The sequence below is a fragment of the Etheostoma spectabile genome, chromosome 8 (assembly GCF_008692095.1).
Source record: "Etheostoma spectabile isolate EspeVRDwgs_2016 chromosome 8, UIUC_Espe_1.0, whole genome shotgun sequence".
Lineage (NCBI taxonomy): Eukaryota > Metazoa > Chordata > Actinopteri > Perciformes > Percidae > Etheostoma > Etheostoma spectabile.
In genome coordinates this window covers 11,388,285-11,458,905 of record NC_045740.1, presented here as the reverse complement: position 1 = coordinate 11,458,905, position 70,621 = coordinate 11,388,285, and the positions used below count along the sequence as shown (strand labels likewise).

The window sequence follows — 70,621 nt, the reverse complement described above, 5'->3', positions numbered from 1 at the left end:
CTGATATCAAAAGCTTAGTGTGAACATTGTGCATTTTGATATACATGCAACAGACATCATCAGAAATCCTCAGACTTCTGCAACACTAAACTTGTTGGTGTAGTTTTATATTCTATTTAATTTGACATTGGTTTTAAATATTTTAAGACTGTTGATGTACTAAATGAATTTGTGTTGTGAAGGAGAGTCGAAGATTGGAAGCTGAGTAGGACAAGTTACCTCAGACTCCAGGGTGGTGGGGCGGAGAAGTCACAGCTCTCTATCACAGATGGAGGAATTTTCTTGACGTCCTGCGAAGACAGGAAACCGAACAGTGTTATAAAAGCCACACTGTGATCCACCAACACAGGAAACCACTGCAGTTATAACACATTTTGAACATTAAGTAATTGTTGTTTGTTACCTAACGGACCATGAATTTGAAGAAAAGGTGAGAAAGCAAAGATGATGTCACAAATAATGGTGAAACAGAGCAAAATAATCCTTTTAAATACAAATCAAACTGAACAATACATTTGTAGTATTCAAATTTGTTCCAATGATTTGAGTTCATAAAATAAACTTGAAATAATTTGAAAATACATCAAATATTAAAAAAATATAGTTAAATGCAAGGGAAACAAATTAGATGAAAAATGCAAAACTATTCAGACTCATCATAAATAAACTTATATATACACATACACATACTGAAGGCTATAAAGCAGCACTAAACCTAAACATACAACACAAAAACAAAATTAAATTTTAATGTTGAAACGTGTTAAAACATGACTGATTGTCTTTAATACGTTTGATATACCTCATTCTCTAACACACACACACACACACACACACACACACACATGCGCGCACACACACACACACACCACACAATTTGGTATTTTAAAAAGCTATATCAATACACATGAAACGTATATCTGAAATAAATTTCACGTTGCAACATTATGTTATGATGATGTTTCATGATATGTAATATTGTAACCACCCCATCCTCTATTTTAAGTGCATCATTTCAAATAATTTAACAAAAATATAGATTAAATTTCTTAGTTCAAAAATGACTGAAAAAAGCAGGGTGGTCAGTTGGTTTATGAGGACCATTTATACACATTTACAATTATTTGGGTGCATGCATGTCTGAGATCAGAGTATTCACACATCAGTGTAAGAATAATACACACATGTGAGCATCACTGTCTATGAACACATGCCAGAGACAACCGTGGATAAAGAAAACCTGCTTTAAATACCTGAAAAACCTTTTGCTGGGCTTCAATAGAGCAAAATGAGACAAAGGAGCAACAAAGTATATTAATGCCCCCAATCCATCTTTAAGCAACAATGACAGCCATTCATTTCCCTGTAATCCAAATTCACTCCAGGGCCAAATGGACTCTGACCCATTTAGCTACATTTGAGCTCCCAGTAACAGACCTACAGCAGAGACAAGTCTGCCGTCAGACTCTCAGATGTACCTACACTAGATTTTACAGTTTCAGCCCCATAGAAATCAATCTGCACATAATTACACGCACCTATAGGTGAAGACAAACAAAGAGCTGTATATACACACTGGGCCAGACACAGAGGAACACACACACACACACACACACACACCACACACACACACACACCACACACACACACACACACACACACACACACTGGGCTCAATACAGTGGAAGTAAGGTCCATGTGCAGAGGGGCTACTACATGGCAGCAGTGTGTGGGGTCAAGGCCTTTCCCAGGTACAAATAAAAAGGGAGAGAAGAGACTTTGAAGAGCTGAACAACACGGTGGGTCACCTTGCCTGGCAAAGAGATCAATGTTTGTTTGACTGGTTGAGAGACAGAGAGAAACAGAGAGAGAGAGGCTGACTGCAGTAGAAGGGTAAATCACCTCGCTCGCTTCATTGAGATGCAGGTAAAACACACAGGGGTCGGGCTGGGCTCCAGCTCCACCCTGCATAACACAAACTTGTGCACGCGCAGACTTAAACACACACACATAAACAAAAAATGCACGCACACACAGTTGCATAATACACTCAGTTACCCGCTGCCGCTGTCCAAAACACACCACTCCACTGACTCATTGCCCTGCAACTCAACTCGCTGTTGAAAACATCAACACAGCCTCAGCTATGTTTATCTGTCAGAAGATTGTGATCACATATAATTAAATCATAATTAGCTTTCATCTATTGCCCTTTAGTGATGCATTCTGAGGAGGGCTTCCCATACAAGCAAATGCAAATAGTGTTTGAATTCTACTGCAAGGAAAATCACAAAACACATTGCATGTGCCCATTTGCACATTCTTTTACAGCTGAACATTTACAGTAATCTCAATTCAACACCAGACTATGGGATTGGATTCAGACAATCACATTACGTCCTCTCTGTTCATGCTTCTATTTGCTGGAATAAATCACCATGTAAAGCCAATAAGATACACACAGAGGCAGCAGCACAAACCATCTTTACAGCTGCTGCATTCCTACCACATGCACAGGCACGACAGGAGGGGACAAGTTAAATTATTAGGGTTTCAAATAAATGACACATAACTCAGGACACTGCAAGACAGAGAGAGAGAGAGAGAGAGAGAGAGAAGCTCTGGCATTGCAGGTCTAGATGATGGACGGACCACAGAGGAACATAAATGCAGCTGATTTAAATCACTTTAAATGTAAATGTTTATCGCGTGGAGTGATGCAGATGTGGATTGAGTGGAAGAGATTGAAATTGTTTCCTCTTTTGAATGCAAACATGTTTTTCACCTTGGGGGGGGGGGGGAGGAAATGAACGTACACAAACAATAACGTGCAACAAGATGACTGCATTTTTCACTAAACAAAACAAATTGTTTTTTATTCTGCACTAGTTGTTACCCTTTCCTGACATGTTAACATAGTGGATTTAGTATATTAATATATATTATTATTACCGACACCTTAATTGTACTTGTTTAGGTAATGTTTTAAGACACAAACTGTTTACTTACTCCTCTCAACTGATTATAAAAAACACTTCCTATTAGAGCAGTAATAAATCAAAACTATTTAAGCAACTTGAAGCTATTCTTAAATCGAGTAGTGTATTACCGTCCAGAAAATAGGAACGCAACCTGAATTTTTGGCACCTTAGGTCTTTTAAGTTTTTTGTGAGACATTATTTGTTTTACTTAATCAGATTTCCTTTGGGTTGACATAAAAAGCTACACACCTCACAATGTCATGATCAAATGACTCATTCCTATAGATCTAATGCATTCAGTTAGAGCATCTACACCCTTCCTCTACAAGGTGAAATAAAAGACAATGCAGGCTGGTTATTGAGCACTCACACAAATAGACACTAAAAAGGGCCCACATCCTTTGTCCTATTAATTCTGAGGCATTAAAACAAAGTACATGATGATGATTCAAATGTCAATACTGATAAATTTCAAAGTGATTTCCCATAGTTGACCTGAAAGAGAGAGTCCAATATTGTGACAGCAGACAACTACATTATCTTTAATAACCTAATCATTGGACAGACTGAGCAAATGATCACAGGGCAGAAGTCAATATAGTGGGCTGGAGAATAGAATTGCAATTCATACTGATAAGATTACGAATGTGGTGTGTCTGTGTTCTATATGTACACACTTTTCACACTGTAAAAATGAAAGAGAGAAAGAAAAAGGCAGAGAAAGAAGCACTGAATTTGCTGAGAAATGAGGAGGAAGCGCTGAATATTGTTTCCTGTGCCTTCTGTCCTCCTTCAACGCAGGAAGTGAATCAGTGCTACTGAATCCTCCTGCCCCTTGGTGTGTCTCAAAGTCAAAACACACGCACAAGCAGAAATTGTCCCACACAGTTTCCACCCCTACACAATGATCAGCATTTTTTTCCACTTTTTCATTCTTACGTATTAAATAAGGGAGCAGAAACACTGGAAAAAGATGAACTATGACACAAAGTCTACCACAGGTAAGACTGTCCTGAGCTAAACTCTGAGACTCCACAGAAAACGCAAACTAACCCTGTCTGGCTCGCAGAAGAAAGGGGTGCCGTGAAAGCATAGCATCTCCAGTTCTAGGTTATAACACAAATGTAATTAAACAGCACACTATATTGACCTAATCAGATAGGATGGCCATAAATTAGTGGACACATGCTCACTAAAAGGCCCTCTCCTCTCAGCTAGGACGCATCTCTGATCGTTTATCATCTGAAAGGAGCAGGAAGGCAGCCAGCATCTCCCTCTCTCTCTTTCTCTCTGTATTGCTCTCTCTATCCCTCCTGCTCTATCTCTGTCTCTCACTCACTTTTAATCACAGAGAAAATCATTCCTCCAGGCATGAGAGGATCATGCTCTCCCATCTTGTCCCTCACTCTGGGCTTTCATGGGAGCTAATGCGATCCAGGTGACTGTGTGTGTGTGTGGTGTGTGTGTGTGTACAGGTGAGACACAAATCAAAATACAGAGTGTTTACAACATTTGTCTTAAACTCTGCGTTCAGACACACACGCCATTGCTGTGTGCCTTTTAAAGTTTTCAGGAGCTGCCAAATAAAACAACTTCTCCTTACGCTCATACACATGCAAGCACTCCGACTGACAAAGGCTCTGCAGTGGGAAAATAACTAATCCCCCTTGAAACACACACACAGGACACAGACACAAACACGCACACACACCACAACACACCACACACACACACACACACACACACACACACACACACACACACACACAACACACACACACACACACACACGTATGGTGGCAGTGACCTAGACCCTGTGGCTTTTATCTCAGCCATACTTGTGTTAGGATGCACTGAGTTCATCAGGCGCTGCAGACCAGAGCAGAGGCAGGTTTTACTGTAAGCTATGGAGCTGTCAGTCGCCTACAAAACCAAATTACTCTGAGTGCCTCCTGTGGCTTTTCTCTTTTAGTCTTATAGGCATTTAAAAAAAAAAAAATCAAAGTCAAAAAAGAATGTGGGCTACAGTTTATTTTCAGATGGAATTATTTGCAGGAAGTCAAAAATTTTATTTTCCAAGTTAAACATATGTATGTAGCCTATTATCCTATATTTGATTGTTTTTTTGTCATATAGACCTTTGTCTCCGGTCGTTTTTTAAATGAAACTTTCCACAGACATTATTCAACAAGTGGACAGCTACTGAGTAAAAAGTGCAAGTTTACTCTAAAATCAATCATTAACTCAGCTTTTCTAGGACAGCTGCAGTAATATTAGTAGGCCCTGGGGCAAAAAATGAAATTATATTAGAAACATTTGGCAGTGTAGTCTGATTTTTTTCACGTTAAAAAAAAAAAAAATGATAGGTCTTTTCTGTCTTTAATTACGCAACAGGTGAAAAACGTCTATTTTATTTCTTGAGAAGCAAAAGAAGAGAAAACACTTATAGTTTATATATTTCGCCGTGTAATTTTTTAGGGGACAAAAAAGAATGAAGAACGCATATTAAGTCAAGTTATATTAATGACTGCAGTACTACATACATTAGAGCTGGACTTGATCTTGGAGCTGTTATGAATCAAGAACACGCGCCTTGTGCGCAACATCTGTATCGCGCTTCATTCAAAACCAGATGTGAACCAGACTGACATTTTGTTCTTCTGTTTAGGCCTATATTTCAATTTAGATCGAGAGAAGATTATAGGGCTCAGAGTGTGTGGTGTCGCCTTAGAGACGCAGTGACAAACAACATGCAAAACTATAAAGAACAAAAAGAACAAAACATTTTCAGAATATATTTGTTCCATTCATGAAGGTTTATTGATGAATGGTATATTTATTAAATTCCATTTTTAAGAGTGAACACGATGTCTGCCAGTTAACTGTACTGTCCACACAATACATTTTACTGTTTAGAAATCATCCCAAAAGACTTATGGCTGCATGCTGCTTTGCTTAATTATTCTACAGCACCGGGACAACATATCATTTCCATTTTCCAAACAGTTCACAGTTTATTTACCGAATAACACCCATAGGGTTCTTGGGTAAACTTAATTAAGTTCCTTAAATGAAAGGAAAACACATTAACAACGAAATGCAGAAAGAACAGGTCATTTGTTGCAACAAGTTTGCGTGACAAAGTGGCCTATCTCTCATTAATTTCAGGACATGCATCATAATCTGCTTCTGTTTAAGCATTTTATCTTCATCCCCACTTGTTGATCGCTACAATCTATTTAGTCTTTGCATTTGTCAAGAAAAATAGAATCGTTTCAACTAAATAGTCTGATGCTGCTCACCTTGGTGGTATGTTGTCTGTGAGTACAAATCAAGAGAACAAAGTTGCTTTATTCCACAATGTCATTTTCCTCCCAGAGCTACAAGGGCAGCCTATAAATGTTGAAGGGTCCATGTTTGCGGGGAACTTTCATGAAAGCAAAGTGACGGATGAATGCACCTGTTCACACGTTTTTTTCTTTTTGTTGTTCTTTTTTTTTTTTTTTTTTTTTTACAAATAAATCCAAAAAATGTGATGAGGCTGAACAATCATGATATAATTCAATCATCATACACAAGTTCTCAAAAACAAGGAAAAAGAAAATAAGTCCAAACACAATCCGCGCATGACCAGCATGCATGGCTTCACATAACTGTTACACTGACATCCATTTTCCAAACTTCTGAGTTTGGATATTATTTTCACAAGACAAATAGGATGGATGATATGAAAATGATCCAAATTAAATTGACTTTAAACAACAAAAACTAGTATAAATTCAAATCAAAATAAAGCTGCTGTGCCCGAGGACAGTTGGATTTCATTAAACTAATTTGGGTAAAGGGAGCAAACGGACGAGGCTGTAAGGACGGACTCATAGGCTACTCAGCAAAGGGTTAAGTCATTTCATGCAACATTGCGAATTAGACAGAAATCCTTTAAAAATATTTGTGGAAGCCGAATTCTTATTCGGTCATTTATACAGCCCTATTTGTAGGCTTTATCACTTAAAAGTGACAATACATAAATCAATCAAGATCCTCACCCTGAAACTGAAATAGGCTACTTTTGAAATACAGAAAAGTGTAAAACTCTTTTGTCTAACACTGCTTTAACCAAACAGCTTCAACACAAGCACAACCGATTTTAGCTGCGTACAGATTAAAAGTTTTTTTTTTTCTGTTTCTTTGTGAGGGTCGGTTATTAAAACTTTTTCAGCGCCGAGACTCACATGAAAAACTCCGGGGATGAGGGGTTGTTGTCGCTGCTGGATCCTCCGTTTTCTCTGAAGCCGGTGCTGATCAGCTTCTCGTATTTCTCCTTGTAGGCGTCCCTCTCCCTGGCCAGCCGGGAGATCTCCTGCTTGAGGTGGTCCACCTGCTGAATGAGTTGTGTCTTCTCTCCCTCCAAGACGTGCCGCTGCTGGACCCGTTTGTACCGGCAGGACTGGGCATAGCCTCTGTTCTTTAGTGTCCTCCTCTTCTGTTTCAGACGGATCACCTCTTCCTTGCTGACCCCCCGGAGCTGCCGGTTCAATTCCCGCACCGACATGGTCACCAGCTGCTCGTCCGAGAACCGGTCTTCCAAGCGCAGGTGCTGGTGGTTTCCCCCCATGCCGCCGCCGGATTGAGACCCGGAGGAGGGGTGGTGTGCTCCTGTGTGGTGGTGGTGATGGTGATGGTGGTGGTGGGGATTCCCGTTCTGAGCTGCGGCTGCAGCGATAACCGCGGATACCACGGCGGCCGCTGATCCCATCTCCTCCCCGGCCATGGCGCCTCCTGGCCCGGCTGCGCCGCCGAACTGCTGCCCCCTGGCATAGCCATCGAAGCTCTGGAGCTGGTGACTGCTGCTGATCAGCGCCTCTACGGCGTCCTCCGGGCTAAAGCCCAGAGCCTCGGGGTTCAACTGCTGTTGGTACCCGGTCATCCAGTAGAAATCCTCCAAGTGTGCCTTCTGTTCGCTCCCTGATCCCGGACTGGGCGCCGAGAAGCTTGGCGAGGGGGGAACCGAGCTGCAAGGCGTGCTCATCGGGGTGGAAGATAGGGATCCCCCGGCGACCAGGCGGCTGCACTGGCTGATGCTGCGATCGGGCTCCACCGGCTCCTTTTTCACTTCAAACTTCATCAGATCGAAGTCATTAACATATTCCATGGCCAGGGGACTGGTGGGCAGGTCGGAGTTGCTCATTGCCAGCTCTGATGCCATCCTCTTGCTGTTGACAGTCCTCCAAAGGGGGTGAGGAGCACCTGTCAAAGTGGGCTGCTGAGACACGCACTGAGCCAGCTTGATTTCTTTATTTATTTTCTTCAAAACCGAAGAAAAAGTGGATTTTCACGCACTAATTGCGCAGCGCAGGTTTTGGTTTTGTGAGTCGATAAGTTTTTTTTTCTTCAGTCTGTGTTGCACAGACGCATTGGAGCAGCGCTGTTTCCTCCCTCTCTCCCAGCGTGCGGGTGTCTGAGCGCCGCTGTCTCTGTTTCTACCATTTAACACTTCATGGCTCCTTTTAGGATTAGTGCGCCAAATTGAAGAGGTTCACGCACGTGTCCCGGGCAAATAGTTGCTTTGTGGAAGAAAAAAAAAACTCCACCCTAGGATTGATAGATTTTTTCTAAGGCATCAGTCAGCCGACGAGTTAAAAAGCATTGCTTAGTTTTATAGGCGCCCTGACGTCAGGACTGAAATATGAAATTGACTGAGACTCAGCCAATGAGGAGACCAGCCTGCGGATGTAATTAGCATAATAGTATAGAAACCAAAGTTTTCTGAACTGTCCAAGCCCATCAGCAGATTGACACATGAGACTTAATAGTCATTCTTCCCCTTCACATGAAATATAACTAAAGCGGTAAAATAATACAGATTCCGAGGAGCGACAGAATCAGGTGAATGCATGTTTAGCCTCATCTTTTAGCAAGTCATTACTGTTTCAACACATGATACATTTTTTCCATAATCGTAATAATTGCATAACTCAAATCATTTACATTTCCTTTTAGAGTCATATTTGTCAACTTTTTTTTTTTTTTCTTTTCAGAACAGTCTGTTAGTCAGCCATCCTAATCCAGCTCTCATTAGTTAGTTTTGACATAGCGAAACTTTGCACAGTGCATATCATTAACTATATAGGGAGATTTATAATTAAGGCGTCCAAGTGATCTTAAAACTCGTCTCAGACAAGACAACCGTTTTAGACCCTCTTACCCAAACATCTTGGAATGGAATGCATTGAAATGCATCTGAACGATTCTCTCTGATCGATGAAAAATAGTCTATATTTTACATATAGGCTACTCATTTACTACATATTACTACAGACATAGCGAATCGTTGTGTGTGGAGGGTGGAAGCGTTTGACAAGAGCATGGGTCTGGTTGAAGGACATTGTTTGGAAACCCAACGTCGCCACCTTTCGGTATAGAATAATATTTCATGTGGCTTTTGTAGGGTCTCTAAGTAGCTTATGTGTCCGCAACAATTGCTTTGGGCAAATGTTTTTCTGCTTTTAATGTGAAAACATTATATACACAATATATATACAGTATATGCATCAGTTTGCTCTTGTAGAGCATCGTCGGCTCTCTTTTAGTGGTTCTGCTAGATATGAAAATTATTTGACAGGACAAACATTTACTTCCTTGACTACTTATGACAAAAAAAACATTTGGGATTTCAAAACAAACGAAAAGAAAAGAAAAACAGTCATTACTATACAGAAGTAATTTTTCTTCAAGGAGAAATGTAAACACATTTTCTTTCACCTGTGTCCCGCATGGTCATTCACATGTAATACAAGTCCTTGTCAACATAAAATCTTTCTTCTGAATACCCTCCACCTGTGTCCTTCCGGAGTCTACAGTCTCAATCCCAAGATGTTCACAGCATCAGTGTAACCCCCCCCCCCCTCTCTCTCTCTGTCTCTCTCTCTCTCTCTCTCTCTCTCTCTCTCTCTCTCTCTCCTGGAGCACATTCCTCAGGAGTGGTGGCACACAAGAACAAACAATAAGGAGGGCTATACACATAGGACTGGAGAGTAAATAAGAGAACTCTCCCTGGAACATGTCACACAGGGAAGCTTCAGAAAACTACAAAGCCGCCAGCACATAATCCAACTCCCTGGTGTCCCAATGCAAGTAAATATTCTCTTGGTCCCTGTGACTGTTCATGGGGACTTAACGTTAAACAGGAAGGATAAATATCGTGTTTTATGCATTAGAACACACAACAGAGGCCCCTCTGATGCTTTTGAATAAATATTAAACAGATGAGGTGTCCCATCTGAAGCTACTATGTGTTGTAGCGGGTGTAGATTAAATTCAGACTTGCAGTAAGATACACAGCAGGAAAAGAACTTCAGAGTTACAGCAAGACATCTTTTTCATAAGGTGGTATTGCTTTTTATTTAGTCATTTGTATGTCTTTTAAACATTACCATGGCATTATGTTGTGACAGGAAATTATATCATAACTGAAGGGAAACACAGGTAAGTGAATAAAAGTTATCCTGAAAAACGTATTTTCTTTAGTCCTATAAAACTGACAAAATAACACCTAAAGCAATCAAAAAGATAATTCCCCTCACAGTATTTGTAAAATGGGTTGACACACACGTCACCAACAGACACAGAGAGCAGTTATGTTTTGCCACATTTGAAGCGCCAGGATTTTTTTGGTCAGAGAGTCTCAAGGGTTAACAAGCAGAGTCCAGAACCAATGCATCAGCTGTGTCCTGAGGGCTAATATTCCTGTATGCACCCTATTCTGTCTCCCTTTGGAGTTTCATGTTGGCTGCTCACTGCCACCAAGTTTATTACTGTCTATCTTTTATCTGGGATGATTTTTTCTCCCCTCTACCATACACGGGTTGCACTCAGGTATACATTATGAAATAAGCCTTTACAGCAGGAGGAGGACCACTCATACAGCATTAGTACAAACAAAAGTTAAGAGTACTTGTAAACCTGTTATATGATACAACATATCTAAATATCTTTAAAATAAATGCCAGACCAACAATCAGCTCTTATTATTTCTCCAACAAATTACATTTACATGGAAAACACGTTCTTGGGGATTGATTAGCTTCCTTGACCTCAAAATGAGGCTGTGTGTCATAACAGTGAGAATGACACGCTTTTAAACAATTGCCGTAAATCCTTGCAAAAGTTATTTGTGTTCGTTTTTGACCCAAGCCGTTGCAGCCAAGTGATTTGTGAATGAACACTCAACCCTTTGAGACCAGGTGACTCTTTTGTAATGCTGCCAATGCCCCGGCCTAACGTGTACAAGCCAGCTTTGTGTGAATAGTCCGGCCTCTGCATGTGGAGCCCAGCTACAGTATGTGTTAATGAGACACTGTCTGACCTTTCAGAGTTCACCCCAGGAGATCACTGATGCATCTTGGGTAAAGGATAACCAGTGCTCCCGGAGTTCCCTGTGATTTACGGGTACAGTGACTTTACTAATTGTTACATATATTAAAAAGATCCTCATTACAGTGTGACTTATGTGCCATGTTGCAATAGACTTCACTTTTATTTTCAGCATGCTAACCTTTTGTCTGCCTCTGGGGTTCCCTGAAGTTGTGCACTTACAAAGGATGTGCACAACTTGTTGTTTGCTTTGTTGCCCAGCTTTGTAGTAGACATGTTTGCATACAGATGAAGAAGCGGGAGGTACTTGGGAGGTCTGCAAAATAAATAACATGCAGAAATGTACGAATTTATTTCACACTAATATGGCAGCTTACACGCCACGATATTATCTTATTGCTGTATAAAATAATCGGAGGAGATGGCGTTCACAAAAAAACTAATTAAAGCTTACTTCATGCATCTGCAAGATAGGCGTTTTATAACCCCACTCACACTATTGAAAATCTTGTGCCAAAAATAGCTAGACATTACCATATTTAACAGACATAAACTTAAATAAAACGTCAGAAACTAAAGTAAAGGATTTCTGCATGACCAAGATTATGCCTTATAATCACTCATTACATTCCCAATGGGAGGAAGGCTTCATATTCATTCTCAATCCCTGTTTAATGCCATATATTAAACTCTGGTGGCACCCCAAATGGGGGACAACCAGACGAGTGGGCTCACTGGGCTCATCTGAGACACATTTAATTAGCAGGACAGAAAATGAAATGTTTCGTGGGGTCTTAACTAACTGTTGTATCTTTTGTAATAGAATGAGTAGCTGTGAGAAGCTATTACAAGGACGAACATGAAGTACGGTACCACATTTTCCTCTGCCAGTGTTTTATAGGGGGAATAAAAGAATGCATATTAAGATAATAAGCTTCCACATCACGGAAACAAAGTGCTATATTTGCAAAGTACTATGTTTGAGAGAACTGGCTTAGAACTGGCTTCTCTCCCTTTATCTCTTTCTCTCTCTCTCTCTCTCCCCTCTCTCTCTCTCTCTCTCGCTCTCCCCCTCTCCCTCCCTCTCTCTCTCTCCCCCTCTCCCTCCTTCTCTCTCTCTCTCTTTCTCTCGCTCTCACAATTTTCAATTCAAATTGCTGTATATATATGTATATGTATATGTATATATATATATATATATATATACAGCAATTTGAATATATCTATATATATATATATACAGCAATTTGAATATATATATGTATATATACAACAATTTATAACAATATATATGATAACAATATTGCAAAAGAAACAAGGATGATAATGTGAGAAGAAATACCTACATACAATTCATTGAGTAAACTAAAACATATGCATTTAAGATAAAAAACAACAACAAGAAAACAGTACAGTATATCAGTATATCAATATATCAATATACAGTAAAATCTCTAGCGTCAAATGTAAGAAAGAAAACAAAGACAGAAGCAAACAAACAAAAAAAACGTGAAAAAACAGTAGGCAGAGTAAACTGTGAGGAGATGAACTACAGATATTACGGGATGTTGTGCTGGTTGTCTCTCAGGCTATGACATGCACTCGCTGTTTCTGCTGCTTCTACAGCGCTCACACTATTTTCTCCAAGTAGATGTTGCATTTTTGTCTGGTCACAGTGCATCTAAATCTGGGAAAGTACATTTAATTTTAGTAAAGAACTGACTTCTGATGTCAGTATGTGTGCTACATCAAAGCAGGAAGTGTTGCTCTGTTCTCTACCTGTCTGTGTGGACAGAGCTGACACAGCCTGTCTTCTCAAAGGCAGCCAGGTCTGTCTGTGGCGCCCGGTTTCCACAGCAAGACTGTGTCCACTCAGTCTTTACCTGCTCAGTCTTTCGAAGTCTCTCTCTCTCTCTCTTTCTTTCTCCCTCTCTCCATTATCTCGCTGTTCTGTTCTCCAATCCTGCATTAATCAGACTTTTACAACCTCTTCGATTCATTTACTTGCTCTGGATGCAGGTAGCGGCCCTCAGTCTCTGTTTATGTGTGGACTTGAAAAACGTCTGCATGGTTAATGGAGGAGAAACAGGCCCTCAACAAGTGATTAACTTGCAGGGCACCTGTGCACGCATGCACGCACTGACTCAGGCACACACACACACACACACACACACACACGCACACACACGCACACACACGCACACACACACACACACACACACACACACACACACCACAACACACACACACACATACACACATACTCACAGACACACACACACCACACACCGCACACATTCATGCACGCACACACACACACACACACACACACAGATAGCGGAACAGTATTCTCACAGAAAGACAGGACATGGGTTTACATGTTTAGTTAAAGGAATGTGGTTCCTCTGTTGATTTTTCTCCGTTCTAGCTCTGCTTCTATACTCCCCAGAAGCAGTAAAGTCCAAGTCCAGTCAATCACAACCTCAAAGCCTCAAAATGGTAATATTATGTCGTGTAAGACACCAGAGCAATGTAAGATTCTGATTTAAATTATTGGAGGCTCTTGATTAGAAAACCAGGCTGTGACTCTCTCTCTCTCTCTCTTTCTCTGGCTCTGTGCCTGCCAGAAGGAAGCTTCAACCCGGTAATTGGCCACAATGAGCAGACTTGCATGTGTCAAACTCTCCTCTTCACATCTGGTTATTGTCTCTCACAGCAGGTGGACATCACAGGCATCGTCTGAGCAGTCTCATCTGCTCTCTGTCTCTGTGTAACATGGGATGCACTGCTATTATACTTTAAAAACCAGCACATTTCCACATGTAGTTTGACATCTCTAGCGTGTACGGGTAATATGATGAAGACATGTGGGTCATTCACATGTCAGTGCAGTCTGCAAGTTAACAATTTTCCAGGGCTTTATGAATACCCAAATATTTGAAAATTGACAGTACTGCAAGAGGAAGTATTGCACTGTGGATTCAACCGTCCAGGTTTATGAATATCATCATGTTCACACACAAGCACACTAAAATTAAGTGTGAATCGTATGGAACCTGAGCTCATCTTCTCTCATTAGCCACACTGCTACATTATTGGCTTCATTAGCTATCCCCACCGTGCCTCACGCAGCATGTGGAGGAGCAGGTAGAAAAAGTCAACACTTGCAAAATTACAAACAAATGTAGCTATTTGCTTTTCCCAAAAGCAAATAGTTTCTGGATAATTTCAGCTTTTCATGGCTAATAATAAAAAATGAATAAATAATTATTTTATATTTTTAGGTGTATGCAGGAGGACAGTGTTTGCATGTGACGTCTGTGTGCATGATATGTTGATTCATGTTGCAGTCAGAGGTTGTGAGTTATTATTGATGTGGCGGGTATATGTTTATGTGTGCTATATGCTCTCTGCAACTGTACACTGTTATTAATGTCCACAGTGTCCACTCTGGGCTGTTATTAATGCAAACTTAATTCTCTAATTCATCATAAAATGTTACCTTAATGCAACAGCAACCTAATTGAGGAGTATGGTTACATTTAGTCCACACAAGTTGGGTCAAAGATAATTAATTTAGCAATTGATTTGTCGTTTGAAAGAAAATTAATCCTCAACCATTTTTATTGGTTAATCATTAACGTTATATATCAAGTGAAATTGCCAAATATTTACTGGTCCCAGCTTTCCAAATGTCAGTATTTTTTCGGTTTTGTACAGTTTTTTATCTTTTAAAATTGAATATCTGTGGGTTATTTTATGTTTGTGCTTGGGCTCTGGGAACGTTTTTCATTATTTTCCCACCATTTTACAGAATAATTGACAACTTGATTTTTGTTGAATTGAAAAAGTTCAGGGTAATCGATAATATAAAGGTGTTTGAAATTTTGAAAATGTGAAATTAGAATTTGAAATGTGAAGTTGTAGTTTAACAACATAACAGGCACAACTAAAATTGACACACACACACACAAACACACACACACACACACACACACACACACACAATGTGTCTTTGTTTGGTTTTCCAGAGGGTTGTGGGGGCCAACGGCTCTGTAGAGATCAGCCCCACCAGACAATAGTGAGGTGGTGCCATATTACAGATTCAATAGTCCACATCACCCACGTTGCTTCTCCCAGACCTCCTCTGAAGTCTTCCCACAAATGCTTTCTTCCCTTTGGGGACACTAAAAGATTCAACCAAAATAAAAAATAGAAAGTAAACACCTCATGCAGTGTGATTTAAGATTATTGCAGATGAATGTGAATATTAATTTTAACCTCCCTGTGATGATCCCCTCATCTGTTCTTCAGAAATGGAAGAATCATTTGCCTATAGCTCACAGTAAGCAGAGAAGTGTGTGAGGGAGCAAGCAAACTAAAGTCACATCTCTCTGCGTTATTCTGCACTCTGTCAGAGAGGGAGATGCAGAGACAATGCAGCCCACAGGACACCATGGCCTCATACAATAATCCTTTATATCGCCACTAGATTAATGCCAGGAGACAAATGCACTTACACCGGGATATTCACTTCTCTGGGGGAGAATGAGGGAGGAGAATGGAGGGAAAAGGTTGATCGTTGCTGGCCCGAGGATGTGTGAAACGGGAGGATGAACAGGCTTCATGAAATAGGTGGACTTTTGATTATGGCAATATTGAGTGTGGAAATGAAATGTTTATCAGATGTGGTTTTAAGGGCGAGATGGGAGGAGCAAGGGAGTAGGGTGAAGGCTGGGATAAGCGTTAATCTGGCTGCTAAATTGAGGTTTGACATGTTGTGTCTGTCTGGAGAACCCAGTAGGACACGTCTCCTCTTCCTCTCCTCTCTGCACACTTTGACTAAGCTCACAAATGGTCACAATTACTGTAATACCTCATGAGTGGAAAATGTTGGTGCATTTGGAGATTGAAACATACATTTCTGATGCTAACTAAAGAGTCCTGAGAACAACACATCGTTTTTTGGGGAAAAGGAGGCTATGACAGCAAGAGGGAGTGAGATAAAGAAGAGAGGAAAGTATCTTTAAGCTTTTCCTAAAAACGCACAAACAGACTTAGTAAGAGTTAGTCATGGTTCTTTGCGCACTCACAGTAGATTTGGATGCTTACACAGGAGCAGAGACACCCTTCCTGTTGCTTATCCGCTTCCTGAGCCTCAATTTGTATTGAAATCCCTCACAGGCAATTATCCATATGCGAATGGTGTACTTACTCTGAGCTTATATAAGTTTCTTTCGCGGTAAGCCGAACCATTTTCATTTTAAAAGTCTGATTACAATTTTAGAGTTTATTGCTATGAGAAAATGGCAAAAATGGGTGCTCATAGTTAACACAGAGCAGAAAATCCTGCAGGACCTCTTGGTCTTTTCCTCCTGGCTGTATAATTTGAAAGATTGAATACTCTTTCCCTGGCTTGATGTTGAAAATCCCTTTGCAGGAAGAGAGATGTGGGCAGCAGTTGGCATCTTTGTGGTCAGGAAGACATTTTGTTGAGTAAAGTGTTGGCAGGCAGGAGGAATCCCCCGCCACCACTCAACCCCGCCTCCTTACCCACGTCTCAGGCTGTCAGGAGTGTCATATATCTGGGGGATATCTGAGGGCGAGGGAGATCGCAGCCCAATTACAGGCTGATAACTAATCAATAGGCCACTTATTTCTACAGCAGGAAGTAAAGGAATGGGCCCCTGGGACACGTAGTTCAGATTACTTTACCCTAAACATGGGACAGCCACTAATGATGAGACAGAAAAAGAAGTAGAGAGGCAGAAAGAGTGGAGGAAATCAAAGAAAAAAAACTGGGCAGGAAGAAGCTACAGTATGAAAGATGAAAGACAAACACAGAATGAGGCGAGAAAGAGACAGAGAAAATGGAGCACTCAAAAACAAAGCCTATTATAAAGGGTATTGTTTCAAAAACTAATAATTACGTCAGATATTTTAGAAATATTTTAAATTACACAAAACAACTATATGGTGGTAGGTAATACATCTGATTTAATTACTGCTTTAGTAAAAAAATGTTTTTTTCAGGGCTCTGGGTCATGTGTCAAGTGACAAGTAGCTCTCACCTGAGACCTTTGTTGACGCATATGCAGGACGCAAAATACGAAAGTTACTGAAGTCTGGACATCTTGCCGTGCCAATGCTGCAATAAAGGTTGCCTAAATGCCATGTATATAAATTTGCTGTCAGCATACTAATGATGATGCGCTTTGTGTAGATTTGGACTTTATACATTTTACTCCACTTTGTTCAAACGGCGAAGTGGAGAGGCCTGTTTCACCAGTTTGGAGCTGGCTGGAATGTGACTGTGCCGGATGCACCAGGACCCTTTTTGTGGATCTACTGATGGCTGTGGATAACTTTTTTTTCGTGACAATGGATTACGGCAAAATACGGATCTTTTTTCTTAACGTGGCTCAACGTGGCTTAACGTTTTATGGTGTGATTGCACTTTGTTTCTGCGTTTGGAGAACAGAGGTAGGTCTGTAGGATCGAACACTGATTGCTCACTGTTACATTTTAGTTGAATTTAAGTGATGGGGCCTTCCGCCACCGTCTGTCTATTGCGTTCTAAAACAGCTGTACCGTGATTGGATTTGGATTTGTTTTGTCCATATGTGCTCATGCCAAGTGGTAGGACAAGTCTCAAATGCTACAAGAATTATTATTTTTTTCCCACCTGGCTCAAATGTTAAACTCCTCCTATGCATTTCATCATGCATTAAAATTATTGTGCGTAGTGTCTGTCTCCCCCTGAGGATTTTGAAGTAGTCTTCCACGATCTGCACCACCCCCACCGCTCTTCCAAACCAAGGAGGACACGGAGGATTAAAAAAACATAATGGACTCTTCATAAGAGGTAATTATCTTCACCAGCTCAAGTCGTCTGGATGACAACAATTTCTGAACATAGCCATACTGAGAAATACAGAGAGTTTTGTGGAGCTGGTAATGGACGTTCATTTATATAAAAATGTTGCGCACTAAAGTTTTAACATCTGTCAATGTCCTGTCCAAAGTTTTTATGTTGGTACACTTTTAATGGTTTTCTACTACCTCCAACATATTCTGTCAGCCTCTACAGAAACTTCCCATTAGTTTAGCAGCCATGATATCTGCAGTCTTGGTCCTGGTATCTGCCTCCAAAGGAGCCCCTTGATGCTTGATGGGTCCTCTTTCCATGGAACACAGGAACTATTCGTTCTCATTTCTTTTGACAGGCCATTCATTTTGTCGCTCCTCTGACACTGTCTCCCTCATGAAGAAATATGGCAGCAGTGTCTGCCCCTTTCCACCACACCTTGTGCCCTTAGCTGACAACCTACCCCGACCCCGGTCAGGCCCCCCTACATCCTCGGGCTCATCACCCAAGGCCCTTATCACGCCCTCCAATCTGCCACTAATATCAAGTAAATGATAAACAGTGTCTGGTTCAGAACCTGCCATTTCAGCACAATCAACCCCAGGCAGGAGGGTTGAATTGTGATTATACAAGTGTTATATGTTATGAGGTTCATGTAATATCTATCAGCACAGAAGTAAATTGTCTTTTTTCCATCAGTCTATAGAGGAAAAATGGAAACTAAAGGCATGGCTCGTCTTTAGCTCCTGGCTTTCTTTTTCAGTAGCTGTCGAATGGTGTTTTTGGCTGTGAGGCAGAAGGCATCAGTGAAAGACGAAATCCTAAACCATCACCATTAACACTGATCAGGTTTCTCCCCAATCTGCTTGTTTATCCGCCTTTCTCCCAAGATCACTACAAAGCTACTTTACAGCCTCTTAAACCCAACATGTTTCTCCCAGACAATACAGATGAACCACAAAACAGTCCTCAATGACTTAAGTGATTAAACGCAAGCAGTAGTTTTGGAAGAAATGAGACAGGAAAGAGCAACAGAGACAGAGAGTGAGAGTCTCTCCTCCGCACAACTTCATCTCACAATCAATTGCATTTGGCATTGGCACATTGGCTAAATCCAAAGTTTTCCACTCAGAAGAACAATGCCACGCTCCCTCCAAATCGATTGGTAATACGTCTCATCCCATTGATGCCATCTCTAATCCATTCTGGGCTCCTTTGCAAGATGGAGATGGAGAGGCAGAGGGAGAGGTATGGCACGACGCATGGAGAGAGAGAGAGAGAGAGAGAGAGAGAGATGGAGAGAGAGAGAGAGAAAAGCGTATATACTGGCTGAGCGGCCATGTATTCTGAGGAATTTGTGTTGTGTCTTTTTTCTCTCTTCCTCTCTCCCTCTACTGCGATGGGGCTGTGTCGTTAAGCTCTTTAGTCCGCGTGGCTAATGAAATAGGGTTGGCAGGATTACACAGGGCTAAAGCACTGTGCCTGGTGAGCCTTGGAGAAACCGCTGTAGCTCCGCCAAGTGAAAGGGAGGGAGGGGGGGGGGGGGCTGTAGAGTGGAAGAGGGCAGGGAAAGTGTTTTGGGAGAAGAGGGATGGTAGGTTAATTGTAGAAAGAAAAACACCTAGCAATACAAGACCATTATCACAACTGTCAGGTCCATTCCGAATAGTTTTTTCAGACATTAGTCGCAATGATCTAGAGGTAGTTGGCCTCTGAGTCTGTTGAACCCTATGCTCCCTAGAGGCTCTTCATTTTTAGGGTGTCCAACTGCTGGTGGAGAGAGAAAATAGAGTGAAGTAGAAGACAGCTCACACTTGGCTTCTAATAGCCGTAAAAGCAGCAGAAGGTTTTAAACTAGTCATAAAATCAGTGGCAGGAACAGGAGGATATTAATTAGATTAGCGCATTCATGGTCCTGTGATCAGCTCTTCTGCTTCCACGATCATTTCTGAGAGATGGAATTAGATCAATTCATCACTTTATAGGCTGCATATCGTGAATAATACGAACACATTGACTTAGCGATACTGTCAAAAACATTATGAACATATATGTAAACGCTTGTTTTAAATCTGTCAGTGAAACTTCCTGAAAGCCTTAACATACTTTCACAACTTTTGTTTCTATTATGCAATCATGGAAATAACCCTTCCAAATGCAGTTTACAATCTGTTCAATAAATCTTTGCAGGGGCAATCCACTGATTTTACACAAGAAGTTCAGTTTCCTCGCTGAGCACTACACAGCTTGTGAAAACAGTTTCTAAAGTTTGACAATGTCAACACAGCAACCCTGTCTTTTTGCAACAGTAAATACACTAAACTTAATTCCTAATGCCAGATTAAATTTATCATCATTAACGTATCTGGTGAGTTACAAAATGTTTCCTTGAATGTATTTGCAAATCATTACCTAAAAGGCAGGACATCTTGGCTAATGCTGCTTCGGTTTTGACCATTCTCTTTTCTCATTGTGATTCCCCCAATTTGAATTGTGGTACCCCTAAAAAGCATCATTCAGTTTAACCCTCTGTTTATCACATGGGGTCATATCTCTGCCCTTTCACTCTATCGTCTTCTTCTCCCTCCTCATCTCCCCTCCTCTTGTCATATTGCAGGAATAAATCTGTTTCCAAACATAATGGAACCCTCCAGGGGGGAGGGGCCTCAGTTTAGTATGCTATCTCTGATTGGCTACCTTGCTTGTTGTCGTATATGATGATAAATCTGGCCCAGGTGTCACCTCCTCGGCAGCAGGTGAGGATTGATGGGATACAGGAGGACTATCCATCATCCTGGGCAGGTGGCACGCTATCGGAATTTGGGAAATCTGTTCCCAATCAGGGTCCCGCAGTGCTAGGCGGGGTTCGCAACGCTGTTTGGGAGGCGTTACTGGAAATCAATGGCAAGCACTCAAGGTCAATGTACTGTTAGAAAACTCCTTAAGCTCTGACGGATAGATCCTTCTATTCTTTCTCTACCCCTTACGCTCTCTCTCACTTCCTCCACGGGTGAATGTGAGGAGACACTGACATCTTCTATCCTCCACCACCCAGGCCCCCCTGTTAAAGGAAAGGTGGCTTTTAGGTGGATGTCATAGTGGCTGTCTGTAGTAATTTGCGATGTAGCCCTTCTCTAGGTGGAGCCAGCGAGTGCCAATCTGGGGCCGAGGCTGGGACTGGGGTTGGGGCCATGGAGTATCGGAGATCTAATAAAAGCCCAGGGCGCCTGCCTGGCTCCTTATACTTATAGATTACCTGTAAGTCACCTTGTCCCTGCTACTGTAAGGGTTGGGAGTTAAGCTGCATAAAGGCAGACATTCACCCTCACCTCTTTGACTGGCTGAAAGTCAACTCAAACTGCAGATCGGAGGAGGGAGAAACTTTGTTACAAGTCTGCTGCAAGTCAACGATTCAGCATGCAGTCAAACTGTGGTTTCATGTGCAGGCCAAAAAGCCCTTTCCTTTGTCATTAAAAAACTGATTGGCACACAATTATAGAGTTAACCAGTTTGTTGAATCAATACTGTACATTACTTCGCTTTTTACTTCAGCTTTTTTCAAGCAGCCAGGACATTTTTGTTTCACAAAAACAGAGGAAAATAGAAAAATGGAGAATGTATATGTAGTAAAAATGTCTTTAATTTGATTTTAGGTATAATTAAAACCCTCAAAAACATCAAAGTTGACTTTGCTTTGAAGCAACAATAATCAATATGTTTACGTTAACAATGGATGACTGGATGAAACTTATTTGTGTAAAATGATTCTTTGGGGGACGAGCCAGTCCACATTATTAAAATCCATATCAAGTGCGCAAGTGTCTAAGTGACACATCTAGCGTGAATTATCACCTGACGCTGCTGTTCAGCTCCAACACTAAAGATTTTTTTTGTGTCCTTTAGCTCATTGTTTTTGTTTTTACCGCATGCAACTCTTCTGTTTTGATTCAATCTCAACACTCTAATCAGTATCATTTTTTAGCTGCAGCAGGCAGCTGTCTACAGTGAAACATATCTAAAAACCCACATTTGGCCAATGTTTGTTTTTCAGGGTTCAAACCGCGATGCGGAAGAACCCTTCTATGTTTGTCTGTTTTAGTTTCATTATTAATTGTTGTTGGCCGTGCCGGCTCAAATTCCCTTGAGCTGGAATGAGCTAGAAACATGAAATTTAGGAATATAACTGGAAATGGTGCATGTGCTTCTATGGAAATAGAACCCAATCGGCTCAGGTGGCGCCTGTAATTAAGGCTTAAAAATGCAAACTTTGAAAGGCCATGCCCCCACGCTATACGTCCGATTGACTTGAGATGTCTCACACAGGTGCAGCTTGATGTGCTCTACAAAAAAGCCTCAACGATCATTAAGGTCCATCTAGAAAAACTTTCGGCCAATTTGAATCTTTGGAAAACACAGTTTTTGAGATCTTCTCTACTCCTGATTGAGCTTTTTCTGTGGTGGCTCCAAGGCTTGGAACTCCTCCCTTTAGCTTTGAGAGCTTTGGATTCTGTGGAAACTTTTTAAAACACCTCAAGACACATCTTTTTAGGAAGGTTTTAACTAGAATTGGCTTAGTATTTTATGTGCTGCTGTTTTATTTGTTTTTACTGTAAAGCACTTTGTGTCCCTTCTTGTCTGTGAAAAGTGCTATATAAATAAAGTTTACTTACCTACTTACTTACTTACTTACTACACCGTAGCTCCGATTGCAACCAAATTGTCAGTGAATCAATCAATGGATCAGCTTATTGTTGTACAAGGCATGTCCTTATTTCAATTACTTTTCAAGTTATTGACCAATGAACTCGAAAGGGCGTGGCTATGGACATAAATGAACACAAACCAGTATACCCGACAGTTTATATACATGCACCATGGGCCTGCAGCACAAGCTAGAAATACAAACAAACTGCAGGTGGTATAGCGCAAATCTATAATTGACTAAATGTTTGTCCAATCAACACAAAACTTCCAGGAAATGTCTACATAATGACCTCACACATACACTGCAAGTCCCATTTAAATAACCACTAAATAACCACTAAGGGGCACTTTAAATGCACAATAACTGGACGCGGAATGACGCAAATCAAGATTCAAGCTTGAAATCGCAGCTTGCGGCTTTGTTAGCAATTGTTTTTGTGTTGGTCGTCTGCTTTTCTCAAATTGTCCTGTGCTGGACTGAGCTACATATCACACTGAATTGAAAATAAATGTTTTTGACAAGTCAGTAGTAAGCATTTTAAACAAAGTGTGTCAATCGTTACCATGCTTGCAGGATATGTTTTATAATGACGTTGGAACACATGTGTGAAATTACTTTGAAATTGAGATACTACTGAGAAAAAAGGGTTGAACTCGCGAATCGCCGCTTGCGGCTATATTTTTTAGATATTCTTTTGGGGATTTTTCCCCTTTATTTCAGAGGAACAGTGGATTGACAGGAAAGGTGGGTGAGAGATGAGGGATGACTAGCAACAAAGGGCCGCAGGTTGGATTTGAACCCGGGCCGCTCCAAAGGCCTCAGCCTACACGGGGCGCACACTCTTACTGGGTGAGCTTGTGGTTTCCCCAAAATGACAATGTTAACAACTGGCTACTCTGTCAGGAGTTGGTAGAGACCAAAAACAGAGCTGAAAGGGCTGAATAATGGACTCATTGTCGCCAGGTGGTCAGAAACACGACTCCAACTGAATACTAATATTGCTTTGTGCCTGCTGGATGTGTCAATAGGCCACCGTTAGCTAATAATAATTTGCTAATCACCATATTGACTTAAAAGGCGATAATTTGTCAATTTGTACAGCTTGTTTTTGCTGTTCAAAAAAACAGTTATTGAAGGTTTAAGTTTAGTTGACACATTTCACAAGTTCTTTGAGAAATAATAGTTTTAGGAAAGCCTTGGCTTGACTTGAAAAAAGTCTCCAACATAAGGTTCCACTTCTCCTTAAACTAGGCAGCATTTACAAGTGTTTATCATTCATGTATGTAACTCATTTTAACCAACGTTTCCCAACTAGGTCTAACTTGCTGTCTCATACAAAAATCATCACAAGACATGCTAGGGTTTGACTCTACTACTAATCTTTTGTCTAAAGTGAACATACGACTGAACTTGTCATTTCTTACAGTGTTGCCAATGTTAACTATAGTTTTAAGTATGCATATTAAAAGTACATATTACAACTCATTTAGTACTATATATATATATATATATAAATATATTTAAAAAATGCATATCAAAACTTCTCCGGATTGTTATTCTTTTTTCCAAGATGCTAAAAATGTGTTGTGAAAATCAAGATTTTCATTTCATGAACTGTTGTGTACTATCAACCACAACTGTTCTGTGAACACCAAATGCATCCTGTGACTACGTACATAATAACAGTATTTTATAATGCTAGTAATTCATAAATGCTTGTAATTTATGAATATGCTGTTTATATTTTTATTAATGCTTTTAGCTATATCTGTATATAGCCATCCATAACCTTGCTCCTCCATATCTATCAGAACTCCTGCACATTGCCGTCCCCTCCCGCTCCCTTAGATCTTCCTCCTCCATCCACCTCACTGTCCCCCATGCTCGACTCATCACCGTGGGGCCTTCAGCAGCTCTGCTCCCCAGCTCTGGAACTCACTCCCACCCGACCTCCGCAATATCAACTCTCTCCCCCTGTTCAAAACTAGACTAAAAAACCCATCTGTTCCAGCTTGCTTATCTGTAAATACACTTTTCCTGTTTTGTTTTGTTTTTGTTTTGTTTTGTTTGTTAGTTTTGTTTGTTTTGTGTTTGTTTTATTTGTTTTGTTATAACTACTTACACTTTTCTGTTCCTTGTATCTGTCTTTTATTGTCTGTAAAGCGTCCTTGAGTGTTAGAAAGGCGCTGTTAAATAAATGTATTATTATATCTATATCTATCTATCTATCTATCTATCTATCTATCTATCTATCTATCTATCTATCTATCTATATATATATATATATATATATATATATATATGTAAATTTATGTAGCCTATGTTCATTATAAGTGGTCCCTTTCAAATAAACTAAAAAAAAGAAAATGTTTTAAATAAGAAAGTGTTGAGCAGAAAGGTGATTTACAGAAGTGCACGACCACCCACTCCTCCACACACACAGTAGCTATCTGTCACTGTACGTTGACCTCATTACCTGTCTGGAGGTTGGCTGAAGGAAAGGCCACAGACCTAACCAACTCGGTTTCTGTTCCTGTACGCTCTAAGCTCATATCGTCTTCTCTCACCTTTTACCTTTCATGCTCATTGTTCTTTTAACAGAGAAATGTAAAACACTGTATTTTATATGTCTGTCTTGTATGTCTAAGTCCATCTTACCGTTACCTCTACTAGTCTTCACATTTGCCACCCTGCCCCTCTATCCCAAGGTGACCCTGCCTCCCAATCCCCACTATCGGTCAGGCTCGGGCCCCTATTAATCCTACTTCATTTGTCCTGCCTCTTCCCTCCACTTTCGGAGGAATTTATGACAGTACCTTAAATGCTAATGGAGTCTAATCTGTGGAGAGCTTCGCTCTTTTCTAAAGACTCCTATCACTCTTTGTGCCACATGCATACAATGAGTCCACACACACGGACAGAGCCAGACTGGTATTAAGAGAAAGTTCCCTCAGTGAATAGACAGCACATGTCTATTCAAATGTATTTCCACCCAAGAAATCATGTCCTCTTTGTGAAATAGTGAAAATAATATATTTTTTTGTTGAAATTACTTAGTCTAGTTTCAAAAGATGAATCCTCTATCAAAGTTCAATGATTCAGGGTAAGAGTCACTGCATTGAACTGGAGAGATTAATTTTAACATGGGGTACTTTGCAGCAACTGTGAGTGTGCGGCTGTCCCGCTGTCTGTCTGGCTCCCTCCGTCTGTCTGTCACTGTGACAATTAACATGGCAACTCCTCGAGAATGTTTAGCCTCACTTGAGGATAAAACCTGTCAAAAATAAGTGCCGCCTTTCGAAAATGTGTGTTTATAAGGGAAAGGATAAAACTGGACAATTTTCTGCCTCACTAGTTTATTCAATGCTGGGGTAAAATAATGCACATTTTAAATGGATGTAATTACTAGTTATCACTGGCAGTTACTCCAAGTCACTTTGTGCTGGGAAAGACTGAAGGGACCAGTGATTTCTCTTCAACACTGGAAGCTATATACCAAATACACAATGGTCCTATAAGGGGAACAATTGTGACACTTCACTTAGCACACAGACCCTCTCCATTTGACCAGAGGGAGAGACACAGTGAACAATGATATTTGTGAACAACAGCCAAGGAAAAACTGTTAGGATGCTGAACTGGAAATGGATCTACCACATATATGTGTACATGGACATACAGTATGCACACATACAATAAGCACATGTGCAACATTATAGACCACAACTGTGATATTGATATAATGAGGTGTTAATTAGTGAAGCATTAGTTTCTCTATATAATGTCCTAATCTGTTCTAATCCAAATAGCTTCATAATGAAGTGCTGTCTGACCCCACTTCTGTCAGGTGATATGTCAGATATGTCAAGTAATGGAGGGAGTGCTTTACACACACACACACACACACACACACACACACACACACATACACTGCATACTAGTTTTCACCTGGATTTGCCACTTAAAACATGTATTAACAAGTTTGCAACTTATTCTATAATAAATGCTGCTATGAAATGTGCATTGAATGTCACATGCTGAACAATATTTGTATATTTAGACATTTAGGATGGATTCCAAAGATGAATCGGCCTAAATAATCAACTTGGTATAATTACATCCATTATATCAATGGAGAAACATCTTATTGGAATGCACTGAGGCGTGTGTGTGGGATTGTGTGTGTGCAGGTGTACGTGTGTGTGTGTGTGTGTGTGTGTGTGTGTGTGTGTGTGTGTGTGTGTGGTGTGTGTGTGAGTGCATGCACATGCACATGCACATGTTAATTTTGTGCTGGTCACTGGAGTAAGCTACGCTAGAGAAGGCAAAGCTGTGATTGCGTTGAGCGCTGTGCTGCGACCGACAGACTTAATACCAGCCCCACTGGGCTGAGATCAGCTATTAAGATAAACCAGGTCAACTTAGTTTAATTCCTGGGCAGAATCACGCTCAGACCTTTTGCATTATTATTCATGGAAATTTCATTAAAAGACTAATTTTGGCAAAGATTTAGGTTCTCTTGTTATTTCTGAAGGCAGAACATTGTAATTTGCATGAATGCATTATGTATGACAAGCACAGTGACAAAAAGCAGTTTAGGAAAAGACACCTTTTATTTCAAGCCCCTTTTTATTTATATGAGAGAGGAAGGAGTGGGTGTATGATCCAGTATCATGTGCAGGGCATGTCTATTACACACCTTGTCAGTTGTGCTCTCTTTGTGGTTGTGACCTCTTTGAAAAGGCCTGTGTGTGGTACAATTGTTGGTTTATTTATCTGAATGTAAATTGAAGTAGATCATTGACTGATCCAGCAGTTCAGTGAAGCAACCAGAATAATGATGGCTGGTCAGGCTTCAATAATCAGACCGTAATAAAGCTGGTTATCCTACAGTTAAAACACAGCCTGACAGTGAGCTATTGTTTCCTGGAACTGTGGCTACCCATAAGGCAGTTCTATTCTCATAATCACCTCACATAATGGATGATATGGGTCAACGTGGAGGTGGGGTATTTTTCATGCTCACTTTTAGCCAGCCAGCCTATTCTTTTATAGAACCTCTTCATGAGCGAGTTGGAACATCACTGAACCTCACACTGCATTTTTTCCTGTTTTAACCTTGGTTTGACTTGTTTACCTCAAAACGTCAGGGGGAGGTCACGCTCCAGGGTCTTTGGATGAAAAGAAACACTGAAAACAGTGAATAGTGATGAAGGTAACAAGTTTTACAACAATATATTCTTACTGCTCTATAGTACAGTGCACTAAATTGATTCTGCAAATTGAATTTAAAGGAGAAATAACAGAAAGGCCTTTCAAAGTACCCAAAACACATGAACATCCCAATTTTCAGAGATCTACTTCTGCTGAGTATGATTAAAAATGTGGTGGCACACCCGAGGCAAAAAACCTTCTTATATTTTCAAATATGTTTCCATATTAAGCCATGCATTTAAAAGTGTGTATTGAGTGTAAACCACAATAAACCATATGGCATTTTTATTTGTTTTCTAGTGCAGGTTTACAGCAACAAATAAAAGTAAATGTATAGGAGCTTTATGGCAAAGGAAATTACACAAGACTTTTCACTGCACCCCGATGACTGAGGACAGTAAATGTGGCAATCAACAGCTGAGAAATGCCGCCTCACAACATGGCCTTTGCACACCACATCTATTCATTAGTGTCACAAAACATCTGCATTTTGTTGGTCACTGTACATGTTGGTGCCTGGTTCCCAACAATGCTTAAAATCCATTTAATTGTCATTGTCAAATACATGCATTAATCAGATTCAGTGTGTTCTGCTGACATGTATGTCTACACACAGAACAACTGTAGCCTCATGCACTGTTGCCTCCTGCTCCCTAAATCCACACTGTAACACTGTCAGGAGCTTTACTGAACGTGTTTACAGTGCTGCACGGCCAGTGGTCATGAAGTAGCCTCTTTTCCCCCCAGCTCCATCTCAACCGCCTTAAACTTTAATAGTGGACAGTTAAATATTAATAACTGATATCAGTGGGGGCTGCTTTACTGTTTTGGCAGCAGTACAACATTAGCCCGCCTGAGCACCATAACTGCCTGCTGCGCTGGTCCTGCTCCAAAGAACCCACACAAAGACACACACACACACACACGCACACACACGCACACACACGCACACACACGCACACACACACACGCACACACACGCACACAAACGCACACACACACACACACACACACAAAACACACACACACACACAGACCTACGGAAGCATAGTATACCCATGGTTATTACTGGTACTAGCACAACTGCTTAGAACTAATAATAACACTGAATATAACTGGCAGAAAATGCTACAAACACAAACAAAAGTATGCAAGGTAAATAAAAGCTATGACAATGAAAACTAGGGCAGTATGGACATGCACACACAGCAGTGCACTTTACATTAGAGGGAGTTTTATGGTTCTCTATAGGAAGTTTCCTGAGCCTGAAATAAAATATAAATAGGGTATGAGTTTTGTTCTGGGGGAATTCCTGTTTCTGCCAATGTAACACAAACAAGGGAGTGTAGTAAAAGCACATTACAGTAACATGCTTCACTGTATGGCAATGGGGATTTTGGGGACAGTCTTCTCTTTGAAGGCCCAATATGTACTTCAGGTTGCATGATGTTTGGCCTCATCCCTACAAAGTCCACGGTCCTTTATGTTTGTGTTTTTACATGCAAGTCTCTAAAAAAAGCTTTTAGGCACTCTGTCAAGTCCCATCTTCGCCTCTTACATTCAGGTGCGCTAGTATGTCAACACAGATGTCTCAGTGTGTCTCTGTACATCTTTACCTAAACATGCAGGGTCTCAACAGGTCAGCAGACATCACATACACTGTCTCATGGTGCCTGGAGGGTCTCAGGTTTGAGTACAGCCCAACTAGCTTTGCAAAAACACAACCTTTTCTGCCTCAAGGCTGCACTAAAACAGGCCACTCTTCAATCACAATTACCTTAATTAAGAGAGAAATTAAAGCTCAGCAGGAGACAGTCAACAGGGGTTTAAATCAAAATTTCAGCTACATGCCCAAACTTGTGGTGCATGACTCCATCAGCAAAAACAAACTATTTAACAAGACCTTGAGGTGAGTCCTGCCTCTGTGGGTGCATTCCCTCATGAAGCTTTAAATGTGGTCAACCTTTGTGAGGCTGTGACACAGAAACTAAATCATCAAGAAATATTTTAGATTTCAAAGGAGCTTGAGATCAAATTGATCTAGAGTAATATTTTGCAAATTTGAAAGTAAAAGTAAAGAAAAACATGAAGAAATGTTTTTTAGTTAAACACATATTCCCAACGAGCATTTGCCTATTTATGTTTTATCTAAGGAAACGTCTCATCGGCTCTGAAGAAAGGGTGTCAGCAGTTTTGGCCCGTTCTCTCTGTTCTTGTTTTCTCTGTTTCTCTCCGTCTCTCTCAACCTCTCGCCTTATGTTGTGCTTTGCATTTCCCAGATGAGTCAGATGGGTTAAGGAGCGAAGTGCGCATATACACGTTAATCCTTTATTTGCTTGATGAACGTATTTGTTTACTCTAGGGTAGTCACTCATAGAGGTAATTACATCCTCGTATCGCAACCTCTAATTAAAGGTTTTGTTGTACAATCAAGGTCTTGAAAGCCAAGTGCGCTGAAACCCCTTTATTTCTTTAATTTCCTGTTAATCAGATACTACTGTGTTTTTTCGTTTAAATATCTGAGAGACACTTGGAGAACATTTGTTATTAAAATTACAAATGAAACTCACAAAATGCCCTCTTTCCCACCGCCCTTATGCCCTGTGAATGTCTCATATAACTGTTCATTCTGTGAAACTTTGTTGACTAGCAGCTGCTGTGATGAAGCTCAGGCTTGCGGCTTGTAAGCCCGTGCTCATCCAGAGGTCATTGTGGAGGAGAGCTCAATGGGCTGGCACCGGCCCCTACTGCGCTGCCAAGACGAGAGCAGGAGCTCTGCTAATCTGAGAATTGGGGGGATTAGGCTGCACTGTTATTGTCTGTTTGATGAGGGATTAAATTTGGTTAATCCAGACCTTCATATGGGATTCCTCATTTAAGATAGCAGCGCAGTTCCATCACACAGCTTAACCAAGCCTCTCTCACTCACTCACTCACTCTCTCTGTCTCTTGCCCTTCTTTCTCGTACCAATCAATATTTATTTTGCTCCCTCTCTCCTTGCCCATGTGTCTTTTGGTGTCTACATCTTCACTCCGTATTGACCTGTGATTGTGAGTGCTTCTGATAAGGTCTGAACATAATCAACTGTGTTATTAAAATGGTTCTATTCCGTTAGAACATTAAACAATCTTTAACGTGGAAATAAAAGTAGTACATTTGGAAATGGTTGTACATGTGAAGCAAACTGAAAATGAGTTTATAGAACATAGGAAAAATATCTTACAGATTAATTTTAAACACAAGAATGTCTGGGAAAGAAAATCATTACGCCCTGACATTGATCTAGCATCCTTCAGTCAACAAGTTATTTATTTACTATTATGTTTTATTTATTAATGTAGACACGGTCCGAGGGTCCAGTAGTTTTAAGTACGTCAAATAAAATCCGCTCTTAATTACTTCGAAGTGTAGCAGCTCAGTATTGTGTTTCTCCTCCAAAGTCAAAATCACAAGACAATGTGGCTCGCTTTGTGTTTTTATTCATCAGTTTAAGAACAATATCTATACTAAAAAACATGCAGATTCAGCTTCAATACAAGGAGTCAGTGTCTTTGCATCATTTCTCAGAGATGAAATATTGACATTGTTTCCCCTTTCATAACACAGATTGATGCAGGTGAATAAATTATTTCTCAGCTTCAAATATTCATGATTTGAATGTGATTGTCTATATATTTCTGTAGGTATAGCTGCTCTCAGGAGGACACATAAATGGACAATAACAATATTCTAAGTGCTATTTTGTTGTATCATCACTGTCCTCGCTGATGTATTCAGTTTTATTGTACTTTTCATTCAGTCAATACAAAAAGAAATTGTGTTTTTTTAGATAGCTCACCACTTGCCAATACAAAGGCACAACCATAAAAATATATGATCTAATTGATTTGTGGTGAAAATATATTCAAGAGTTTTATGCATCAGAGTAGAGTAGATCCTGCACAGGAAACAGATGTAGGTATATTTCTTAATCTCCCAAAATATGCTTACTGGTGACAGGCAAATAAAGCCACATATGTACATTTAAACAGTAAATAAAACAAAGCCTGTTTAACAATCAGAGCGTGTGGGAGGGCAGGAGAGGGAGAGGGGGGTGAAAGTCAGTATATCATCCATTTATATCTGCACAGCAGCTTGTAAAATCCGGAGCATTGTCTTTGCCACACATGCACCTCTTCCCTCTCGTTGACATCTCCCCCTCCTCCTTCGTTCTCTCAGCCACACCATTTAGAACAGTTGGCATCATTAATGGGAGGGATTGCCTCTAAATTGGCAACAATGAAAAGACAAATTATGAGTGGCAGAGTGCTGGAAAGTGAGAGAGGGTGGGTGAGAGAAAAAAGGGAAGAATTAGAGTATTTGAATAATTTAGCCCCCTGTGGCTGGATGACAGGAGTGTTTTCTGAAGGAAGGCCCCGCTGTTAGAGAAATGAGAGGTTGTAATGAAATGTGTGTGTGTGTGTGTGTGTGTGTGTGTGTGTGTATGCGGGCAAATGGGTGTGTTGCTCTTCCTCAGCGGCTCAGTGCATTTGATTTGGCAAGTATTTTCTAACTTGGCAATCAGGCTGGTTATAGAGATGCCTGTTGTGACATGAGCCCTGTGTGTTTTTCTTTTTGTCAGAAACAGAGAGGCAGTTCGGCATGTCAGCAGTGAGGTTTTTGTTTTGTAAGCTCTGTGCACACTTTCTCCAAACCAATACTCTATTTACCCCTGCAACTATACACAGACACGGCAGACCAGAGCTTTCAGAACTTTAGTGTAACTTTTCTGAAATAATAAAGAAAAAAAAGAGGATACTCCACAAACTGTAACTCCCCAAATGTGGTGCAATCCATGGAGCATTTGTACTGGACCAGTCAAACAGTCTCTGTCTTCTAAATGTGTGTGGATGTGGGCCCAGTGACAGCTCCGTCCCTCACCTGTCCCCCACAGCGCTATCTAGGGACCCCCTCCCAGGCCTTCTCTATAGGGAAGAGGGGAGACACCCCAGACACCTCCCCACACTCAACTCCACTTCTGCCTTTGAACACTTCCTCTACTTCAATGGCAACTTGTCTAAAAAAGCTCCTGCACTCCGTTCCTCACACAGCCACTTATAAGAAAGAATTCTCTCTTTCCCTTCTCTCTCACTTGCTCTCCTTCTCTCTGCCTTCTCTCTCTTTCTCTGCTGGCACTTGTAATTATCTTATGCCTGGGAGACAGGTTTTAAGCAGAGGTGTCAGGCCAGGTGCTTCCTGACAGCTGGGGATGATTAGGAGAATTCTGGAGTTCTGTCACTGGTCTCCATGGTGCTCCCCACGGCGACCGGGATGCCTTGTTGTCACAGCAACAATAGCAGTTCTTAATTTGTTGACAGGGAGATATTCATCAAGGCTTTGGTGGCTCTGCAACCCTAAACAACAGGCCCTCTGGGGGGTAGGAAGCCGCACCGAGGGACCAGGGACCGGGTTACTCATGGAGAGACAAAACTTCTGCAGCTCCTCCTCACTTTGCTCATCACATATTATATATACTGCAACTTCTCACTTTTTATTCTGTGCTTTCTCTCTCTCTCTCTCTGTTTTTTGTAAAACTGTAAACCTATCCATCCCACAAATTGAACTCAACTCGTGTATTTCTCTGTCTGTAAACATACACTTAGAGACTTAACTTTCATTCTTCATAAGAGTTCAGCTCACTGTCCTTGGCGTTTTGTCTGTATCTGTTTGTTTGATCATGTGACTGTTGTAATGCATGCCGGGTAATGGGCAGTGAAGAGTATGAACAGAAGCATGTGGATGTGTGAGTGTGTGTATGTGTGTATGTGTGTATGTGTGTGTGTGTGTGTGTGTGAGAGAGAGAGACTCCATCTGTGTTAACTTGTTCTTTGGGACTACAAGAGGCCAGAGACCTACACACAGACACACAGGCCTCATAAATGTTGGATTGGAGTCCCTCTGCTGTGACACACACACACACACACGCACACACAGCCTGACGATCAAACCACGGGGCTGCTAGGATCTGTTACAGCCTCAAACCACATAGGCACAGTCTGAACAGGTAGATAACATGGCCTACAATGTCTTACAACACAGCTGTCTGAATTCAAGCATACTAAATAAACTGTACAGGAACAGTCTTTCTACATTTTACAATCTTGAAACTTTCTAGACTTGAAACTAATCCAAAAACATCTGATTGGCTAGAAGATGTGAATTAACGTTTAGTAACCAGACTTTAGCTAAAAAAGCTTGGCACTAGCGTTTTTTGTGTAACCATCACTAGCTACTTCAACAAAAAAACATAGATTGTTTTTTACATTCATGTAAATATGGATTTTCAAACAGTGGGTGAAGGAAATACTTTTGAAATAACATTATTGTTAGATGTGGTGAAGATGGGGGCATGCAGATCTGAGGGAAAGCAGCAGAAACTGCAGAGAAAATAAAGACATGTGGAGAAATCACTGGTAAGAGTGTGAGAGGGAAAGCGAGATGTGATAGAGAGCTAACTGGTTAACATGCTAGTATATCTGTGACAGAGCAGGATAATTCTACATTGTATGTCATATTATAATATATATATATATAACAACCAGACCAGCCCACCACAATCAGCTGGACAACAACAGTCCTTGCACTTCCCTTCAACACATACCAGCAGGGTTTAACATTGCACTGTTTACCAGCCAAATGCTGGTAAATTTGCTTGACTCACCAGTCAAAAATAAGCAAAATTTTAACATTCATTAGTATATGGCTGGTGTACAAAAAGTTAATTTTAAACCATGCATACCAGCCCCTGATGTCACTTAGCTGAAGGGTAAGACAGTATAATGTACACACTGAGTCAAAAAGACTGCCTGGCTCCGAATGGCAAGATGGCTGCTAAAGGTGGAGGGTAAAGCCTGGGTGTTTATAAATCTGTCTAAAGTCTGTAAATTACAGTTTTTTTTATTGTTAAACGACAGTGGACACAACTGGAGTCACATGTGCAAAACTCAGAAAAGCAGTTCATGTGGTCTAAACTCTAGCTCGTTTTCATTGCTTGACACAGTTTTCAAAACGCTACAAACTTATCCCATGGCTTAACCACAACCTTCACAACACTATGGATTTACAGCACTTTGTTGAAATGCTAACACACTGCTGTCAAAACTGTGAACCACACATTCAAAAAAGAATATATTTCAGTCTGGGGCCTATCAAACACTGCTGATTGCGAGGCCTAAGCCGGTGCCTTGTTTTAGACTAGTAAGTGAACATATACTGTATTTATATAGATAAAGCTCATAAACCCTTTTTGTACACTAACACCAAATAAGAATTACAAACCATTATACATTGTATACTGTTTGAGAAACACAGTTAAAGAGCAAAAGTACAAACATGTCCAGGTCAGATGTCTGAAGTTACATTCACAGCTATAAAAAATATGCTAAAAACACCACATCTTTACAGTAGTGAAACTTCAACAAAAATATTAAATAATTTAACTTTATTTTTTAAAAGTAAATGCTGTAGTACAACTAGCAGAAGACACGTTATAATTGAAGTACGTTTGGAGACAGAATCTTATTTAATCATTAAATTAATAAATATTTTTGTTGTATCTCTTTTTGGTGTTGTAATTTGTAGACGTCCCTGAGCACTCGTCTTACTGCCGGTAGCGCTAGCAGCAGAGAGCTGAACCCAGCAGGCAAGTGTTATTTAAATAAAATCCTGGTGTACTTAAAAACTTCCCAATCCATCGTTTTATGAGTACATAACCTATTTGTACTACTGTAAGAGTTTGGTATCATTTTGGGCATTATTAGTGGTGTCTTATACGAGATGCACACTTGGTTCCAATAGCGCCTGCACTAAGCTAACGAGCTGATAAAACTTAGTCACCCAATGTTCGACCCAGGTGAAAAAAGCTTCTTGGGGGGTTGTTTGATTTGAGGTCGTGGTGTAAAGGACCCTAGGGTGAAATTACTCTGAACCAACACTTTAAATGTCATGTTTTTAGCTAGGTACGGCACTTTGCGGAGTCATTTTCGCCGCCGGATGGAAGTGGGCCATATTGGGATGTGATTGGCTAATATACAGATGAGAGACAAACAGTGGGCCAATCATGTGATCTCTCTCTTCTCTGTGGGCTGGTTGGTCAAAGACCAACAATGTGATTGGCCAGTGTTCACAAAAAAAATTAGACTGGAGTGTGGCTTGCTAATTCAGCCCACTCAAATAGACCCGCCCACCAGGAAATCTCCCAGTACTCCCAAAGGGTAAGCAAGCCTCCGCAAAGCGTACCTCCTATGGAGCCATTTGGTTTCTAATAAGCCATCACCCGCCGTTACCATTCATTTTGGCGTCACTTCGACAGCGAATAACTTTAAATCTGAAGCGTTAAAGACTCTATTTTGTCCATTGTTTATTTCTAAAGAAACACAACAATATATTGAAGGCTCCATCACCTTGTTCCTTCACGTTGTGGCCCAGTAGCAGCCGTTTTTGTAAAAATATGCTAACAATTGTGTTATAACCAAGCGACTTGCTGTCGTATAGTTGACAAATTACCGTACAGTACAGGAGAAGCTCGCAGGCAGTTTCAACTTTCATTACCTGTTTTAGTTTACTTACTGATGTTAACTAGCATTTTACTTAGCAATAATTAGCCTGTGCCGATGTTATCTCCTTACATATACCTGCGCTCTCCAACTATGCAAGAATGGGAATGATTGACATTTCTCTTGGCACAGCTAACAGAAGACTTACAACTTTCAGACAGGTTGCTCACGTCACATCTATGTTGTCAGGCTCAGCTGGAGGCTGCGCGGTAACGCTCAGCCGTCACCGAAAAAAAATGCTTCTAATAGACTTTGCTGCTCTCCGTTGCAAATCTACGTCGTGGCTCATTCATTTTACTGTCTATGGGTACTCCTGATGGCCAATCCATGCCTGGTCATGATAACAGTTTACTCAGCAAAGATATTTAAAAATAAAAATTCATATCATGGTTTTTATGTTTTTGCTGTTTAAAATGAGTTATGGGGTTTTGTTTAAAAGATGTAATGTCATATGACACATATGTCATATGTGTTTCTTGCCCCATTTCTTCTAAGCCACAGTTCCCAGGTCTCATCAATGAACTTGGTGAATACATTGATATTATTTGTGACATGAACGATGGGCAAAACTGCAAAAACAAGAGCCGTATAATAGTTGTAACCGGAATTCACCTTTAAATCCAACTGGTCTGGACATTTTTATACCTGTGTTGCTCCACTCCACGCAACTTCAGCTCTGTCCTCTGTATATTTGTCAAACAAACCCTTTAAAGAGTTGCGTATCAATATTCATTGAGCACAAACACACAAGGCACGGCAACTGTATTTGTATGGCACATTCCAGCAACAAGGTAATTCAAAGTGCTTTACACAAAAACGATTGAATCAAAAATAAAAAAAACAGGTAAAATATGAGAAAAAAAGTTAAGTTTACAAGAAATTAAACATTAAAGAGCGGTAAAAACAGCAAAAATACAAAAGCAGATAAATGCGACTTCAGTATAAGTAATGAACAATTATTTAAAGAAGGGCAACATGAAAAAGAAAGGTCTTCAGCCTTGATCAGCATTACGGCGGACCTGCAGTTTTCTGGGAGTTTGTTCCAGATATGTGGAGCCTAAAAATTGAATGCTGCTTCCCCCTGTTTAGTTCTGACTCTGGGGACAGAAAGCAGACCTGTACCAGACCACCTGAGAGGTCTTGATGGTTCATAGTTTACAAGCAGACCAGAAATGTATTCTCACCCCAAACCGTTTAGTAATTTATAAAAGTCTATTCTTTGATGCACTGGAAGCCAGTGTAAAGACTTCAGAACTGGAGTTTTGTGATCTCACTCACACACGCACACACACACACACACACACACACACACACACACACACACACACCACACACACACACACACACACACACACACACAGAGATGGCTGTCCAATACGTCTAAGTGATCAGTGAGAGACATTTCAGTGGAAACATTCCTCAGTTGCCTGTGTGATGAACTCAGCAGGGCGAATGGAAACACACAGACACACACACACAAACACACACACACACACACACACACACGCTTTGTAGAGACCCAGGGTGGCGAAGTGAGAGGGTCTAATTGAGGGGAGATAATGAGTGAGTATGGGCCTCCCTGCTGGCACCACCATGGATGCTCACCTCGCATCACGTCTCCATTCACTGGCAGAGACAAGGTGCTCAACATGCAAGGGAGCCTCTTAATGTTGCTACTATTGATTTGCCATCATGAAAGACCTGAAATTAATATTGATCCAAAAACATACACATAATGAATTTATCATGTGCTTGGTATGTTGGATACAGCTTTGTGCGTGAGATGAGATGGACATGGAGGGACGCAGCCATGAGCTCTTCTTTGCTGTTTTCATACGTGGTGACATTTTGAGGGAGAGAAGGTACACTTTGAGAAGTAAAGAGGAAAAAAAACAAGTTAAGAGGGAAAGTTAAGTAAAATGCTGATATCGGCAGAAGAGGCTTCGTTGAGCATTGTTCATACGCTTTCTTGCAAATACAGAAAAGAGGAATACTAGAGGGGAATAGGAGCTAATTAAAACTAAGATCAAAGCCTCCCTTTAAGTGTTTTTCCTCGACACATCCGGAAAAAAAACTCAAAACACTGCTTTTATTTTTCTGCCACCTCAGATATTTAATTTTGGGAAAAAAAGACAAATACAGTGAACTTTCTTTGAGTACATGTTGTTAACTAATTACCCCATTCAGTTTGTTTACATGACCTGCAAACAAAAAGAGAAGGTGTCAGTTGTGTTTTGTTCGTTGGGAGAATCGGCGCTCATTTATGACCTTCCCGCACACGTCTGGAACCTTTTTTTACAACCGAGATCGCCCTGGATCCTGATTTAATTTCTCTTCATAAACGATCTTGTCTTAATCCAGCACCAAGCAATTAAGAATTGAGTCTTCGCCTCCATTAACATTTCAATTAATTTCCAAAGCAATGAGTGTGTGTGTGGTGTGTGTGTGTGTGTGTGTGTGTGTGTGTGTGTGTGTGTGTCTGGAGCCCAGGGTACTGATAGATCCCCTGTAGCTCTGCAAGGATTACACCCCTAATCTACACTGTCACTCTGAATGAGCCCATAGACACACACTGAACTGAGGGGTGTGGGAGCTGTCAGGTTCTGTTATTGCAGATGGTATAGCTTCACCCACATTGTGGGTGAGGCAGACCCCTCACCCACAATGGAATCTGACGCAGGTTGCATACTGTACGTATGGCTCCTATAAGGTTTCCTGTCCTCTGAGAGTTTTTACCTCATCAGTAATTCCTGGTTACTGTCCCAGATTTGGAATTTGGGTTATTTGTCTTGCTAACAGTATTATAGTAGTAGTAAAGTAGGCTCTTCCATTTTGTGTTTTCTTCCATTATTGATTTATCTGTCTAATACAATTTTTTTATGATTAACCTTTATATTTGTATTAATTCAACTAATATCTTTTCAATTAATTGATTATTGCTTGGTCAATTAAATGGTAAAAAAGGTGAAAAAGTCCTGTGCTTATTTGTCTAATGAAAAGTCCAATACATACATGTGACATCATTCGAGAAGCTGAACCAGCTCGGGACATAACTTACTCCAGCAATTTTATTTTGCAATTCTATAAAGTTAAGGGACTTGCGTGAGACAGATAAATAAAATAAATATCCTGACTTGTGGTCTCTAGAAGTCAGGTGACAAAAACAAAATGCAAACAATAGCATTTTGTTAGACCCCAATAATCCAAATTATTGTTGATTTATCCCTGTCGATCTACTTATAATTAATCTATTTAGTGTTTTAGCACATACATTTACATTGGCTGGTAAAATACAAACATCTGATAAAAAGAAAACACTGTCACTGGGACATCTACTGCAGTGGCAATCCACAGCTTCTACTGTGTCCTGTGTTGAATGGAATTTACACAGTACACAAAATGAAACATTCATTTTCTATTTTCTGATTTATGTCAAGTTTTTGGAAAGAAACCTTATTTTTGTGCTTTGTCCCTGCTGTCATAGTTTTATATTCCAAACGGCTTCCTGATCCAGATTCAGATGAACACGTTCTGGCCTCCGCATCGAAGCTGTACAGAAAAACTGGTAGCCGAAAGTAAAGTTCCTCATATCCTGTTTTTCTGTAGCAAAAGAGTTTAGTTTGAGTCCAGTAAAAGCAGTGGACCACATGTAGAATGGGACTTTAACATTACTATCTCTCTATAGGTTTGTGGTGGTGACATTCATCTTGTGAAGCTTTCTGGTCCAATAGAAAGCAATATTGTTACCTGGTCCACTCAGAACTGTAAGTGATTGAGCTGTGCTGTAATGTGACACTGTATTGAGTTAGACCCAGACAGGTCACACCAACCCTTCCCTTCTCATTAGCATCACAAGGCCTTAAAAACAGCCTGCTAACCCCAATCAATGACCCTTATATACATGCATTTGCATACTAACCTAATGGATCTTTACCTTAATCAGACTGGACCAACAAATGGACATTTGGCTGTGTATCAACCACTTACTTTGTCGCAGACAGCAGCAGCAGGTTACATGTCATGAAGTATGGCTCTGTTTGGTTTTAGCACATTTGCAATGTGTAAATTTCAAAGTTGTAGTTTTCCTTTAATGTAACCAAAATGAAACAAATAGACATGTGAAGCCAGTTTTCATCGTTTTTGTTGTTGGTGCTATTTCAGTGCATGTTTTCATTATCCCACAGAACGCAACAAAAAATTGTTTTATTATCACAAATAAAGCCCAAGAAATCAATCCAGTTCATCTGAATTCAACAGCTGAGGTTACGTGGACAAGCTAAATCACGCAGGAGGTTTACTGCTCCTGCAGAAATTAAATGCTTTCTGAGATTGTTTTCACATGCATCCAGGATTTTATCTGGACGTCTCCATATTTCTTGACATCCCTCTGTCTTTTTCTAATCTTTGACAAAATCACTATAACAAGAGAGCGAAAAAAGGCCAACTGTATAAACTCCTGCCAAGTATCCTCCTCAGGGCAGGCTTAAACAGGTCTGTGGCAGTCCATTTATTTATCAGTGGCTAAATTCAATAAAACGGCCCATGTATGAAAGAGGGGAAATAGCAGCGCTGTCTGACCGGAGGATTTATTGCAGCTGGGAAGCATGTTGTTGCTCTTATCTGTCCAACACTGCTCCATTTTTTCACTGCTGATGACGTGTAGACTCTCCCTACGTCCACCCACAGTGACAGGCTGGAAGATATGGCTGGGAGACAGAGCATTGAATGTATACTCTATACAGAAACTGATATTTGCAGAATAAATGGAATTAAGGTTTCACAACTTGTTTTTTTTAACTTATTGTCCTTACAAGTACATCAAAATATACATGTAATGCAGTAAGATTAAAGTGTGACATTTAATAAACCAAATGCGGAAATATACACGCATGCTTTTACCAATTAATCTAATTAGGCTAATACTAAAACGAAAATTTGAAATTGGAACTATTTGTTGTCCAAGAAATTGTCCAACACATAATCAATCATAAAATACTGGTAGGTGCTTTGAGACAGAGCTAGCTGTTCCCCCGTTTCCAGTATTTATGCTAAGATAAGCTAACTGGCGGCTGGCTCTGGCTGCATGTAGACATTAGAGTATTGGTCTTCTCATTTTTTTTTTTTTTCCCCAGAGAGTGAACAAGTGTAACGTGGGGTACCCAGACAGCTCAGTTGGTTGAGCGGGTGCCCATATATAGAGGTTTACTCCTTGACGCAGCTCGGCCTGGGTTCGAATCCAGCCTGCGGCCCTTTGCTACATGTCTCTCCCCCCTTTCATATCTTCAACTGTCCTATCAATTAAAGGCCTAAAATGCCCCCCCCAAAAAAACAAGTGTAAAATGTCCCAATATGCTATTCTTTTTTAAATTAAATATATTACATTAAGGGACAAAAAAGTAAAGTAAAGTGACCAAGAAATCCAATCCTTCTCACTCTTTAATAGAATTAAACAGATGTAAATAATGTAGTATTAAAGCTACTTTGTTTACAGTGAAAGTTTGTTTATGAAAATAACTTATTTACTTTACTCACACACACAGTGCATCTCACTATCATTGTGGGGACCCATCATTAATGTATTCTTTATTAGTCCCACAAGGGGAAATTACATTTTACACTCTGTTGTTATTACACACAGGCCTGAATCACACACACACGTTCAGCATCTATACATGCACTAAATGGAGAGATGTCAGACACACACACATCTGATCCTCACTGAGTGTAAAACCAGAGATGTTTACAGCTAACAATGAAGGAAGTCTCATTGGACACTTGGTGATTAAGTGAGCAGGTCAGGCTAACAGCACATTCACCTGTCGCTCAACTGATGGCAGATTAGCTGTCTGAGTGGCAGCCATCAACTGCCATTTTTGCAAGTGTGTGCATGTACACACACACACTTGCAGATGTCAGCAGGCCTATGTCTGTTGACAGGTCTGGCCACAGGTCTGCCTTATCCATTGCTTGTCCAGTCCTGTCTTTCCATCTATTTTTCTCCAGGTACTATATCAACCACGTCACACACAAAATCCTGAAACCTGGTTGTTGGCATCGCTATTGGTGCCGTGTACCCACACCATTTCTCCTCTTGCCTCAGACAGACGGATGGACGGACTGAATGACACTTCATGCAAGTCCCCAAGGGCAGTTGCAGTCAGTCTGATTAGGCACACTCATGGCCTCATGCAGTCAAACACACACACACACACACACACACACACACACACACACACACACACACACACACACCACACACACACACACAACCACACACCCTACACACACACACACACACAAGCACACACACACACGCACCCACACACATGCTTCAGTTCATTCTGAGTAATTGTGTGATAATATTGAGTTGATTATTGGGAGGCCGATTTGTCAGTGAGATCACTCCTAAATGTCTAAACATGCAACACTGTTTAGCATGTGACATTCAATGCACGTTTCATACCACTATTTATCATAGATTAGGTTGCAAACGTGTTACGGTAATACATGTTTGAAGTGAGAGCTTAATTCCAATTAATTTAAGAAAAAAATATTATTGGGCGTCTTTTTTTTTCTTTATCACAAATACTTAAATTAAAAATTACTAGAAAATGAAGGTAATACATTTCATATTGAATTATATTAGTAATTTAGCAAAGACATTTGGATAACAGATCAGGACATTCTATAGATATGTAGAAGAGACTAATGCTTCACTAAGACATTATGTCAAGATCATATCAAGGCTTGTGGTCTACGATGGTGTGTGTGTCCATATGTGTGCGTACTGTATATTTATGTTTACACACACACACACACACACACACACACACACACACACACACACACACACACACACACACACACACACACACCACACACACACACACACATAAATATACATGGTTACTCTAAATTGAGCTGGCATAATTCTGCCCAGAAACCATGTCACTTACCATGGTGCTTAAAAAGTGTCCATTATTAGAACATTCCGGGAAAAGGACCATTAGGAAGAAATTACACATCCAGGGACAGCGTGGTGCCGACCGTCACGTTACGGGTCAAATGACCAGATATTAGTTCAAGGGGGGCTGTTAGAGCCATCAAACTGTGATTTTTTTTTCCTTAAATGTTCCAGTGTGCAGTTGATCTATGATGAATGATATGAAGTTATAAGAGATAAAGGGATGGAGCAGTCTTTATGTCTGGAGATGATTGTGGTGAATGTCTATTGATTGACAGTTAAGCCAGGTTAAGGTTACTTCCTGCTCAAATATTTAATCTGATTGTCTTAAAGACGAGGCTGCAGAATGTGTCAGTGAGTTCAAAGACCTATCTCATACGGGTAGATTATTCAACTGAATATGTTTTTACAAAGTTCACCAACATATGAGCAAAACATAGTTATTACATTTTGCTTTTATCCAAAGCGACTTACATTTTCTATATATATATCAGAGGTTGCACGCCTCTGGAGCAACTAGGGGGTAAGTGTTTTGCTCAGGGACACTTTGGTTGATGTATCGCAGTGGGAATCGAACCAAGTTTGACCACACCAAAGGCATGTGTTATATCCACTGCACCATCAACCTTTTTTAAATATGTGTGTTTTTAGTGATTTAATAAATAAATGGCTGATAAAATGAGGCATTCCTACATTGAGATTGTAGTAATTAAGTCTGTCTAATGTGCACAAAAAAGCCGCAGATTCAAAAGTGATCGGGAAAAATGAAGAGAGAAACGTTCATTGTGTCAGATCCAACAACATGGTGAAAACTGATTTATTAATTTTATAGATCTACAATTTGACAGTGCCACAACTGTCAGTTATGACATTAATGTGCATCAACAGCATGATTCAGAACTGACCTTATTAAGCTTTTTTATACCTCAACAATAAACTTGCAAGGTGCTGCCAATGGCACAACAAATGATATCACAAAAAGTTTGATTTGGTTGTGGTGAAGTAGTCTTGTCAAATGTCAAGGCCTTTTCCATTTTGGGTACATACCACATAGCTTTCTAAGTGAAAAGGAAAACACACACACGCACACACACACACACCACACACACACACACACACACACACACACACACACACACACACACACACACCACACACACACACACACACACACACACACCACACACATTTATTGCAACCTTCTCTGTAGTTGCATTCCCATGGTAGTTTGCACAAACCCCTCAGGCAAAGCTTTATCCCCAAGCTAACATGCTGGAGAGCCTCTGAGTACCCCAATGATCAAAGTCGCCCATTTGTTTGAACACACTGAGACAGAGTCATTAGAAATGCATATTACACGACAGCTATTGCATATTAACACAGTCAGGCAGCCAATTAATCATTACCTCATCAATATCTCATTTGCATGAAATTATTCTCTTTTAAGAGCCTGTATCTGAGGTGACGGGGTGAGCTCATCGATAATGCTAATGTCCCTGTGGGCCTGGGAGAGGAAGGGGATGGGGGGAGGGACGGGGGAGAAACGAAGAGGGGGAGACCTTGTTCAAGTGTTCGACTACCAGTTTTAAATGCTATATGGAGAGAATTAGCATGTTCATCAGCTAGAAGAGTTTTATATCAATGAGTGTTGGAGAGTTTGTTTAAGTGAAATGAAGGAATGAATGACACACTCACACATACAAATGTGCACACAGACACGCACACTTATGCTATTGGCAAGGCCAGAGTGAGTGGAGTGTCTCAAGGTCGCCCAAGGCTCACGGCTCTTATGGATTGCAGCTATGTTGCGTATGTGCCCTGGCCACACCTTTGTGTGTGTGTCAGTGTGTGTGTTGCATGGCTGGTAGATGGAAATGGCAGCACTGGGAGTGATTCTGTCACCTTTCCCTAAAGAGGAAGGTGAGATGTGCCATGCTTGTTATCCATCAAGGCATTGATTCTTCGGATGGAATATTGGAAAAGGAAGAGAGGTGGTAATGCAAAAAGAAAAGACATCAGAATTACTTGTTGGCCAATTTGTATAAAGAAGCAGAGTCAAAGGAAGTCTCCACATTTATTCAAAGGAAGTCAGCCCTCGTACTTTTGTGTTGAATCAAAATACTTCTTTGTACGTGCATACCAGTGGTTAAAGTATTCTTTCAACTTAGAATACGTCATTTTTGTCCCTGGAGTTGTTTGTGAAAAGAAATCCCAAATCAAATCACTTACTAACATTTACTTTCTATCCATCAAGAAGATAATTTGAAACAGTCCAACGCTGGACCTTGTTTTGTTAAAATACTATTTCCAAGATAAAGAATGAACATTTTGTTTAAGTTTTAAGATAACATTGAATGTTGTGGATTACACCATACCAGCTACTGAGCTCTCCATGACTCTCCATCTCCGTGACCTTTTTGAAAGCTCAAAGAAAAGCTTGTGAGTGACCTTCAGATGGAACTTTTAATAAATGTTATACAATCAAAGTTTCAAGACAAAACTTTGGTTGTTTACAGTTGCAGATGCAAGAACTGGGCAAATTCATTGAACAAAAGTTGTGACTGAAAGTTTTTTGGGCAGCCAACATAAAATTATTTAGAATTAACTCATATTAAATGTTGCTTAGTGACACTTTTGATTGTTGCTACAAAGTTGAAATACTTCTTCATGTCAATCTCACCTCTTGTCCTTTCCGAACAGGCTCCACTTTTTTCTCCTTGTTTCTCCTTTTCGTCCTCATCTCCTCTCTAGCTCGGGGAGGTGACTGTTAGGTGGTCTGATTACCAAACATGAAAAGGTTTTCCTAAGTTCAAGACTTGTCATTGATTACCGACCCCCTCCTTATCCCGCTCACTCCTCTCCTCCTCATTGTCAATCCTCCAGCCTCTCCCCACCCTGACCTCTGTCTCTAACCTTCCCTCTTCACCAGCACCAGAACCTGCCCATGTCACCCATGTCAAGTGCGGTCAACATAACACAACACTGCCAATTGCTATAATTGTGCGTATGTGTCTGTATGTGAACACAATCTCTCTTTCTGTCCATTCAAGGGTTTGTGTTTGAGGATACACTTGAGGCCTAATTAGAACCGTTATAGCTGCAAAGGGAGTGTTGTAATGGCACATAATGAAAAAATGACAAATTTCCTCTCCAATAAAAGGGAAATTGATTAATGAAAAGCACTTTGAGATAGAAGAGGTAAAGCGTTGTTGGATATAAAAGATGATGTATTAATCCTCTGCCGTTACAGATGGTTCAACCCTCCTGACAACTGCTATTCTGTCGAGACACTGTTAGCATGCATAATTATGCTAATTAAGACCTAATTAAGTGCTAATTCTTTAGAGAGTCTCTTTCTTTGGTTGTAATTTAACACCATTCAGCATTTAACACTTCTTAAAGAATTTCACACCCCTTGTGATTCATTTGTAGTCTTCGTTTCGTTTGTTCTGGGTTGTAGACACATGTAGGCCTCCGCACTGGTCAAACAATGATGTAAAAAAAGACCACGGTTGAGAGAGAAACAGGCCTGGAGCAAGAAAGAAAAAGAGAGAGAATTCTGTGTACTATGGACATACAGATAATGGAAATTAAACTGTGATAGGTTGTGTTAGAAACTCAGATATGTTAGATATGTTGCAGAATTTTGACATAGTTCATTAGTTAAAAGTTGCATCACTGAATATTTTTTTAACTCTCCATTAATGATCCCAATGTGCAGTGGTTACACACTTATTATTTTTACTCTGTTTGTGTTTTTACCAGTTCATGTGAGAATTAGTTCTCCAGCAGGCCGACAGGACATTGTCATGTTGAGTGACAGGAGGATCATAAGTTGTTACAGTATATTGCGTCAGAGGAGAATGAAAATTGTTTGACAGTGATCCAGTGTGTGTTCAACAGTGACCCTGCGTACACAAGCGGTGACTCACTGTCATTAAAACAGACCCATTACAAAGTTGACATGACATCTGTCAACCCAGCCATCATCACAGGTCAGGACTCTTGACCTCTCTCTGTCATGGTGCATGTAGCGATCAGACGTAACGCAACTCACTGATTGGCTGCTGAGTCCAGCAGCAAAAGCTGTTTCATAATGCTGTCTATTGTATAAGACAGTGAGGGCTTTTTCAGTTGCCGCAAATTGGCTGGTGTGTTTTTCTTCAAGAGGAAACCTGAAGTCATGTTTTTCTGCAATTTCAGCATGCCTCCTCTTGTTGAAAGTTACATCACAACTTTATGTTTCACCAGAGGTAGAATCATATGGTTTTGGTAACATACGAGACCATATCTTCCATTTTAGATTTTTCATTTTCTCTTCAAATTTAAACTTACTGAACCCAAACGTTATATAAATTTCAGACTGCTAAAAATGTTTCAAGAGAAGAAACAGATGCAATGTGGAGATTTTCTACGTTACCTTAAATCAACGATGGGCCTATAGCACTGGAGCAGGAGTACGTGCAGATAATGAAGTGTGGCACTAAGTAACTGCAGAGTCTCTGCCAAAGCTTAATTAGAGATTCATCCACTGGTATATATATCACTGTTAGTGTGTGTCAACAGGGTCCCATGCATCAGCCACTGGCAGAAAGAGGTTTATGGCTCAAACTCTGTCTGTGTCTGTCTGTATGTATGTGTGTATGTATGTGTGTGTGTGTGTGTGTGTGTGTGTGTGTGTGTGTGTGTGTGTGTGTGTGTGTGTGGTGTGTGTGTGTGTGTGTGTGTGTGTGTGTGTGTAACAGCCACATAGGCGTGGAAATTAAAGACCAAAAATTAATGAGAGGTGGGAAGTTTAGCACCTGTTTCAATGTATTGTTAATGGAGATCTTGCAGGAAATCACTGGGGTGACTTTAAATAAACAAGGGTCTGAACCTCTTTTTCTTCTTCTTTTTGGAAGGTCCCCCACTGTCTGATGATTTGCCTTTAACACATACTAGATTAATGTTAGAAGATAAAATATAAATAAAATAATTTCCAATATTGCTGAATGTTTTATAATCAATTCCGTTCAAACAACTCAAATAAAATATTAACCTTGTTCACTACACCAATTAAGTAAATAGTTTCATTAAATAAACCTTCCAAACAAAGAAATTCTGATGAATGGCTCTTGTATTAGTTAGCCCTTTTGTGTGACGAGCATTGAAACACTTTTTGTAAGAAGGTATTGTGAATTTTGTGTTTAAAATTAGTTTTGAAATCATAAAAAAAAAAGATTTCAAACAGACGAATATAACTGAACTCCATGGAAACGTGTAAAATTAAATTAATTTAATGTAGGGAGGCCATTAAAAATGCAACTTAGGTTATAAAATGTTGCTAGAACAGTACAGTATTGTCAATGGAAATAACCACATACATACACAGTATACATACACAGTATATTTATATATATATATATATATATATATATGTTTGAACACACCTTCTCATTTAATGCATTTCATTTTTTTTCACAACTATTAACATTGTAGATTATCACTGAAGGCATCCAAACTATGAATGAACACTTAAGGAATTTTTAAATTTTTAACAAAAAAGTGTAAAATAATTGAAAACATGTCTTATATTCTAGTTTTCTCAAAGTAGCCACCCTTTGCTCTGATTACTGCTTTACACACTCTTGGCATTCTCTTGATGAGCTTCAAGAGGTAGTCACCTGAAATGGTTTCCCAGCAGTCTTGAAGGAGTTCCCAGAGATGCTCAGCACTTGTTGGCCCTTTTGCCTTCACACTCCAGTCCAGCTCTCCCCAAACCCTCTTGATTGGGTTCAGGTCCGGTGACTGTGGAGGAGCAGCAGTCTATCACTCTCCTTCTTGGTCAAATAGCCCTTACACAGCCTGGAGGTGTGCATTGTCCTCTTGAAAAATAAATGATGGTCCAACTAAACGCAAACTGGATGGGATGGCATGCCGCTGCAGGATGCTGTGATAGCCATGCTGGTTCAGTATGCCTTCAATTTGGAATAAATCCCCAACGTTGTCACCAGAAAAGCACCCTCACACCATCACACCTCCTTCTCCATGCTTCACGATGGGAACCAGGCATGTAGAATCTATCTGCTCACCTTTTCTCTGTTGCGCAAAGACACGGCGGTTGGAACCAAAGATCTCAAACTTGAAATTATAAGACCAAAGCACAGATTTCCACTGGTCTATTGTCCATTCCTTGTGTTTCTTGGCCGAAACAAATCTCTTCTGCTTGTTGCCTCTCCTTAGCAGTGGTTTCCTAGCTGCTATTTGACCATGAAGGCCTGATTCGTGCACTCTCCTCTTAACAGTTGTTCTAGAGATGTGTCTGCTGCTAGAACTCTGTGTGGTATTCATCTAGTCTCTAATCTGAGTTTCTGTTAACTTGCTATTTCTGAGGCTGGTGACTAGGATTAACTTATCCTCAGCAGCAGAGGTGACTCTTGGTCTTCCTTTCTTGGGGCGGTCCTCATGTGAGCCAGTTTCGTTGTAGCACTTGATGTTTTTTTGTGACTGCACTTGGGGACGCATTCAAAGTTTTCGCAATTTTGACTGACCGTCATTTCAAGTAATGATGGCCACTTGTTTCTCTTCACATGGCTGATTGGTTCTTGCCATAATACGAATTCTAACAGTTGTCCAATAGGGCTGTCGGCTGTCCCAATGCCAATGGTCCCAACTCCCTTAATAAGGCAAGAAATGAACCCTGACACGGCACACCTGTGAAGTGAAGGGTTTGGAGTGCTATCAAAAAAGCAAAGGGTGGTTACTTTGAAGAAACTAGAATGTAAGACATGTTTTCAGTTATTTCACACTTTTTTGTTGAGTACATAATTCCATATGTGTTCATTCATAGTTGTAATGCCTTGAGTGATAATCTACAATGTAAATAGTCATGAAAATAAAGGAAACACATTTAATGAGAAGGTGGTTCCAAACTTTTGGCCTGTACTATATATATATGTATATAGATATGTGTGTGTGTGTGTGTGTGTGTGGTGTGTGTGTGTGTGTGTTGTACATGTGTAGAGGGTCCCTGAGGTTTGATTATGGGCCAGTGACCATAGTACCCAGAATATTTGGTGGAGGAAGAAGCACAGAGGCGCCGGTGACATAATAGAACACAGCCCCTGGGACTTGAGTTTATACAGGCTCTGTGATGTTGCTGGCTGAGGCTGGAGCAGGGAGCAGGGTGCAGGACACAAACGCATGCACACACACGCACGCACGCACGCACGCACGCACGCACGCACGCACGCACGCACGCACGCAGACACGCAGCCACGCAGGCACGCACGCACGCAAGCACACACACTGGATAATGACGAGGTCCCACTGACAGCACACTGCTCACAGGTTGTGAACTTTTATTTCAACCGTGCAAAATGTATAATTATGATTGTTTGTGTGTGTGAGTGTCTGTGTGTGTGTGTGTGTGTGTGTGTGTGTGTGTTTGTGGCATTAAAGAGAGAAGTTCCTTACAATTGTTGGTCTATGAGATGCTGCGCACTCCATTATCTCCTCTGATATCCTATTTTTGGTGGCAATCATCTATTGTCACACACACACACACGCATGCATGCACGCAAAAACGCTCACACATACACTAGACAGTTTACAAAACAGGGTGGGAGGTGAGTAGTAAGATGAGAGTCAGGCAGAAGATTAAGGGGCTGCGTAATTTAATCTGGCTAATTGAATGCTCTAATAATTCTAAAGAACTCATTGTCCGACAAAGCATCCAACTTGGGTCAGAGGTAGAGCAGGCCAATGATCTACTGGTCAAATACATCAAGCTCTCCTCTAATTTCCTTTGATTGAAATTGATCATTTTGTAAATGCACAGTCCAGATGGCTGATCAGATTTATCCCCTTTGTGTTAGGGGAGGTTAAGCTAATATTATGTAAAGGAAGTGCGGATAACTCTGGATTATCTCAGGATCCATGTGAAGAAAGCTGGTTTTAAAGCACTATCTGCAACAAGCCGGTGATTCCACGTTAAGCTAACATGGTTTTATTTGATTAATCCTTTTGTTGTCCTCGGGTCAAATTTGACCCAATTTTTTTTAAAAGTGTCTTTCAACCAAAATTTCAGAAAAATAATGTGGATTGTTCCACACAACAAGTAAAATGATTAAATCTATTTTTGTTGTTGTTGTATTGTTCAGTAGATTTGACCACAAGACCAAAGTCAGTCACACATTTTTTGACTTAAAGGTGCTCTGAGCGTTTTTTAGGCTACAACATTTTTTGTCACATACAGAAAACATCTCCTCACTATCTGCTAGCTGCCTGCCCCCAGAAGACACTGTAAAAAACGCGGTCTTTGTAGCCAACCCAGGCTCCACAAACACCAAAAAAACAACAAAAAACTGGCCAACCTGCACCATAAAACATAAACAGTGTTCCAGCCAGTGACCGACAAGAAGGATTTGGGGGTGGGGGTTGGGGGGTTAGTGTTCACAAACGGGGGGGATGAGGAGGAGGGAGGGGTAATACTTCAAAAGTCAACAAGAAGTGACATCACCCAACGTCGCCAAGAGCCCCTATAAGTACAACTTTGGTGAAATTTGACATTGAAGCTCCCGTTGAAGTCCAGTAGCAAGCCAACCTAGCAGATTTCCAGCATGTTGGTGGTTAGCTCACCAAGGACAGTAATTCACCAACTAGCCCTGCGAGTAGTCACTACATAACCAAGCATCTAGAACCAAAAATTAATTAAAAATGTGCTGATAATTTATGCTGTGCCACTCTCTGGTGTGACCGGGCCTTTAGGCAAAGCAGGGATAAAAACAGTGTATAAATCCTTTATTCAGTCAGGCACATTAATAGTTTAAAATGCACCTCACAGTCTTCATCAGGGTGAAGATAATAAAACATCATCATTACCACTAGTGCACTGTAAACTGAATGTTATTTCATCTAGTAATAATAAGATAGAAAAGAAACATATCATGTGTTTGTGTTTTTAATATCACCTTCCTAATGAAGAGCATTTGAAGCATTTTAAGTCATTGATCTGACCAACTAAACAAAGATGTGTTTTGTATAATTTTCCTTCTTGCTCTGCCTTGGAGTGCCTTAAGAATCTGTTTTATCAATTACCAGTTTTTTCGTCTTCAAGAGCATCTTACGGCTGTCTAGACTGCGGAACCTATTGATAGTGCTGAGCTTGTTCTGGTTAATGTTGCACAAGCCTGCACACATACAGGAAAAACAATGCTTCACAATCAAACCTGATCCAGTGAGACAGAGATGGAGAGAAAGAGTAAGAGAAATGACATTTAAACTGCAGAGATTTTGAGATTGACCTGTCATTTCAGATGGTTTGTATATTGCTCTGTAGTGCAGTTATGAACTGCTGAAGTGCATTTCTCTTCTGAAATTCCACAATATGAGGAGGAGGGTCCAGATTATTCCAAAGTCATTCCAAGTTTACAAAAGCAGGTTGTTTCTCCCCTAAAAAGTCACAGTCTATGTTACTCAACATGATCCCAACTCAGCATTTCGGGGAGTTTTCTGTCAGCCTTGCAAAACAAACAGCTCTCTCTAATGCCCCCTTCTTTCACCCCCTTCTCCTCTTCCCTTTCTGTCTCCCTCTGTCTCACTCTCTCCCTGTCACAGTTGATCATTCGCAGGTTGATGGGAGGCATCAGAAGGAATGAGTAGGAGGCATTTGAGACAAGTGTGTGAGAGACACAGCGTGATATTGGTGGAGAGGGACGTCTCAGAGCCTGTCTCTGGTCACATTCACAACCAGGAGACAACAGATGATGCAGAAGAAAGGATAACCCGGGCAATCACCCAGGGGCAGAATGGCAACGTAAAGAGGTTACCATGAAGCAAGAACACATAGAGAGCAGAGGGGTCACCAGGTTGAGTGTGAGCTGGCTCTCCCGCTCATGTCCCATCATTTAAACTGTGTTTGTATCTCCCCTCCCCTCCCCTTGCCAATCTCTTCCTCCGCAGTCCTTCTCTCTTTGTAGAGCCTCATCAACTAGATCTGCACTGACAGGCCCTAGCTGTATGCATACACTCTGACCGACTGCTCTTTTTGACTTTGTGTTTGTGTGCGTGCAAAGAAAGGGGGGGAGTAACTCTCTTTTCCTGGCGTCTGAAGGGTCTGATTTTTGTGGCAGTCCTGTCAGATCTCCGTTCCCTCCATGCCAGATCAATGCCAGCACCAGGCAAGTGGCAGCGCCTGATGAGAGCCACCCGCCCCTCTGACGGGTGCCCACTACGACAGGGAATATGTTCTTCCAAATAGCAAGCTGGTAGCAACTGAGTAACGCACACACAGAGTGGCACTACAGAGGGAAATTGGTTCCTTCACTGCAGGAACGCTTTTTGTTGAAAGTAGTGGCAAACTGAAGACGGAAAGTATGGAGGCCTTGACGTCTGTATGTTGCTTATGTCAACACAAATACACTTACTTATTTATTCAAAATATAGATAAATACCTTCTTAAATCCGTAGTCAGTGAAGCTAGTCAATTTATCCTTACTGGATCGGTAGCTGATTCCTTTGACAGCCAAAGGAAGTGTCAATTAAGAATGTTTTTCCTCTTTATCAAAAAAGCAATCCCTTACAATGGGTATTGTTAGCTATTAAGTGTTTTTGACAAATCACAGCTAAAATGTTTGCCTAAATGTATTGCTGTACATCACTTACAATTAATATCTTGCTTCCCAACATGCTAGTGGTGACTAAATTATACAGTGTATTATTTCTAAAAAATTCAGAAAATACATTTCTGATACATTGTCAGTAATAAAACTCTTTTTACATCTGATGTACTGTGATGAAGAGGAGTATACTCCAGGCACAGATGTCTGTTGAATGAGGAATTTGTCAAATGCATGCCACGCTGATGTCAATTTAAAACCCTCAGCAAAAACACAGCCAACACGCACATTGAACGGCACATTAAATGATTTGAGTTTTCTATTCCATCGCCGTGGTGAAGATATCGTCATGCAAGCAAAATACTAACACGGATGAGTAACTTTCTCCCTAAAAGTAGTTCAGCCTGATGGAGTGCAATAAATTTTACCGAACAAATTCTTCCTCAAAAGCCAGATGCAGAAGACACGGTAAAGCGACAGCAACAGAAAGAGCCATTTTGTGCACGGCACCAAAGCCATAACACTAAGTAGATGCTGCCCACTTAAATCTTTACATTCTTCATTCACTTTAGCTCACCAAACACGACAGTCCCCATAGGCGAGTAATGAATAATCATTAGCAAAAGGTCCACAAATTATTGATGTAAAATAAGCAATGATTCTTTTTTTTGTTTTGCAATTTATTGCCATTAACAAGTAACTTGCAATCCAATAAATGTCAGAATGGCTTTCAGTTAATTAAAGGGAAAGATATTATACAGTAATGCAGGGTGGCGTTTATATCTCGATTTCCACAGACTGCAATTTACTGCAGAGCCTTTATTTGAAGGGACCCACAAATAATGGCTATTAAGCCGTCAGAGGATGGACAGGGGATCACATTAATGAAATTAGATAAGGTGGAATGGTGATCTACACAGCTTGGACTCTGGAGACACACAAAGACACACAAATCCACGCATGTATAAACGCTGCACACAAGCATGACACACTAGGACTGGGTGCTGTTTAGTTTCCTCTTTCTGCCTCTTTTTATTTCCCTGACCTGCTTGACTTGTGTTGTCGCTTTCTTCTTTCTCTTGCCATCACCTCTTCTGCACTTTGTCCAGGCACCAGCCGAGGCCCAGTTAGGTGTGCAACACGAGGGTCTGTCAGCTAATCAGGGAAAGTTTCCCCGTTTGTCCTGAGCACTGTAGGCAGCCAGTCAGTCCATCAACCCTGGCAACACACACACACACACACACACACACACACACACACACACACGCACGAACAGACACACACACACAGTGGCACACGTGTCCACATCTCCCCCACTAACAGGGAGGTGTCACTCGTTGAGGCAGCTCCAGTCGCTGGTGTGACTGCTCTCCTCAAATCAGAGACCCTCGTCTCTGTCAACAGCAACCTGGCCCTGAGGCTACCACTGTCACACAGCGTGCACCCTCCCAAACCCAAACACACACACACACAACACACGCACGCACGCACGCACATACACAGGCACACACACACACACACACTTGAGGGGAGGAAGAAAAAGAGGTTGAGGAGGAGGTGGCTGTGGTCTATCTAAGGAGCTGATTTCCACTGTATTAGGGGAATAGGGTGATGGAGATGGGAAGAAGAGAAAGGGAAAACGGGGAGAAAAAAGGATAAAGGGAGGGGTGAGGAATGTGTGTTTTAGCTAGAACAGCGGGCCTGATTTCCTTCCTGACAGAGAGGCCCAATTATTAGCTGTGACAGTTTAGAGAAATTGGGCGTGAGTATGATGGGACAGATAGGAGCTGGAAAGATAGGAGAACTAATAATTGTTTGACAGACATTCAAGTAAGGTAGAAATCCAGCTGCAGGATTCACCTCTGTTTCATGTTTGCAAATTTCATGATTCACCAATAAGATATTAGGCCAATCATTTTACCTAGATAAATAACACTGTCACAAAAGGCTTAACATTCCTCTTGTTCTGGCTTTGTTCTCATTCTCTCACTCTTTCTCTTTGTTTTTTTGTGTGTGTGTGTGTGTGTGTGTGTGTATGAATGACTTGGCCTGTATTTGTGCTGGCAGCATACATAAGAGGCCCTCTGTGCAATCGGACAAGGTGCCGATATCTCAGTCATGTGACAGTGACTTCCTGTCTGTATGTCAGACAGCAACTGAAGGCTTGTCAATACAAGCTAGGGCTCACATCCTTTTCCATCTTCTCACACACAAACTCACACAACCAGTAGAGAATCTGTGAAAACCACTTTCTTCCTTTTGCTGCTTGTCAAGCTTCTCCTGGACAAAGCAATGCAAACTTTAGAAGATGACAATTTATATTTTCACAGAAAAAAAATTCAATTGTTCAGTTGATCCTGAAAATGTGTGCAGCCTAGGTCAGAGAGTGAGTTTTTGCATCAGACAAGTGCATTCAGTGTGATAGATTATACCACCGAAAAATACAGTAATATATTTGCTTTCATCAAAAATGAATGAATTTATTTTATGAATGTATAACAGAACCTACACAATCAACGTCTATCCTATCTACAATCCTTCTAATTTCTCTTCCAGTTATGCTTTTTGGCTATCTGCTTAACTCAGGGATAGCCTAGATGTTATTTCAAAGGACAACGCTGCCATCATATGGCTAGATGATGCTATTAAAATAAGATGTTTTATGTGTTGCAGTTGGGCTCAATCAAAGTCATCCAGTAAAGGCGTAAAATGCACCTCTTGATCAGAAGTAGCATAGACACAAATATGAAAAGTATGTAAAATCTGATCCTTTGCCCATTTACAGCAATGCGCTCGCACACACGCGCGCGCGCACACACACACACACACACACACAAATTTGTTGGTCAGTAATTTTGTTAAATCTTAGTCTATGCCAGCCGCATTAAATGTTCTTGTTTGGACTCATAGATGCTCATTGCTGGGACTACAACACATCCACTCTGCTTAACATTTGTTATTGATTGCAGCCAAGCCCCCATTGGCAGGTCTAATTCATTTACGAACTTGTCATTCCACATCATTGATTAAGTTGTCTTTCATCCAAGCTTTAATTATATGCAAAGATAAAAGATTTTCTCATTATTGTGTTTAATCTAATGAAAGGCCTCGTGCTACAGCAGGGACCGGTTCAGAGTGTCCAGACTATTGACCTTGGAGGGCACAGCCAGCAGATGAATGTTTTTAATTAGACAGAGCAAACAGCTTTGGGAGGGAGAGCCTAAAGTTGTCTATGAGGCTCGAGGGTGGGCCAGGTTGGCACAGAGCAGTTGAACAGATCTCAGCAGGTCACTGTCTCTCAGCTATGTTGTCTACAGTCAAGACGCAACAACGTTTAGCACAATGCAAAAAAATATTAGGTTTTAAATGTGTATTTACAGGGATGGAAAGAGTACTAGAAGATTTTACTGAAGTAGAAGCACTGTTACTTTAATTAATCTATACTCAAGTAAAATAAACTACCTGCGTAAAAATATACTTGGATAAAAGAAAAAGTAGATTGGTTAAAAGGTCAACACTACTGTGTTTAGAGGAAAAAATGAACAATAGAAGATCAGAAAAATGTTGCCTTGTCTGATGAGTCTTGATTTCTGCTGTGATAATAAGATGGTAGGGTCAAAACTTGGCACAAGCAACATGAAAGCATGGATGTACCCTCTATGTATCGACAGTTCCGATTGGTGGTGTTGGTGTAATGGTGTGGGAGATACATAAAAATCTGCAGCAACTTTGTGATGGTTTTTATGTCAAAAAGGACCAAAATCTCAGAAGAATGCGTCCAGCACCTTGTCCTGAAACAGAAAACCTTGGTGGGTCCAATTATGTGAGAACAGCGACATCCACTGTAAGCAGAGCAGTAACTTGGTCCTCCAAAGCATGCTGACACAACCAAAAAAAGTGGCTCCTTTGCCCTGAAGCACTCACCGCAGCTGCTTTTGAACCGTTTGAAAAAGGTTAAGCATGTTAATTAAAGGGTGTCAGATAGCTGACTTTAAAGTGGACATCTCGGAGTTGAACATAGACAAATATCATTTCACCCGAGTTTAGAGTACAAGTGGTTGTCTATAATAGCTAATGGGAAACATCTGATGTGTTATACAATACGCACATGCTCAGATGATCATTGGAATAGTTATCGATCACAAATAACATACAAGTAAAGTTTAGCTAAAGCTAACATGGGACTACAGTGTGGTGTTTTTTTTTGTTTTAAATTTCAACTATTAGTATAATTCCACCACATCTTAGCACATAAACACTGTCTTGGAAAAGACAAAGAGGGAATTTTAAACTAAAACGGCTATTATTTTGGTAGAAACCAACTTTATTTGGATCTGTCCTTTTAATTACATCCCAAATACAAGCTGAATGTTATGTGGTGACATTATTTCACTGAGTGACAAGGACCTGACACACCAGAATGACTGGGTACAGAGGGATGCAAAGCGCTTACATAAACATAGTTTTTGTTCGAAACTGAACCAAAGAGGGATCACTTCTCAAACGCAATTAGAGGAACTTCTTAAAATGGGCCAGAGTTCAAAAAGTCACTAAACTCCGAGGCTGAAAGCTGATGGTTAGTTCAGTTCAGTTAGTTCTGCTTTTAACCAGCAGATGTCAGGGTTGTCACAGATTTGGTTGGATGCTCAGTTTGGTTAGTCTGCTGTGTGTGGTCAGAGCATGGGCTCCACACCCTGTTCCCAATGTAAAAAACCAACAACAACAAAAAAAACAAAAAACATGCTGCTAATGTGAGCATCTAGCCTGTTCCTCCTGTACGCGACAGCTCTCCAGTTGCTCCAGCCTCTGCTGCTGTTTCTGCACCATCAGATAGTAAATCCAAATTTTATTTTATTAGTTTCTCAAAGGGTTTTGACATACTAGTACAGACATATTTACAAGCAATCAGTATTGGAATAATAGAGCAGTATCTAGGTATAGTACTAGTATTGTTAGTACTTCTTATATATGGCTAAAATAATTTAATGAGCATGTTGAACGTTGTTGTTGAATTGTAATGTTGCTGTAGGCAATGCATTAGCTTGGTAGCCGGCATAAGCCACTTGTTTAAGTAGTTAGCATTTAGCTTGGGGTAGCACATTGTAACAAGCTGGATTGGTATAGAAATATCATATTATTAAACAAGGTGTCTACTGGATTACTGTGTTGCAAAATTGCATGCAATTGATGAAAAAATTATGCAATGTGGCAGGGAAAATTCTGTTTACTGTTACTAAGTAACTCTGTAGTAAGGTTTAATTTAAAATTACACTCAATGTTTCATTTGGTGTTTTCGGGTATTTCCCCAGAGCAACCTTTACCCCCTAAACGGGATATAACGCCATTGACAAGCGCCCAAATGAAACACAACACTACTGTACCTTGGCTAAAATTACAGGTTTCTCCACTGTTGAAAACATTTGGAATAATGTGAGTACACAGCTCAATATAATTTAAGGTCTAGTTTTTTAGACATTTTATTGCGGAAATGTTACATATCATATATTTAAATGTTGAAAACCAATGTTGAATGGTGTTGCATTAAGACTGAATACAATACATTTTTGAAAAATACTTTGTAGTATGTTTAAAATTAAACTTTTGGTGAAGTACAGCTAAGCTTGTCTTGTAATTACATTACAAAGTATTTCAAGCACATTTTCTGAAAATATGTTTTGAGAAAAGATGAAATGTTCTTAGGAAGTGCAGCTAAACGGTAGGCTATTTTATTGAAAAGTGAAGTAAAGGTATTTCTCAAAGATGTATTTTAAATTCTAATAAAAAAAACATTTTTATTTACTTATTTATACTACAGACACATATATTTGAACAACATAATAATGTAGTACATAATAAAGTACGTTATTACCACATTAAGGCACAGTTGACACAACTACATTATAATCCATTAGAAGTAGGCGGGCACATTGTAAAAATGTACTTACATGAATTATACCTATACTGTATTCAACCTTAAGTAAATAAATATGCTTTTATAAAATATATTAAAATATGCTTAAAAATCACACTTCTTGCTTGAATAATAAATGAAAGTACGTTTTGGTAGAAATTCAATAAATTGTATAAATATATTTAAAACACAAATTATTTGACAAGACACAAAGTCAAACTAAATAGCAGTATAAGTAAGAGTGAAAGAAATGTGTTTTGGGTAAATACACTAAAATGTTGCCAACAGTATACTTATGTTTTATTGTATTTCTTAAAAGCATAATTAAGCATAAAATAATTACACAAGCACTTAAAGTACTTTTCAGTAGCATGTTAAAATGTAAGAGAATGTGACTTAAATGCACTTTAAGTAAGCACATTAGGAATACAAATGTCCAATGAACATACTATTTGAATATCCATAACATTTTTTTTATTCAATTAAGAGCACTTCTTTTCAACCTGGGATACTCTCTTTGATCTGAATTCATATTTATACTTTAAAGGATGATACTCAAGTCCCTTAGATCACATGGAGCAAAATACAAAAATAAATGTGAAAATGTGACACCACACCAGCAAAAGGATTTCTGATAAAAAAGTTGGCCCATAGTATGGTTGCAGTACCCAGTCCCTCAGGATTTCACAGCCTTTTTTTTATAGATTGTTGCAGCCCAAAATGCCTGATTTTGCGGGAGCTTTTGTAAAACAAATTGCAATAAAAGTTCCAATGTCTTCTGTATTTTTGTTCCAAAGAAGTGGCGAGAATACTTCTTTAAAAATAAAAAAGGAAACTTGGGAAGAATAAAACCACTCTGGGTTGAGTCTTTCAAGGAACCTTACCAAAAAGGCTAAGGATGCTGCAAATGTTCGTAAAGTATTAAAATAAATATAATGGTATATATATAATTGTATTTATTTATATTTACTATATACATGTATATATGGATATATACTGTATATATGCATATAAATAATTTAATGAATGAATCATATTTCAACATATCTGTCAGTGCCTTGTTGATCTTTACATTGTTGGTTTCCTAACCTGGCCTGGGACACACATTCATATGGTTTGATAAAGTACTTATTGGTCTTTAACTTATCATTCCACTTACAATAACGAGCGTAGCTGTCCTCAATCTCATCTCCGGTTTTTCCTGCATCCACCGTGTGTGCACGCACATCAGTCGTGGGGGGAACTGATCAGCGACCCCGCCCGCTGCAGAGAGCTGACAGGATTGAAACAGCGGCAACTTTGAGCGAATTTAGAGTGAAAAAACATTACAGCGGGCATTGATGTTAAACTGTATACAGGCTGGCAGGACAGTCATACATGTTTTGCACGGTCTTTCGATGTACGTTTTGTTGGTAAATGTGAGATGTTCGAGTCAAACATGTCTGGTCTTCATATCAGAAATAGGGAAATGAATTTGGTGGCGTAGGCTACATGTGTTACGTCAACCCGTTCTCACTCCCGCTTGGTCATTGGCTCTCAGAATCACATACTGATACAAAGTCTGGCATGTGGGAACGCTGTGATTTTTGGTCAAATTTGCGGTAAAGTCGCGGTGATTGGTCAAAATTGCGAGTCGCACCGAATGCACGGTGATTGCGTGAATTGTTGCAATCGCGACATTGCAAAATCCTGGAGGGACCGATTTGAATTACACCGACAATCTTGATTTACAGATTGTAAGTACACAGGCAGTACACGACATAGGCCAATCTATACATTAGAACACTATCTCCACCATTACCGCAACAATTTCAAACAAACACAAAGACAAACGATAATTAAACTTTGGGTTTGATCCGATTCTACAAGGACAATGACAGTTAATACGTTATTCAGTTTTAGCTGATTAGTTAGTTGCTACAGCACAATACACATCTTAAGTTCTCACCACTTTGCTCACTTCCCTGAGCACCATTGATGTCCAGAGAGCACAATTGGCTAGATTTTGGAAATCCAGGCAACGTTTTCCCTAAAAAAACAGGAGAAGACAACAGTGCAGTAACACTTTACAATAAGGTACACAAAAACACCTTCTGAAAAAGGGGAACTAATCATTCGTTACCCTTTTGACAAAGGGTAACTACCCTTCTAAAAATTGGGTAACTAATCATTTGTTACTCTTTCAAAAACAGTAACTAATCATTAACTACCCTTTTTGTGTACCTTATTGTAAAGTGTTACTGATGATATCTCGTTCTGTCACAGTTTGCTGTGTTGACAAGCTTTGCAACCTTAAAATCTGAACAGCTTCAGACTTGGCCTTGGCTATTCTCCCGCCGTCCATTACTAATACTGTAGATCCACTCACTCTATGTCACAAAGACTTACATTTTACATCCATTATCCATCTGTTCACAGCTCTTATTATAAAAACAAATAATTTAACCCCACTTTCCACTCGGTGGCATTATGCATTTACCAGGTCAGCATCATGTTTCATTCATACATTGAGTGAGCCAGGTCTGTCAGCTTGAAGGTCTCAGCCACCTGTCTGGAGTGTTGCATCTTTGCCGACAGTGCCTCCAGAATATCATTCTGGTCCACAGCGGTGGCTGTCCGGTAAATGAACGTCCCCATGGACTCCAGACCCTGCATACCTAGATTCACCCCACAACCTGGAGGATAAAGAGGACGACGAAGAGGGAAAGGACAGGGAAAATATAAATCACAGACATCATACATGCATCAAATAAAATGCATCTAATGATAAGAAGAATACTGTAACCCTAAAGTATCAGGCTTAAATGAAAAGAAAGCAGCAGTACATGAATAGAGCAGCATGGAGACAAAAACAGATATGAATCAGCTGAAAGACCATTGAGTGCAACTGTGAGTCACACACGCACATACTGCATGCAGAAAATATAATTTATCCTGTGCTTGCATCTCTTTTTATTCCCATCTCGCTCTTTCTCACTTTGTCACATTTATTCTAGGGGCTCTCCTTTCTGCTTGATGTTCTCACCTTGAGCAATACTTTGAGGATAGAAAAGATTGCACATGTTAGAATGTTGTACTGGGTTTAGGGCAAACATTGCTTCCTATTCTGAGCAAGGCAATCACAAGAGTTTTATAGACATGTGTACCTGTGTCGAAGTTGAGGACGCGTGCCGCCTCCCCCTCCACAGTGACCGCCACATTGTCCCCCTCTATGTAGGCAGCACTGATGCGTCGGTGTGATAACTGAATCTCAAAAAGACGGCGGCTGCACTGCATGTGGTGGAGCGTCACGTCGTTGAGACGGGGCTCTATGTCCGTCTTGTAGACATTGAAGGACTGGTGGAAAATGTTCTTCATGATCTGGGCGGCAAAACAGAGACGGATCATTTGCAGAGTGATCAAAGGTCCCCTTCTCTAACTTTTAACCTCAACTTCTTGTAATGAATTAATCAATAATGAAAATGATCAACAGTTGCAGCACTAATTGAAACTTGGTCTTTTAAAAGTTTACTGTAAGTTAAGAACGAGTTAAACTTCAGAAGTAACTTCCTACCTTCTATCTGTACCAACGCAACTGTGACTCACAAAAACACTACGTCATTTGATGTTGATGCATGAACACTGAAGAAGAAAAGCTGCTGTGTTCCTTCCCATTGATTCCACAGTAATTGGTGGCTATTGAATGACAAGCCTCTCTCCACCATTGTCGCTCTTTCACCCCGCTAAACTCTGCTCTTCTTCGACACATACTTGCACAGTCATCTGTTACCAAGTAACAGTGGATATGAATGGCCACCCACATAGCAACAAGCGCTCCAAGGATGGTCTTGCTAACTGTGGGTGTACTACACACTGCGGCTACAGGCTACACATAACCAGAGCAGTAGTTGACATGAAAACCTCGTGAGTTTGAATAAAACACCATTCCAGCGGTGGTAAATGTATCCACAGTTTTTTGTTGGGCACAGGGAAAAATAAACCCGCCCCCAATTTATTCACTGATGTGTAACAGGACATCATTGAACAGATGGCCTTTAAACACACACACACACACACACACACACGCAAACACACATAGACTTAAACACTCACACACACTCACAAACAGACACCCACATACAGACACTAATGGACTCTCACAGTAGTGCACAAAGGCCATTTGCTGAATAAAAGTCGATGAATAAGTAGCTAGAGAAGGCAACACTGCGCTGTGGCCAGAGGTAATATTATCTGACTTTCCATGGCATTAACATGGAAATGAAGCTGCATATTCCTTACTAGAGTCAACAACAACAAGTAGCAAACAAAGCTGAGAAAAAAGATTTGATCCAAGGATCTTCTCACAGAGGAGTTGGCTGTGTGCCTGAGGAAGCGAACCATCTTTGTGTCAGAGGCGGGGCATGCGAGGGCCATGTAGCGATTTCTGAAGGTGCCATATATCTTCAGGTGGAAGCCAGGTTTGGCCGTGACATTTCGGTGCTCTCGGGGGGCCTCCACTCCGTAAGCGGACAGGTCGAAGTAGAGGCTGTGGGCACGGATCTCAGGAGTGGGTACCTGCAGTTAAGGGGGGGGGGGCGGGCACGACAAGAGATCAAATCATTTCAAATATAATTAAATTTACAAGAACCAGTAATGAGCTTAGTGTCATATTTGATATCATCATGTGGATGTTAACAATATTTCTGCTTACTAGTAAATCTAATTCTTAACATACGTACATGCACCCTATGACGTTTATGTGGTGAAAAGACATAAACCATGTCTGCATGTGAGGCTGTTGTCACTTGAGTTTATTCATGATTAAGAATAGCTTGATTGTTATTCAGTGGTTCAATCTGGTAGTGACTCTCCATTTTCCCTCAAGAAAGAATAGATCAATTTTCTTTTCAATGACAAAAACCAGCAAAGTGGCAGCATTTAGCACAGCCGAGGGAGAGAGCGCAAACAGAGCAGCGACTGCGAGGAGATGGAAGAGATGGTGGGGAGAACCAGGTCATATCCTGGGAGGTAGATTCAATCACTACAGGAAACAGCCGGTGAGAAAAGGGGCCATTAAAAGGGAGACAAACAACCACTAAAGGGAATGTGACATGAATGGTTATGGTGGCATAAAATAGCAAGGGCTGAACACTATGCTCGTGTTCAGATATTAGACAATACTATGCTGAAAGCTGTTTCTACCTCTTTACTTATTTATTTTTTTCTCCAAACTAATTCTCTCTTTTGTACATATTGTCACTCTATACAATCATGAGAGCAAACCTTTCCCCTACACACATCAGGTTTTTTCAGTCTGTCTGAACAATTCTTCTGCCTGAAGAAGGCCCCAAAGGCTGGTTGGTTGTCTGTGCTACACCATATTCCAAACATTACACATTTCTCATTTTCTTTATTTCTTAATCTGAAGTTTCAGCCCATCCTTGTCCATAACGTAACATCCTCATTTTAGTAGTTTTACGTGACTAATTTTAAGCCTATTCCTGATATTTTACTTTATTTTACTAAGTACTTTTTCTTGCCTAAACATAACTAGTTCTGTTTCACGAGGTTTACTACGTGTTTAAAACAACTGCATCTTAAACAGAACTATCAAATGATCAAACCACCAGCGTATGGCAGTAAGAAAACGATTATGTGTCATTAGGGGAGTCTTTGAAAATCGACCTATAATGTTGTTTAGGTATGAGGATGTGTTGACATATAACACAGTCAAAGAAAGACCTAATTAAAATATGTTTACTCTCTGGAAGTGTTCAATGTTCATCTATTCAGTATTTTACGGGCTGACTCCTCACTGAGACATCGTTCAAGGAACCATCTGCTTAAATTATGTCAAGTGACCTCTGACACGTTGTGTGAAAAACATTGCAGATGATATGATTTGACTTCTTGACTCATATTCATCTGGACAGGAACAGATTAGTCTGGCCAGGGAAAGGTAATGAATTGCCACCTAGCTCCATTAGAACAGCTGCTCTTATCAAATTCAGTGAGTAAATCAAAGGGACAATGTTGATGGTAACGAGATGCAACTGTCGGCTGTAATCTGGGTGTTGACATGAGAGTCAGATATTGTGTTCAGCTGATATTGGCAGGTCCACATCCCTGTTTGTTTAACTCAGCTTTATGAGGACAAATGAAGTTGCCTTCTATAAACGGTAATATCCTGTTTCTACTGCCTTCATTCTTAACACAAACAGCAACCTGTCGGTTATTGCCTCAGTGTGTGCACATGAGTGTATACATCCATTAGTCCGTCTGTCCATGTATGTGTACAGAGAGAGAGAGAGAGAGAGAGAGAGAGAGAGAGAGAGAGAGAGAGAGAGAGAGAGAGAGAGAGAGAGAGTGAGTGGAGAGTGTGTGTGTGTGTGTGGTTTTGCTCCTAACCTGTCTCTGATCTAGTCTCTCTATAGTTGCATTAGCTCCATAGGCATGGCAGGACTCCACAGTGTAGTCAGAGCTGATGCCCAGCACCGAGCAGGATTCACCACATGACCCATCAGCCACCACTATCACACGTGGCCACTCATTCCGTGGGATCCGCCGTAGGTATTCCTCTGTAAACTGAAACAACAAGATAAATGTCATGTAAATGTTCTTAGCTTCATATTGTAAAATGAGGGTTTACTTGTAAAATATTCAAGATTTGCATAAAGTATGCACATTTTATGTTTTTCAATGCTGATAAGGGCTAGTTAGACCAACAGCAACTTTAATATATGTTTTACATGTAGGACTGCAACTAATGATCATTTTAAGTTAGTTAGTTAGTTAGTTAGTTTGGCCCATATTGCGGAAAATGGCTTTCCTCACCACACAGCCTTTAAAACAATCAGACAAAACAGCAGAAACATAGTGTACCTGCTGCAGATAAAACAACACATCCTCACTCAAGTAAAAAGCTGGAACTAGGTAATATTTGGAATTTTCAATGAAAGTGAAAAAATGAAACCACTTAAAGGATCAATCAGTTTTCAAACAATTTAGTCAATTATCAATTAGATAATTGTTTCAGTTCTTACAGCATCAATATTAAAAGATTCCGGAAATAACTTATTTTACTTTTAATCTAATATCATACTGCTGATAATTCTAAAGTTCCTATTACTTATAATTTATATTATTACATCTTTTACTTAACCAACATATTTGATGTCTACCTCTTCCACTGCCTATTAATCTGAGAAACAGGTGAGTTATAATGTAATATACCCTTACAAGCCATTAAAATGGGCTCCAAAGGTTGTGCTTGTCTTGGCAACAGTGCTTCTCTCAGAGAGATTTATTATTATGCCTGTGTGTGCATTGCTGCCCCTCAGTAAAACACCAGATACTTGCCTGTGCAGAGGAGGAGACAGAGCAGGACAAAGACTGGGGAAAGACTGACAGAGAGAGAGATGAAAGAGAGACTAAAAGGGCTTTACAGGGGCTGATAATGGCTCAGAGCCTAGGAGATCTATGCTAAATCCATGTAGACTGCAGAGAGCAGGTAACTCAAAAGATCCATTTTGCGTTCTCAGACCTTTAAACCACTGATAGGCTAGGAGGGTGAAAAAATAGCTCATCAAACACAATGTCCTGTCTACTAAAGGGGAAATGGCAAGCTTGGCAGTGACTCAAAACAAAACTGTAGTTTGTTGTAATCAAAGACCCTTTTAACCTTGTCTCCCATCTTCCAAAGGTTGGTGAGTCACTGATAGCAGGGAGGACAGCAGCAACTAACAGAGATGACATTGTAGCTGAGGAGGAAAGAAGCTGCTGGCCAGAGCCGGGGTCACAACATCCACAGTGACACTCACCCAACCTTAATAGAGCTGTGATAAAATTGTGTTTCTGGTTTCCAGCAATGACAGAAATATTCAGTAAACATTTCATAACTGTTTGCCCACTCTGATCACTCTTCACTTCTCTCCAAGGGTTTCTGTGTTAGTAGGTTATTTCTTTGTCCTAAGTTAGTGTGTGTGTGTGTGTGTGTGTGTGTGTGTGTGTGTGTGTGTGTGTGTGTGTGTTATGAAGCCCACAGTGAGAGCTATGCAAATAAACGCAACTTCTTTAAGAACACAGAGATAACATTCATGATTTCATCATACTGTAGGCCTATTTATCACAATTTGTGGCCAGGTGCCAGAACACGTAACAGTTCATTTAATATGTGATTGACTGAGGAATACCCTCGAAGAAATCTGTAATTCAATCCTTTGCAATCCAAATAGGATTAGGCTATGTTTTAAAATCCATTCTATTTTGATGATATGTTTGGATTGGAATGTGTTTACTACATTCTGCGTTTGCTTTCAACTGACCTAAAAACAAGCTTAACTAATTCTCCTCAGGTTTGGGGTCAGCTTACATAACACGTTATTTCAACTGATGAGGTTGCTTTCAGTCTGACATTATAATGTTTAGCTTTGGGAGAAATGCAATATACCTACAGTATGTTTGGTGTAAATGAGGAAATGGATTTATAGAAAGGCAGATGTATTGATGATGTCTGCTGCAGTATACATTTACAACTAATGACAATTAAATAGAAAAAAAGGTCCTCTGTGTTTCAGGGTGCTACAAGTAATTAAGGGAAAGCTGGCTCATAAGGCTCTTTAAATGTCAGGAAGGAAATTAATGAGCTTTTAAACCAGAGAGCTGTCTTGTTCTGCTTCTGATTGGACATAGGAACAGACATCTCTGTCGCCATCACTGCTGATAGGTATCAGACTCCTGCTGAAGTGAAGGCACACACCAGCCTCTTTTCTTTGACCGCTGCCACTTAGGGGGGATCAGGTTTTGACAGACTATGAAGGCACGTCATCACAAAATGAGGTAGTGCGAGTCTCTCTCTATTCTACAAAGTCATCACATATTTCTGAGATCAGGGTTCTATGATCAAATGATGATTATGATTGATCAAATTGCATAAGATAAAATTGAAGTTGGATAAGATAGGATTTACAGCCTAGTTGCCAGACTAGCATGACTTTGAACCTACCTGTTACAGACTGTCAAAAGCTTGAGGTGCCACTGTAGCATGAACGCCTAACCTACTGATAATAACTGACTGAAAATCAGTGAGGAGGCTATACCTTGGTTCCCAGCTGCACCTTGACGTCCACCTTCTGTTTCTTCTGCTCCAAGATGCTCAGCAGGTACTCCTGAAACACGCCTATCCTGGTGAAGAAATGATCGTTGTGCCAACAGCCCTCCATGTTATCAAAGTCAACCCCAAGTCCCAGGAGAAACTTCACGCTCCGGGGATCCAGGGCGATCTGCTGGGGCCGGCAGAGCAGGGCAGTCCGGTACCTCTCATCCAGCACGGTCAGTTTCAGCACCTTACCGGAGCGGACAGCGACTAGCGCGGCCGTCAGCCCTACAGGTCCCGAACCCACGATGAGCACCGAGATCCTGGCCCGCCACTGTCTAATGCCGTCCAGGCTCACTTTTACCACCACATACACGGCCACTGCCACCAAAGTGCTCAGAGCAGTGTCATAGGCTAGAGCGCGATACCTCTCCTCCGCGTCTTCCCCGATGCCGCCAACTACAGCATTTTCTGCGTGCAACCCGTCCATACCGCACGCAGTAAAAATGTTGTAATGTGTGCCAGCAGCTGTATCCTCCCTTATCAATTAGCTGAACGTCCCCTCATCATCTATGCATTCACCGAAAGAGAGCAGCGAGCTTTACATTCATGCACACAGCCAAACCAACCAGCCGAGACTTGCCAGCCGCATGTGTCCTCTCCGCTCCCTCAGCTGCAAGTTGAGTTGTTGCAGCGTTTTCTCTCTCTCTCTCTCTCTCTCTCTCTCTCTCTCTCTCTCTCTCTCTCTCTCTAAGTACGGTGTGTGTGGTGAGTTTAGCTCAAAATGATCTTTTTGGTGTGTCAGCATTATTCGCGTAAATGTTTATAGCGTCATATTTCGGCAAGTAGCAGGACCTCGTAAAGTCAATGGAAAGCTAGTTGTAGGTATGTGACCGTATCCCTTCCTAAAATCCAATAGATGCTTAACAGCACACTGCAGGGGCAGGACAATGTGCTTAGGTTTTACTCTGAGAAACTATTGATTTACTGTTACGCACGCACGCACACGCACGCACACAAACACACAAACCAATTTACAATCCCAAAGGACTGATTACATAGTGTAGCGACATCTACCCCTATTTTCCAACAACAATGTTCCCTTAGGAATGTGATTTGAGATTAAGAAAAAAGCCAGAGAAGAGGTCTGCTTTTAGAAAGATTCACATCCTCTCAATCTCTCAAGTAACTGGGTTGTGTGTGGTTTCCCTTTTCTTTCCTCTTTTTTCTTGTCCCTGTCTTATCCTTTGTGAACTAAAGGAGGAAGTCAACTTAAACATACAGTACTAGACTATGGGAATGGCTTCTCGAGGCCAGTTTATATAAAGATGCCTATTGT

At 40.5% G+C, this 70,621-nt stretch overlaps 2 protein-coding genes across 4 annotated transcripts in view; both read right to left on the bottom strand.

Moving 5' to 3' along the window:
- The window catches only part of LOC116694709 (transcription factor Maf), a 49,305-nt gene extending 40,682 nt beyond the window's left edge, over positions 1 to 8,623 (bottom strand). The window contains exons 1-2 of the mRNA XM_032524564.1: positions 7,214 to 8,623; positions 220 to 290 (exon numbers count right to left, since the gene is read on the bottom strand). Coding sequence (XP_032380455.1) covers positions 263 to 290; positions 7,214 to 8,187 — 1,002 coding nt within the window. The 5' untranslated portion in view covers positions 8,188 to 8,623 and the 3' untranslated portion in view covers positions 220 to 262. The remainder of the gene's footprint in view (positions 1 to 219; positions 291 to 7,213) is intronic.
- A 30,570-nt stretch (positions 8,624 to 39,193) lies between these two features.
- si:dkey-234i14.6 (uncharacterized) lies at positions 39,194 to 70,213 on the bottom strand. Of its 3 annotated transcripts, XM_032524547.1 has the most exons (7): positions 69,287 to 70,213; positions 66,597 to 66,773; positions 64,554 to 64,763; positions 63,356 to 63,569; positions 61,716 to 62,884; positions 61,432 to 61,651; positions 39,194 to 39,215 (listed from the first exon to the last, which is right to left on the bottom strand). In XM_032524547.1, exons 1-5 carry the CDS (start codon positions 69,770 to 69,772, stop codon positions 62,706 to 62,708), a joined length of 1,266 nt encoding a protein of 421 aa, XP_032380438.1. In that variant the 5' UTR covers positions 69,773 to 70,213; the 3' UTR covers positions 39,194 to 39,215; positions 61,432 to 61,651; positions 61,716 to 62,705. The 3 variants fall into 3 exon arrangements, with proteins under 3 accessions (XP_032380438.1, XP_032380440.1, XP_032380439.1); XM_032524549.1 differs by lacking the exons at positions 39,194 to 39,215; positions 61,432 to 61,651 and adding an exon at positions 48,560 to 48,570 and having other exon boundaries at positions 62,292 to 62,884; XM_032524548.1 differs by lacking the exon at positions 39,194 to 39,215 and having other exon boundaries at positions 60,584 to 61,651.
- Positions 70,214 to 70,621: the final 408 nt, after the last annotated feature.

Bases quoted from the DNA above. Each gene is read 5' to 3' on its own strand.
- si:dkey-234i14.6 (XM_032524547.1), bottom strand. From the start codon at position 69,772: ATGGACGGGTTGCACGCAGAAAATGCTGTAGTTGGCGGCATCGGGGAA. The intron at 63,570-64,553 runs GTGAGAAGATCC...TTTGCCGCCCAG, and splicing joins GGCACACAGCCAACTCCTCT to ATCATGAAGAACATTTTCCA. The intron at 62,885-63,355 runs GTACACATGTCT...TTTATCCTCCAG, and splicing joins CGTCCTCAACTTCGACACAG to GTTGTGGGGTGAATCTAGGT.